This window comes from Podarcis muralis, chromosome 2, assembly GCF_964188315.1.
Source record: "Podarcis muralis chromosome 2, rPodMur119.hap1.1, whole genome shotgun sequence".
Taxonomy (NCBI): domain Eukaryota; kingdom Metazoa; phylum Chordata; class Lepidosauria; order Squamata; family Lacertidae; genus Podarcis; species Podarcis muralis.
The window spans coordinates 118,110,171-118,182,259 of NC_135656.1; the positions used below are offsets into that span (position 1 = coordinate 118,110,171).

General features: G+C 45.2%; 1 protein-coding gene across 1 annotated transcript; it reads right to left on the reverse strand.

Annotated features, from left to right (window-relative positions):
• Positions 1-19,200: 19,200 nt before the first annotated feature.
• On the reverse strand, positions 19,201-29,900 carry LOC144326774 (uncharacterized). Its single transcript, XM_077923584.1, has 4 exons — positions 29,888-29,900; positions 28,939-29,797; positions 21,172-21,612; positions 19,201-20,242 (listed from the first exon to the last, which is right to left on the reverse strand). Exons 1-4 carry the CDS (start codon positions 29,898-29,900, stop codon positions 19,912-19,914), a joined length of 1,644 nt encoding a protein of 547 aa, XP_077779710.1. The 3' UTR covers positions 19,201-19,911.
• Positions 29,901-72,089: the final 42,189 nt, after the last annotated feature.

The following is a 72,089-nucleotide window of genomic DNA, read 5'->3' on the forward strand; positions in this document are numbered from 1 at the left end:
CCTTCCAGCTGGCCTGGCCCTCCTTCTTCCGGAAAAGCACTCCTTGCCAGCTCCGCCCCCCTCTGTGACAGCAGTCCACTCCAGCACGCACAGTGGAAAAACTTTTAAACTTGCCTTTGGAATTCTTCGCCCCCCGACTTGCTCACTAGCGCTCCTTGAGGCTAAATCATCAGGAACAGGGGCTCCAGCCATCTCTAGGCTTTCATTACTTCTCCAGGGCTCTGGCCTCCTGCTGAAGTTTCACGCAAACGCAGCACATCCCCAGGCAGCCCTTGCTGACTTTACGCCCTTGCCCAACTTCTTAGAGTGAGCTTTTCAAACGGAATGTCCTCCAAGACCTGGCTGTCTGCCATTTTCTTCCCGGGGCCCCAAGCTTACTCACCAGCTTATCCGGCACCCGTCCGTGGAGAAACGATTCCCTGCTGCCCTCAGCTCTGCAGCAGCTCAGCTCTCTCTTGCCTCTTAACAGCAGGCAAAAACCTCAGAACGCACCGCCTCCTGCCAGCTTCTCTGCTTCAAACCACAGACTTCAAAGCATTCCGGCAGCCTCCAGCGACAGCTTTACGAGCGGTGAATTAGGCCTCCATAACCTGTTGAATTATTGATTAGGGCGTGACCCCGCTAATTGGTTTACGATCCAACTTAGCTCTTTATGGCCGCCCGGCACGCTTCCTCTGCGCATTCTGCTCCTCCCCCTCTGTAACGCCTCAGCAGAGTGAACACAGCATCAAAGCTGTCACGTAGCGTCAGACAAACACACAGAGCACCGGTTTGTCCATTAACAGTTCTTTATTCCGACATTTCCCGGAAAACCCCCGGACTACTCGCAGCCATGGCAAAACTGCGACCTCTTCCCTTAAAGACAGAGAGGAACAGAAAGAAACTCCTCCCAGCTTCTAAAGCTGACGTCAGAATGTTGAGGCATCATGGGAACAACTTAACCTGTTAAGTTCCAAACCCCAGAGTTCCTACCTGTAGAGATTCTACTCTCGAGAGCAAATATTTTCTCAGTCTGCAGGTGGAAGCTTACATTGGCTTTAGGAAGCATAGCTATATTGTTTGTCCCTCACGAGGTTAGATCAAGATTTCTAATTCTTGATGCATTGAAACTTTTCTAATTCTCAAGAGCAGACAATACAGTAAAAGTAGCAAACTATGAACATAGGGAAAGAAGTTGTGAACAAACAAAACAACAAAAATTACAAAGCGAAATTGAAAAATTTATGCACAAGGCGCATACACACCCACACCCGCACCCACCCGCACCCCTCAAGAGCAGTACAGTTTCCCCAGCAAACAGAACCTACATAGAGTGGGTTCTATGTCAGTACATTACTTTTAGTGGGTTTATTGTAAGTTGGTGCAGCATGGGATGACCTCAAAGTAACCTTGTGTGCTTGTCATTAAGTCCTGGAGCTCAGGAGGAATTCTACCTGGGGCTTCCCTCCCCAATATGCATTGCCTGGGAGTCCCATTACTTACCAGTATCCATACCTCTCTGAGCTGTGGCTTCACTGGGGGCTCTTCCTTGAAAAATGGGCTTCTGTCTAACCATTTCCTCATAGGAGGAGTCTTGTACCTTGGTGGCATCGACAGCGGGCTGGAAGGTGCATTCATTGGGGCCTTTCCAATCTCCTCCGCCAGCAATAGGCTTAACTATATCGTCACCTGGGTGTGTTTCCTCAGGATACCCAATTCTGATATGGATGGTGGGCTTTTGTAGGACACCTTGGTGATACACAATGCAGGTGTCTTGTCCCTTAGCAGCATCAATAACAGTCTGGGCTGGAGGTTCACTGGGGACTCTTGAGTCTAGTTTGCTGTGAACGGTACCCTCCACTGAGAGCGTTTCCTGCAAACACGCTTTTTTCTCACAGATGTTGGGGTTGTGCCAGATGTTTTCCTCACCTACAATGCACACATCCTGCTCCTTAGCAGCACCAGGAACTGTCTCCAACATGATTTCCCAGGGAGATCTGCAACTTCCTCCACGAAGAAGGTGTACATCCTCCTCCTCCTCCTCCTCAGCTGGGTGGGCTTCCTGCTGACCCTCAGTTCTCGTATGGATGATGGGCTTTGCCCTGATGGATTCCCCATAGACAATGCACAGGTCTGGCTTCTTGAAAGTATCAAGCATCATCATCCTGGCTGTGGCATCAACAACAGCCTGGGCTGGAGTTTTACTTGGGACACTGGAGTCTCCTTTGCTGTAAAGTGGACCCTCCCCTGAGCTGATTTTCTGCAAACACATATTTCTCACGCAGGTGTTGGAGTGCTGCCAGATGTTTTCCTCACCCACAATGCACACATCCTGCTCCTTAGCAGCACCAGGAATTGTCTGTACTGTGATTTTCCAGGATGCTCTGGAACTTCCTCCATGAAAAAGGGGTTCATCCTCCTCATCAACTGGGTGGGCTTCCTGCTGACCCTCCGTTCTCTTGTGGATGATGGGCTTTGGCCTGATGGGTTCCCCATAGACAATGCACAGGTCTGGCTCCTTGCAAGTATCAAACATCATCATCCTGGCTGTGGTCCAACTGGGCTCCTTGCAACCTTCTTCGTAGGCACAGGCGTCTTCTGCTTCATTTATTGGCTGCCGCTTTCTCTTTGCCTGTTTGAGAAAGATTGTTTGAAATAAGGCATCTTGAGAAACAGGAGATGCAGAGAATTAGAAACATAAGAAGTATCCTGTTCTGCTCAGCCTTCAGAGGATATATTGTGTGCCCCATATGCACACTAGACACTCTCCATCTTACTGTTTTAGGAAAATAGCTCACAAATGAAAGTTTTCCTTCATGTTCGTCACATACACAAGAGAATAGTAACTTTGGCCACTTAGCTCAACACTGTCTACACTGACCGGCAGCAGCTCTCCAGGGTTCCATACAGGAAGCCTCCCCCAAGCCCTACATGCAGATGCCAGGGATTAAAGCTGCCACCTTCGGCAATGCAAGGCAGGCACTCTACCACTGACCTGCCTTCCTTCCTCCTAAGACTCTTTTGATCTTTGCTCCAGGAAATGTAGCAACCTCCACCTGCAGAAGCCCTAATACACATCCTGTCCCTCTTTTCCTTTCCATTGTGGACTCTGGGTTGCAGGTCTGCCTTAAACAAGCCTCCTCTCCCATGGACTTCTGATTTCCTGGGCATGGGAGATGGCTGCTTTCCCCATTTCATCAGACCCCAACTGTGCAGGTTATCCGGGATGATATGGGGGTAATTATCCCTGCAGACACTCCAGCGTAAGGGGGGACTGGCCCTGACCCGCAGATCGTCCGTTATCTGCTGCTCGCTTCAGAATGTGGGTCAGGGCCACTGGGTACGCACTGCGTGAACTGGGAACTCTCCCGAGCCAGTCGGCATGAGCCAGGAAATCCCTGTTTCTAAAAATTATTGAATTCGGATTAAGAAACAGGCGTGTTCTGGAAAGAAAGAGATCGAAAAGATCTCCTAAACTAACCAATCACTGGATGCCAAGGTTTGGACTTGAAAATGACTCTCATCTTTGTGCTTTGATTTATGAGGTGAGCGGCAGCCGTTTTTGTACATTCTTTATATTGCTATTTCACGATATGGTGAACCTCACCAACTAAGAATCAAATATCTAAAGGAATTGCAAGAGGAACTGTAAAAATTATTTGGATACATGGCTGCGCAGTCCCCGGCAGAGAGCCCCAATTAGAGCTGGCAAAATAAGATCAGATATGAAAGCGGTTCAGGCTGCGCAGAAAAAAATGGAGACGGCTGTTGCACAGGAAGGAAGGGAAAAAAATCGGCTTCCCCTACCGGGGGGTAGGGGGCCCTGGAGATATTTGATGGAAAAAAGGGAAGAGAAGAGAATTGTATCTTTGGCCACTTAGCTCAGTACTGTCTACACTGACTGGCAGCAGCTCTCCAGGGTTTCATATGGGAAGCCTCTCCCAAGCCCTACATGGGGATACTGGGGATTGAAATGCAGCATTTTTGCACCTTAAATGTAGCATCAAAAAAACTTAAATTTAGGACTGTCTGCACAGACTGGATTGACCCTGCAACCATCTGCAATGCAAAGCAGGTACTCTCCCACTGAACTGCATTCCTTCCCTCTAAGACCTTGTTGATATTTGTTCTACGAAATGGAGCGTTTTTGCTCCTGAAATGTGGCATCCTCCATCTGCAGAAGCCCTTATACACACCCTGTCCTTCTTTTCCCTTCTGATATTACTCTGAGTTGCAGCTCCCCAAGGACTCTCCCTTAAGCAATAATACTCCTACATGGACACTGCCCCTTAGTGAAATATTTAATTAATGCAAAAGACCACACCCCTGTTTACCCATCCATGGGAAGAATTCCCTCTCTTGCATTCTTCCTTGCTGACCATATTCCTCCTCCCACAAAACTGGGGACCCCCTTGTTGTCACTTTCTCATTCCTCCAGAGGAATGCCAGCCTCCTTTGACACACCCAGGTCCTCTTAGGACTAAGGCAGGTCTGCATTTGAGGCCCAGAGCAGCAGCCCCTTGTGAGATCAAGTCTGCATTTCAAATGTCACAAAGGAGAAGAAAGAGGGGGGAAATAGGGACCCCCAGTTCAGAAATTTCTACCCAAACCCAGCATGTCTTATCTTGAGTTCTTGGTAGGCTCCAGCTCACCCCTTCTGGTAGACACTGGTGAATTCACAGACTTTCCTTCTTCATCTCAAGCCCCTTCACTCTCCCACTTGGGTGTTTGCTCAGCTAAATGGATCCAGGTGTTGATCGTTTATGGGGGAAGGGCAATGGCTGCTGGGAATTGGAGTTCACAGAAAAACAAACTGTGGCAGGAAGGAAGTGTGATCTGAAAAGAGAAATTAAACAGCAGAGAAAGAAAGAAAGACAGAAATGCCCTCTTTTCCCCTCCTGCGCTTTGAGTTATAGCTAATCCAGCATTCTATTTTCTACAGTGGCTAATCGGATAGCTCTAGGAAGACCAGTCACTGGACGTAGAAGACCCAGAATCTGGTGTTCAGAAGTTCAGGGGTCCTGAACATGATGGTACTATTGTGCATCAAACCTTTTGTAGCAATGAATTTTATACACTGTAGGGTTACCATATGTCTGGGAAAACCTGGACATGTCCTCTTTGGTGGCGCAACATGCCCACCTGGGCAGACTTTTTCTTTTTAAAGGAAATGTCTAGGTTGTGGGAGGGTTATTTGGGCTCAGGCAGCTGAAGACAGGACTGCTGCTCCAATGGTTTTAACTGTTTTACCTTTGTGTGTGTTTGGTTGTTCTCTGTTATTATTGAGGGAGTGGAGATGTGTCTGGAAGGAGAGGAGCTGGGAAGAATAGCAGGGTCCCCCATCACAGTGGTTCAGGGTAGGGGGAGGTGAGGGAGACCGGGTTATGCCCAGATGGCACACCCCCTGCTGGTGTTAACCCTTGCCAGTCTTCAAGCCATCAGGCTGAAGCCGGATAGACGGATAGGACCAGTGCGTAAGCCAATACCGCGCTTACCTGTAACCAATAAAGTTGTGGCCAATTTTAGCTCATTAACCTTAATTATGGTGTTTTGTGTCGTTATTTACCACTGGTGGGAGGCGGGAACTCACCACGCAAAGCCACTTCCGACCTTGGGAGGAGGTGGTGTTGCAGGCTCACGCCCCCAACACGTGCGCGGTGGCTGGCTTGCAGCCCCGCGTCAACTGGGGAATCCTCGGGCCGCGTCATCCTCTGAGTCAGCATGGGGTGTGTGGCTTGCCCCATTTAAGGCAAGCGCGGCCCGGTGGAGTCGCCCGCCCGCCCCTCAAGGTTTCTTTCTGACCTTGCTATGGACTTTGGTTGGTCGCCATTAAGGGGCCTGGTGGGAGTTTTTTCCACTTAGGAAACTGGCACGGGCCTTTAGGTTTTTTGCCTACCTCGAAGCAAATTGTCACAACTTCTCTGGTCTTGGCAGTTAGGCATTGGTAGGGGGATTGCTTGTAGATGCGATGGGGGGATGAGCGCCATCACCTCCTCCAAATATTGAAGGGTAGTCCAGTAAAGGAGTGCGGGGGGCGTTGCCTTGTCCGAAGCCTATGGAGGTCAGGGCCTAAAGCATGCCCCCGAGCGGTGACCCCGGGGGAGTTACCTAGTTGATGTGCATCAGCAGGGCTCCCCCTGCTGGCGTTAACCCTTGCCGGTCTTCAAGCCAGATAGACGGATAGGACCAGTGCCTAAGCCAATACCGCTCTTACCTGTAACCAATAAAGTTGTGGCCAATTTTAGCCCATTAACCTGAATTATGGTGTCTTGTGTCGTTATTTACCACTGGTGGGAGGCAGGAACTCACCACGCAAGGGAGATGCCTTTTCCAGAGCTGGGTGTACCGGAGGACACTCAGAGTTCCCCAACCTGGGGAATTGATGATGGTTGAGAGAACTGCTGGTTTTGGGGGACATCAATGTGAGCAATTTCACTCCTCCTGCAGATGAGATTGTTGGAAATCACATGTCTGTCTGGGACGATGGTGCGAAAGGAAGACAGTCTTATCTTTTCTGCTGTGGATCCTATTATACTGTACTTTCACTTTTATTTCTTTCTGTTTGTTCTCTCAGAGCTGGAGAGAACGGAAGTCATTATGCTTTTGTCTGTACCTAGTGTGTAAATAAATAGTAGATTAGCTCTACGATGTCTCACGCTTCTTGCTGTGTTTTGCTAAAAGCTTAGTGTGCATATATCATTATGATGCATGTCGCTAGAAGCACGCTGGAGAGAAGAGAGATGCCTTTTCCAGAGCTGAGCATACCGGAGGACGCTCAGAGTTCGGGGGGCTTGCAGGCACCCCCAGGGCATTTTCCCGCCATCAGCACCAAGGTGACTGGCTGTGGATGTCATGATGACCGTGGGTCTGTCCCCACATGTCACTGCCCGAGGCATGTGGCCGGCCACACTCTGGTCCTTGTTTTATCAATTGGGCTGTAAGAGGGTGTTGCAAAAATGGGGGCTATTGACAGCAGTCCCATTTAGGGAACCTGAGAACAGGCCTTTCCTGAGGAGCCTCCTCACTCCTGGAACGCTCTTCCCAGGGAGGTTCTCCTGGTTCTTTCCTTCCTTATTTTTATATGAGTGAATTCAGAGCTGTGAGTGATTTGTGAGTGGTTTAGATACCAGGCAATAGGAATCCTCTGAGTACTCAAAAGCTGCTTCTCCCTTCCTTTGAGTGTACTTATTCTGATTCTTGGGCCTTTAAGAGCTGTGAAGCAGGCAGAACTTCAACAGGTCAAGCTATTTCTCAAAGGGAAATATAACTATGGGAAAGCTTTCTCATTCTGTCTGTCACAGTTTCAGTTACAGGTGTGGCCAATGATTTATGCTTGATAAAGTCTTCATATATACAGAGGACCGAGTCTTCCTGAATAAAATCCAGTTTGGCTTCTGCAATACACCAATCTTTTAGGGTTCTTTGAGCATCTAGGGCAAAGTGGTTTAACCATCAGTTCCTCTCCCCTAGTAATGTTGGAAACTGTAGCTCTGTGAAGAGAATAGCAGGTCTCCCCTAACCCATCTCAGCACTCTTAACAACCTTCAGCTCCCAGAATTCCTTGGGGGAAGCCATGACTGTTTAAAGCAGTATCACATTGCTTTCACTGCATGGGAAACCAGGCAATATGGGCGGGGTATAAAGAATAAATTATTATTAATATTAATATTATTATTATTTATAATTATTATGTTGTGAGTGTGTGCTAAGTGTGCTGGAATCTGCAACCTAAATTGGAAAGCTGAATCCATTTTTGTTGTGAGGAACCAGAAAAAACAGAAGAGTACAAACTGTAATATTTATACAACTTTATTATTCAGGATTGGTATCTGAAAACAAATCTAAAAAGCAGAAGCAGCTACTGTGCCAATTTTACATTTCCAACAGGGAAGCCTCTGAAGCCTTTCAAACTTCCCTTCCTTCCTTGGGTCAATCCTTCTCTTTGGTTTCAAAAGCCTAAAGAATCACGTAAATTATCCCCAACATGGTTACTTCAGCCGGATGAATTTATTGGGGAGAAATTCCCAGTGTCAAGAGAGAAAGGTGCTGGTTGACTTTGCTCTGGCCAAGGAAAGAGCTGAGTTTTCTCTAGATGCTCCCAAGAGCAATTTTCATAGCATAACTTATTAAAATGAAGGCACTTGATTATATGTAAAAAAACTTTTCAACTATCACATGGAATCCACACAAACAATAAACAACAACCCAGTTGAGGCAATGAGTTTTAGTCACTTAAAAGACCCAAGAACCTGCCCAAAGCATGTATTATGTGTGTGTATTGGGAGGTTCAGGTGGGGACAGGCCTCTGGGTGGCTCCTGCGACGCCCAAAAGATGGAAACCGAGGCTGAGGTCACATTTGCACCACCCCTTTAAAGCACATTTATAGCTTTTCTATGGTTTGTTAAAAGAATTCTGGAAACAGTAGTTTGTACTTCATAGACCTACAATTGCCAGCTCCCTTAAGAACTGAAGTTCCCAGGATTCCTTGGGGGGAAGCTTTAAAAGTATTGTGTGGATGCGACCTTCTTAGCATAGTTGAAGTTACATGGTTTAAATCTGCTGTGTGTTCTCACCTACATAAGGTCTCGATTCATCATCTAAACTCTGACTGAGATTTGATCCCTGGTTGGGCGTCTCCCTTGTGTGGTGCTTTTGATGCCTCTTGAGGTTTGATTTACGGGTGAAGCTCTTTCCACATATTGAGCATTCATGGGGTCTCTGCCCTTTGTGAATGCTCTGATGATTAGTAAGGGTTGACCTCCTAGAAAAACATTTATTACAGACTGAACATTTGAAAGGTTTCTCCCCTGTGTGAGTTCTCTTATGTACTGTAAGGTATGAGCTGTGTGCGAAACATTTCCCACACTGAGAACATTTGTAGTGCTTCTTTGTGTGAGTTCTTTGATGTGCATTAAGGTATGAGCTGCGTGCGAAACGTTTCCCACACACAGAACATTTGTAGGGCTTCACCCCTGTGTGAATTATTTGATGTGCATTAAGGTTTGATCTCACATTAAAGCTTTTCTTGCACACTGTACATTTGAAAGGCTTCTCCCCTGTGTGGGTTCTTTTATGTACTTTAAGGATCCATTTATTGCGGTAGCTCTTTCCACAGTCTGCACATTTATGTGATTTCTGTCCTGTGTGAATCTTCTCATGGGCAGCAAACTGCTTCTGATTCCTGAAGCTCATTCCACACTCCAAACAAGTAAATCGCTTCACCTCTGTAGGGCATGTGGGGCTGTTTCCATTGTTTCTGCTCCCACTTCTTATTTCTCCAGATTCTGCCGTTTGAATTGTTTTCTCCTTTTTGGATGTTCTCAAAGCATCTCTGTTTTCTGGTTGTTCTCCTTGCTCAGTGAAGAAGCTACTTTGAGGAACGATGGATTTGTCTGTCTTCCGTTTTCTGTGGCTTCTCTTTTCCCTCCTTGGTCCATCGTGACTCAGGAGGTTCTGCTCCACCATCTCATCCTGTGCTTTTTTTGAAGATTTCCTTCTGTTCTCTCTCCACTGCACAACACCTGCTGGATAAGAGAGAAGGAAAACATGGATGTCATAGAGAGAGATGGAAACAGAGACATTCTATGTAATAAGTTTTGTCTTTTTGTTACACTTTTGGGGCCATTGCTGCCAAAGCGGGCAATGAGTTGCCATCATGGGTGACCTTTCTTTCCACTCTGCTCTATATCCTGAGTCTGGTTTTGCCATAGTGTCATATTCACCAGGAAGTTCCTAATCTTTAGAGCAAATATTTTCTCAGTCTGCAGGTGGAAGCTTACATTGGCTTTAGGAAGCATAGCTATATTCTTTGCCCATCATGAGGTTAGATCAAGATTTCTAATTCTTGGTGCTTTGAAACTTTTCTAGTGCTCAAGAGCAGACAATACAGCAGACTACGAACATAGGGAAAGTAGTTGTGAAGAAATAACAAAAAATCAAAAAGTACCCAGCTAAATTGAAAAATTTGTCTACAAGGCTTACCGTATTTTTCGCTCTATAAGACGCACTTTTCCCCTCCTAAAAAGTAAGGGGAAGTGTTTGTGCGTCTTATGGAGCTAATGCAGGTGGGAGGCTCTGCTCAGCTCTCCCCTTAAAGAGCCGTGTGGAGCGTGTGTGCGGCTCTTGGGGGCTTTTCCCCGAGGAGGAAAAGCGCTGCGATCCCGCTGGCTGTCCTGGCTTCTTGCAGCCTCTCTTAGGCAGAGGTTGTGCGTGGCTACCCCATAACTAGGGCTGCACAGTGATCCCACTTGCTTTCCTGGCTTCTGGGATTCAGAATTTTTTGCCTCTTGTTTTCCTCTTCCAAAAACTAGGTGTGTCTTATGGTCTGGTACATCTTATAGAGCGAAAAATACGGTGTGTACACACACACACACACACACACACACACACACACACACTGTGTACAACCCAAGAACAGTACAGTTTCCCCAGCAAAGAGTCCTGCTGTTTCCCCAGCAAGCAGAACCTAAATAGAGTGGGTTCTATGACAGAGCCAAAGTTTCATCAGTCTCCAGTTGCAAGCTTAGATTGGCTTTAGGGAGCATAGCTATGTTGTTCATCCTGGTTAGAGCAAGATTTCTGATTCTTGATGCATTGAAACTGTCAGGGAACTGCCATCAGCTCAGAGGCGAGTGGTGGAAGAGCATTTGTGTTACAGGGAGCCTCCGAAGATCTTGTGAAGCAGTTCTTCCTCTGCGAGGAGGGAAGCCCTGCTTCCAGTGGGGAAGGGCACAGGGATCAGAAGATGCTAGGGAGAGCCCCAACACCGAGCCTGAGCAAAGGGGTGGGGAGGCAAGTACCCCTTTGCCAGTGTCCACGTTGTGCAGTAGGTTTGCACACACACAGAGAGGAGAAGGATGGGGGGTCACACGATTGTTATGCTGGGTAAGGTATAAGGACCGCCCACTCCCAGATTCTGTTAGCGACTGAGCAGACAAGGACTTGTGACGCTCTGCACTGTAAGACAGGCTGTACAGATAATAAAGCCTGGAAAAGACAGGTTGGAGTCTTGCCTGTTTGCTCTCGAGCAACCACACCATCACCTGACAGAAACTTTTCTAGTTCTTAAGAGTAGAATATACAGCAAAATACTATGAGCAACAAATGAAACATCAAAAAGTACATAGTTAAATTGAGAAATTTCTGCACAAGCCTTTGTTAGCAATTTCACTCTTCCGAGGCTGCATTTTGTGATTAGTGAAAATCACACGGTCTGTCGGAAAGGAAGCATGAGAACCGGATATAATCCTATCTATATGTATTATGTGATGTACTTTCACTTTTGCCTGTTCTCTTTTGGAGCTGAATGAGAGAGAGCGTCATGATTCTGTGTTTGTGTAATATAGTGTAAATAAATACATAGTTTAGATCTACGGATGGTTCATTCTTCTTGCTGTGCATTGCCAGAAGATTAGCGTGCATAAATCAAGTTGGTTTATGTCGCTGGAGCGCCCTGGAGAAGACGGGAATGCCTGTCCAGAGCTATGCTCGGAGATCGGGGCGGGGAGGCTGCAGATAGCCCGGAACACTCTCCCAGCAGCCTTACATATATATAAAACTCAAGATCCTGTTTTTATTCCAAATGATTCTGGTAAAGAGGTGGATTCTCAATGCCAGATATGAAACTCTATTACGAGGCATCCTGCCTGTGTTGGTTGAAAGAGTGGATAACATTGGAAAATACGGATTTACTAGACTTGGAAGGTTATGATAACAGATTTGGGTGGCATTCTTATCTTTGGTATGACAAAGTAAAGTTTATAAAGGGTTTTTAAATCACACGATAAGAAAGTCAATTTATGAAGTTTGGGACAAATATAAAAATCTGTTAGAACGAAAAACACCATGGTGGCTATCGCCAATAGGGGCATTGACTGTTAAAAAATTAAATATGGAAGTAAGGTGGGCCACCTATGGTGAGATATGGATGGAAACCTATAAAGGATTAAAACTTCTATCATCTAATCAAATAGAAGAAGTACTTAGGGGTTGGTTGCAATATCATCAAGTAAATGATATATTTAATGGAGATAAAATAAATTTAGATTTTGAAAATAAAAAATCTAGATTTCAAACCGAATTGTTGGAGCTCAAAGTTAAATTGCTATCAGAGATGTATACAGTGGTACCTCGAGTTGCATACGCTTCAGATTACAGACTCCGCTAACCCAGAAATAGTACCTCGGGTTTAGAACTTTGCTTCAGGATGAGAACAGAAATTGCTGGACTTCGGGGTTAGCGTCATCGCCGAATGGCGGATTCCCTCCGAGCTCCGGAGGGAATCGGCTCAGCAGGTATCGGGTTCTGCCGCGCCGGCGACGCGGGGACCCTTAAAAACCACGGGCGCGGATGCCCGTGGACTTGGTGACTCGGTGGGCACCGTTAGCGCCCTTCCCGACCCGTGAAGGAGCCTTTTTAAAGGCTACGGAATGGGGGACTGGGAGCGGCACGGTGCTGAGAGTCCTCTGCTTCCCCTGCTGAGCGAAGCCGCATGCCATTTGATGGAGAGCGCTGACTTCTTCTTCTGAACATTTGGATCAAAACAACAACCCGTGAGTAATACCGAAATTGGACTTAAAAAGGAAACTTTTTCTTTGAAATTCGGCACGAGCAGGGGAGGTGCAAAGAAGAAGTCCGCCTCCCCCCCACTGTAGACAATTTGAAGCAAGGATTTAACAATTAAGGTCGAGTGAAGAGCCTCTTCCTTATCGGGAAAAAGTTACTAATTCCACGAGTTAAAATTACAAGTAATTGTGCTGGAGGATAAGAGCGGATTGAGATTTAAAGTGCAACCCCCCCCCCCCGGAACCGGGAGTCACCCGCGAGAGAGCCTGGGGAAGAGATATAGAGACTTTGACAGCTGTCAAAGTAGCTGTCAAAGTGAAATACAAAAAGAGAACTTTGTTCTGGAGACTTTGCTGGCTAGATTTGTTACAATTTGGATATAATGTGTTGAAAACAAGGAATAACAAGTTAATTTGACTTTTGGCTTGGATTTGGAAGGAAACTAAGTAACCATAACCCCTCTAGAGGGGGTTCTGGGACATTACAAGAATGGCTGTAAGTGGAAAAATACTGATGGAGTTGAACAGGACTTTTTATCTCCTGGGAAAACTTCAAGAACAGAGCACTGTTTTGTCTACAGAAGTATCTACACTGAAGAAAACAATAGAAGCATCTATTGAAAATGGAAGGGACTTGACGCAAGTTTTGGTTCCTGAACAAAAAGCTTCTGTAGCGGAATTGGAAATACTTACAACTGAACAGGAAAAGAAACCTAAGGAATGCGACGGAAGGGAACAGGAGATTAATGATGAGTGGGAAGAAAATGAAGGAGGAATTTCACCACTGCTGAAGACCAAGGAAGGCCAAGGGCCTGTCAGGAAGGACATAAAGGAAAACAGGAATTGGATCATGGAAATTTGGTTTGGATTGGACATGGAAGATTGGAGAGATCTCCCGATGGGGGGATTAGAAGACCTATGGAATACAAATTTGAGCAAGATGGAAGTGGGAGCATTTGGGGCATTCAGGCCTAAAAGGATAGGCCTGGATGCAAGAAAAATGGATATTTTTGAAACAGAGCTTCTACGAGATTTGATGCCTGACATAAAAGACTTTCAAAAAACCCAGCAAAGAGGAGCAGAGAGAGAATTAAGAGCCTCGGATGTGAGATCGCCAGGCTGACACTAGATAGACTGATGGATTTTGGGGATTGAAACCGGGAGAGAGGGGAGGGAGAATGGGAATCCAAAGGGTGTACAATCATATTTTGAATTTTTTTTTCTTTTCATGTGTTGTTTTGAAATGAATATATATATATATAAAGGGAAATTTGTGGAAGGGAACTGGGGTCGACCTTAGAAAAAAGATGTTTATGTTTAAAGACCGTGGAATTTGAAAGAGGGTATTTAAAATGAGCTAAATTGAATAATGGGTTAAATACGATAAAGTTAAAAATTTGGGATAGGAACTTGTTGAATTAAATAAACAGAAATGGAATACAAGAAGGGGAGGGGTGGGGAAGTCCTGGAAAGATGTTACTGAAACTAAGGTATAAAATGTAAATGTTTTTCTTTTATTTTTCTTTTTTATTTTCTATTTTTGGAAACTTTAATAAATATGATTAAAAAAAAGAAGAGAGAACAGAAATTGCTGTGTAGCGGTGCATCGGCAGCAGGAGACCCCATTAGCTAAAGTGGTGCTTCAAGTTAAGAACAGTTTCAGGTTAAGAACGAACCTCTGGAACAAATTAAGTACTTAACCTGTGGTACCACTGTAAATAATTTCTTTTTTAAATTTCTGCACAAGCCACACACACACACACACACACACACAAACACACTCAACTGAAGAGCAGTATTGTTTCCCCAGCAAAGAGTACCTACATAGTGTGGGTTCAATGACAGTCAAGGCCTGGAGCTCAGAAGGAATTCTGCCTGGGACCTCCCTCCCCAATATGAATTACCCGGGAGTCCCATTACTTACCAGTATCCATACCTCTCTGAGCTGTGACTTCACTGGGGGCTCTTCCTTGAAAAATGGGGTTCTGTCTATCCATTTCCTCATGCACAGCACAGGAGTCTCGTTCCTTGGTGGCATCAACAGCGGGCTGGAAGGTGGATTCCTTGGGGCCTTTCCAATCTCCTCCGCCAGCAACAGGCTTAACTACATCCTCCCCTGGTTGTGTTTCCTCAGGAAACCCAATTCTGATATGGACGGTGGGCTTTTGTAGGACACCTTGCTCATACACAATGCAGATGTCTTGTCCCTTAGCAGCATCAACAACAGTCTGGCCTGGAAGTTCACTGGGGACCCTGGAGTATAGTTTGCTGTGAATGGGACTCTCCACTGAGAGGGTTTTCTGCAAACACGCTTTTCTCTCACAGATGTTGGGGTTGTGCCAGATGTTTTCCTCACCCACAATGCACACGTCCTGCTCCATAGCAGCACCAGGAATTGTCTGTACTAGGATTTCCCAGGGGGATCTGCAACTTCCTCCATGAAAAAGGGGTACATCCTCCTCCTCGACTTGGTGGGCTTCCTGCTGACCCTCAGTTCTCTTATGGATGATGGACTTTGGTCTGATGGGTTCCCCATAGACAATGCACAGGTCTGGCTCCCTAGAAGTATCAAGCATCATCATCCTGGCTGTGGCATCAACAACGGCTAGAGTTTTACTTGGGACACTGGAGTCTCCTTTGCTATCAACTGGACCCTCTACTGAGCTGATTTTCTGCAAACATGTCTTTCTCTCGCAGGTGTTGGGGTTGTGCCAGATGTTTTCCTCACCCACAATGCACACATCCTGCTCCTTAGCAGCACTAGGAATTGTCTGTACCGTGATTTCCCAGGAGGCTCTGCAACTTCCTCCAGGAAAAAGGGATACACCCTCCTCAACTGGATGGGCTTCCTGCTGACCCTTCCTTCTCTTGTGAATGAGGGGCTTTTGCTTGATGGGTTCCCCATAGACAATGCACAGGTCTGGCTCCTTGCAAGTATCAAACATCATCATCCTTGCTATGGTCTAATTGGGCTCCTTGCAACCTTCTTCGTAGGCACGGATGTCTTCTGCTTCATCTACTGGCTGCCACTTTCCCTTGGTCTGTTTAGGAAAGTAGATTGTTTGAAACAAGGCATCTTGAGAAACAGGAAATAGAGAGAATTAGAAACAGAAGAAGTATCCTGTTCAGCTCAGCCTTCAGAGGATACATTGTGTGCCCCATATGCACACTAGACACTCTCCATCTTACTGTTTTAGGAAAATAGCTCACAAATGATTCTTTTCCTTCATGACCCTCATATACAGAAGAGAATAGTAAGTTTGGCCACTTAGCTCCGTACTGTCTACACTGAGTGGAAGCAGCTCTCCAGGGTTTCATACGGGAAGCCTCTCCCAAGCCCTACATGGAGATACTGGGGACTGAACTTGCCACTTTCTGCAATGCAAGGCAGGCACTCCACCACTGAGCTGCGTTCCTCCCCCCTAAGACTCCTCTGATCTTTGCTCCAGGAAATGTCATGACCTCCACCTGCAGAAGCCCTAATACACATCCTGTCCCTCTTTTCCTTTCTGTTGTGGACTCCAGGCTGCAGCTCTGTCTTAAGCAAGCTCCCCCTTCTTAGTGAAAAATGTAAATAATGCAAAACACAAATGGTAAGAGGCTGCCTTCCAGATCCCACCCCATCTTAACCTCCCAGGGGAAGAAATCTCTCTCTTGCACCCTTCCTTGCTTTCACATTCCTCCTCCTGCACAATGAGAAATCCCTTGTTTTCACTTTCTCATTCTTCCAAAGGGCTGTCATCCTTTGACTCACCTGGGTCCTTTCTTGAGTTCTTGATAGGCTCCAGCTCACCTGTTCTGGTTGACATTGGTGAATTCACAGACTTTCCTTCTTCATCTCAAGCCCCTTCGCTGTCCCACTTGGGTGTTTGCTCAGATAAATGAGGCCAGGTGCTGATCATTTATGTGGGAAGTGCAAAGGCTGCTGGGAATTGGAGTTCACAGAAAAACAAACTGTGGCAGGGCGTAAGTGTGATCTGAAAATAGAAATTCAACAGCAGAGAGAGAAAGACAGAAATGCCCTCTTTTCCCCTCCTGCGCTTTGAGTTATAGCTTTCTGGTTTTTTGTTTTTGTTTCAATTGTGGCCTGGTTTCACATACTGTCAATATAATAACATCAACTTTTGTGGTTTTCTTAATTTTTTTTTTTGACCCTGGTAATGTTAGCTTGACCATACGCTAGTCCAGCATTCTATTTTCTACAGTGGCTAATCGGATAGCTCTAGGAAGACCAGTTACTGGACGTAGAAGACCCAGAATCTGGTGTTCAGAAGTTGAGGGGTCCTGAACATGATGGTACTATTATACATCAAACCTTTTGTAGCAATGAATTTTATACACTGTAGGGTTGCCATATGTCTGGGGAAACCTGGACATGTCCTCTTTGGGGGCGCAACATGCCCACCTGGGCAGACTTTTTCTTTTTAAAGGAAATGTCTAGGTTTTGGGAGGTTATTTGGGCTCAGGCAGCTGGAGACAGGCCTGCTGCTCCAATGGTTTTAACTGTTTTACATTTGTGTATGTTTGGTTGTTCTCTGTTATTATTGAGGGAGTGGAGATGTGTCTGGAAGGAGAGGAGCTGGGAAGAATAGCAGAGTCCCCCACCATAGTGGTTCAGGGTAGGGAGAGGTGGGGGAGACCAGGTTATGCCCAGATGGCACACCCCCTGCTGGTGTTAACCCTTGCCGGTCTTCAAGTCATGAGGCTGAAGCCGGATAGACGGATAGGACCAGTGCCTAAGCCAATACCGCTCTTACCTGTAACCAATAAAGTTGTGGCCAATTTTAGCCCATTAATCTTAATTATGGTGTCTTGTGTCATTATTTACCACTGGTGGGAGGCGGGAACTCGCCACGCAAGGGAGATACCTTTTCCAGAGCTGCGTGTACCGGAGGACACTCAGAGTTCAGGGGGCTTGCAGGCACCCCCAGGGCATTTTCCTTCCATCAGCACCAAGGTGACTGGCTGTGGGTGTCATGATGACCGTGGGTCTGTCCCCACATGTCACTGCCCGAGGCATGTGACCAGCCACACTCTGGTCCTTGCTTAATCAATTGGGGTTTAAGAGGGGGTTGCAAAAAAGGGGGCTATTGACAGCAGTCCCATTTAGGGAACCTGAGAACAGGCCTTTCCTGAGGTGCCTCCTCACTCCTGGAACGCTCTTCCCAGGGAGGTTCTCCTCGTTCCTTCCTTCCTTATTTTTAGGCACCAGCCTTTCAGCCAATGAGTGAATGCAGAGCTGTGAGTGATTTGTGAGTGGTTTAGATACCAGGCAACCGGAATCCCCCGAGTCCTCAAAAGCTGCTTCTCCCTTCCTTTGAGTGTACTTATTCTGATCCTTGTGCCTTTAACAGCTGTGTAGCAGGCAGAATTTCAACAGGTTAAGCTATTTCTCAAAGGGAAATATAACTATGGGGAAGCTTTCTCATTCTGTCTGTCACAGTTTCAGTTACAGGTGTGGCCAATGATTTATGGTGGATAAAGTCTTAATATATACAGAGGACCAAGTCTTCCTGAATAAAATCCAGTTTGGCTTCTGCAATTCACCAATCTTTTAGGGTTCTTTGAGCATCTAGGGCAAAGTGGTTTAACCATCAGTTTCTCTCCCCCAGTAATGCTGGAAACTGTAACTCTGTGAGGAGAATAGCAGGTCTTCCCTAACCCATCTCAGCACTCTTAACAGCCTTCAGCTCCCAGAATTCCTTGGGGGAAGCCATGACTGTTTAAAGCAGTATCACATTGCTTTCACTGCATGGGAGACCCAGCAATATGGGCGGGGTATAAAGAATAAATAAATTTTACCACCTTTGGTGGACCTGCCCGAAGATTAAAGCCTTTTGGGAAATGATCTATAATGAAATTAAGAAAGTCCTTAAAAGGACCTTTCCTAAGAAACCTGAGGCTTTTCTCTTGGGCATGGTAGGCCAGTTGGTGTTAAGGAAGGATAGGATGTTTTTTATGTATGCTACCAGAGCAGCAAGGATCCTTTTAGCAAAGTTTTGGAAGACACAAGAACTACCCACGCTGGAAGAATGGCAGACGAACGTGATTGACTATATGGGACTGGCGGAGATGACTGGCAGAATCCGTGACCAGGGGAAAGAGACAGTGGAAGAAGACTGGAAGAAATTCAAAATATATCTTAAAAATTGTTGTAAAATTGAGGAGTGTTAAGATGTCAAGGAATTGGGAAACAGAGAATTGCAGCTGTAATCAATAAGTTAAAGAAGAACTTAAAAGAAATTGAATTGAATAATTAGTTAATTGGAGGAGTTGCTGAAGAAATGTAAAACAAGGATGCAGAAAAGGGGAGGTATGGGGAAGTCCGGGAAGTAAGGTGTATGAAAATAAGATTATGAAATTATACATGTTTATATGTTTGTATGTTTGTGTATTGTGTATTGTGTGTTTTTATTTTGTGTTTGGAAAACCAATAAAAATTTATTTTTTAAAAAAGAATAAATTATTATTAATATTATTATTATTATTATAATTTATAATTATTATGTTGTGACTGTGTGCAAAGTGTGCTGGAAACTGCAACCTAAATTGGAAAGCTGCATCCATTTTTGTTGTGAGGAGCCAGAGAAAACAGAAGAGTACAAACTGTAATATTTATACAACTTTATTATTCAGGATTGGTAGTCTCAAAACAAATCTAAAAAGCAGAAGCAGCTACTGTGCCAATTTTACATTTCCAACAGGGAAGCCTCTGAAGCCTTTCAAACTTCCCTTCCTTCCTTGGGTCAATCCTTCTCTTTGGTTTCAAAAGCCTAAAGAATCACGTAAATTATCCCCAACATGGTTACTTCAGCCGGATGAATTTATTGGGGAGAAATTCCCAGGGTCAAGAGAGAAAGGTGCTGGTTGACTTTGCTCTGGCCAAGGAAAGAGCTGAGTTTTCTCTAGATTCTCCCAAGAGCAATTTTCATAGCGTAACTTATTAAAATGAAGGCACTTTATTATATGTAAAAAAACTTTTCAACAATCACATGGAATCCACACAAACAATAAACAACAACCCAGTTGAGGCAATGAGTTTTAGTCACTTAAAAGACCCAAGAACCTGCCCAAAGCATGTATTATGTGTGTGTATTGGGAGGTTCAGGTGGGGACAGGCCTCTGGGTGGCTCCTGCGACCCCCAAAAGATGGAAACCGAGGCTGAGGTCACATTTGCACCACCCCTTTAAAGCACATTTATAGCTTTTCTATGGTTTGTTAAAAGAATTCTGGAAACAGTAGTTTGTACTTCATAGACCTACAATTGCCAGCTCCCTTAAGAACTGAAGTTCCCAGGATTCCTTGGGGGGAAGCTTTAAAAGTATTGTGTGGATGCGACCTTCTTAGCATAGTTGAAGTTACATGGTTTAAATCCGCTGTGTGTTCTCACCTACATAAGGTCTCGATTCATCATCTAAACTCTGACTGAGATTTGAACCCTGGTTGGGCGTCTCCCTTGTGTGGTGCTTTTGATGCCTCTTGAGGTTTGATTTACGGGTGAAGCTCTTTCCACATATTGAGCATTCATGGGGTCTCTGCCCTTTGTGAATGCTCTGATGTCTCGTAAGGTTTGACATCTTAGCAAAACATTTATTACAGACTGAACATTTGAAAGGTTTCTCCCCTGTGTGAGTTCTCTTATGTTCTGTAAGGTATGAGCTCCGTGCGAAACGTTTCCCACACTTTGAACATTTGAAATAACAGGTCTTCTCTAACCCATCTCAGCACTCTTAACAGCCTTCAGCTCCCAGACTTCCTTGGGGGAAGCCATGACTGTTTAAAGCGGTATCCCATTGATTTTACTGCATGGTGTGAATGGGGGCTGAGTGTGCTGGAGACTGCAATCTAAATTGGAAAGCTGCATCCATTTTTGTTGTGAGGAGCCAGTGAAAACAGAAGAGCACAAAGCATAAAATTTACACAACTTTATTATTCAGGATCGGTAGTCTCAAAACAAATCTGAAAAGCAGAAGCAGCTACTGTGCCAATTTTACATTTCCAACGGAGAAGCCTCTGAAGCCTTTCAAACTTCCCTTCCTTCCTTGGATCAATCCTTCTCTTTGGTTTCAAGAGCCTAAATTATCCCCAACTTGGTTAATTCAGCCGGATGAACAGGAGAGCCCTCACATTTATTGGGGTGCCAAGAGAAATTCCCAATGTCAAGAGAGAAAGGTGCTGGTTGACTGTGCTCTGGCCGAGGAAAGAACACCTGAGGCAATGTATTTTAGCCACTTAAAAGACTCAAGAACCCACCCAAAGCATGGATTATGTGTGTGTATTGGGAGATTCAGGGGGGACGTGGCCTCTGGGTGGCTCCTGCGATGCCCAAGAGATGGACGCCGAGACTGAGGTCACATCCGCACCAAACCTTTACAGCTCCTTTGTAGCTATTTTATGGTTTTCTCAAACGAATTCTGGAAACAGTAGTTTCAACCTCATAGGTCTAAATTCCGGACACCTTTACGAACACCCAGTATTCTTTAGGGGGCAGCTTTAAATATATTGTGTGGATGCGACTTTCTTAGGATAGTTGAGGAAGTTACATGGTTTCCATCTATTGTGTGTTCTCACCTTCATGAGGTCTCGATTCATCATCTAAACGCTCACTGAGATTTGAATCCTGGTTGGGTGTCTCCCTTGTGTGGTGCTTTTGATGCCTCTGCAGGTCTGCTTTACGGGTGAAGCTCTTTCCACATTGTTCACACTTGTACAGTTTCTCTCCTGTGTGAGTTATTTCATGTACTTTAAGGTTCGAGATCTGTGAGAAATGTTTTCCACACACAGAACATTTGTAGGGCTTCTCCCCTGTGTGAGTTCTTTTATGTACTGTAAGGTTTGAGCTGTCAGTGAAGCTTTTATTGCACTGCAAACATTTGTAAGGCTTCTCCTTTGTGTGAGTTCTTTGATGTTTAGTAAGGCTTGAGCTGACTGTGAAGCTTTTCTCACACTCCAAACATTTGAAAGGCTTCTCCCCTGTGTGGATTCTTTGATGTCTAGTAAGGTGTGAGATGTAATCGAAGCTTTTATCGCACTCCAAACATTTGTACGGCTTCTCCCCTGTGTGGGTTCTTTTATGTATGGTAAGGGTCCATTTCCTGCGGAAGCTCTTTCCACAGTCTGCACATTTATGTGATTTCTGTCCTGTGTGAATCTTCTGATGGGCAGCAAACTGCTTCTGATTCCTGAAGCTCTTTCCATACTGCTTCACCTCTGTAGGGCATGTGGGGCTGTATCCATTGTTTCTGCTCCCACTGCTTATTTCTCCAGACTCTGCCCTTTGAATTGTTTTCTCCTTTGTGGATGTTCTCAAAGCATTTCTGTTTTCTGGTTGTTCTCCTTGCTCAGTGAAGAAGCCACCTTGAGAAACGATGGATTTGTCTGTCTTCCGTTTTCTGTGGCTTCTCTTTTCCCTCCTTGGTCCTTTGTGACTCAGGAGGTTCTGCTCCACCATCTCATCCTGTGCTGTTTTCAAACATTTCCTTCTGTTCTGTCTCCACTGCAAAACACCTGCTGGATAAGAGAGAAGGAAAACATGGATGTCAGAGAGAGAGATGGAAACTGAGACATTCAATGTAATATGTTTTGTCTTTTTGATTCACTTTTGGGCCATTGCTGTCTAAGCGGGCAGTAAGTTGCCATCATGGGTGACCTTTCTTTCCACTCCGCTCAATATCCTTAGTCAGGTTTTGCCGTTGCCTCAGATTCACCAGCAAATTTCTACCTGTAGAGATTTTACTCTCGAGAGGATATATTTTCTCAGTCTGCAGGTGGAAGCTTACATTGGCGTTAGGAAGCATAGCTATATTGTTTGTCCATCAAAAGGTTAGATTAAGATTTCCAATTCTTGATGTATTGAAACTTTTCTAATGCTCAAGAGCAGACAATACAGCAAAAGTAGCAGACTATGAACGTAGGGAAAGTAGTTGTGAACAACAAACAAAACAACAAAAAGTACAAAGCGAAATTGAAAAATTTCTGCACAAGGCGTATATATAAATATATACAACTCAAGAGGAGTACAGTTTCCCCAGCAAACAAAACCTACATAGAGTGGGTTCTATGTCCATTACTTTTAGTGGGTCTACTGTAAGTTGCTGTAGCATCGGATGACCACAAAAATAGCCTTGTGTGCTTGTCATTAAGACCTGGAGCTAAGAAGCAATTCTACCTGGGACCTCCCTCCCCAATATGAATTACCCGGGAGTCCCATTACTTACCAGCATCCATATCTCTCTGAGCTGTGGCTTCACTGGGGGCTGTTCCTTGAAAAATGGGCTTCTGTCTAACCATTTCCTCATGCACAATGCAGGAGTCTTGTTCCTTGGTGGCATCAACAGCAGGCTGGAAGGTGGATTCATTGGGGCCTTTCCAATCTCTTCCACCAGCAATAGGTTTAACTACATCCTCCCCTGGGTGTGTTTCCTCAGGATACCCAATTCTGATATGGACTGTGTGCTTTTGTAGGCCACCTTGGTCATACACAATGCAGATGTCTTGTCCTTTAGCAGCATCACCAACAGTCTGGGCTGGAGGTTCACTGGGGACACTGGAGTCTAGTTTGCTGTGAACGGTACCCTCCACTGAGAGTGTTTCCTGCAAACACGCTTTTCTCTCACAGATGTTGGGGTTGTGCCAGACATTTTCCTCACCTACAATGCACACATCCTGCTCCTCAGCAGCACCAGGAACTGTCTCCAACATGATTTCCCAGGGGGATCTGCAACTTCCTCCACGAAGAAGGGGTACATCCTCCTCCTCAACTGGGTGGGCTTCCTGCTGACCCCCCGTTCTCTTATGGATGATGGGCTTTGCCCTGATGGGTTCCCCATAGACAATGCACAGGTCTGGCTCTCTAGAAATATCAAGCATCATCATCCTGGCTGTGGCATCAACAACAGCCTGGGCTGGAGTTTTACTTGGGACACTGGAGTCTCCTTTGCTGTAAACTGGACCCTCCCCTGAGCTGATTTTCTGCAAACACATATTTCTCTCGCAGGTGTTGGGGTAGTGCCAGATGTTCTCCTCACCCACAATGCACACATCCTGCTCCTTAGCAGCACCAGGAATTGTCTGTACTGTGATTTTCCAGGAGGCTCCGGAACTTCCTCCATGAAAAAGGGGTTTATCCTCCTCATCAACTGGGTGGGCTTCCTGCTGACCCCCCGTTCTCTTGTGGATGATGGGCTTTGGTCTGATGGGTTCCCCATAGACAATGCACAGGTCTGGCTCCTTGCAAGTATCAAACATCATCATCCTGGCTGTGGTCCAACTGGGCTCCTTGCAACCTTCTTCGTAGGCAAGGGTGTCTTCTGCTTCATTTACTGGCTGCCACTTTCCCTTTGCCTATTTAGGAAAGTAGATTGTTTGAAACAAGGCATCTTGAGAAACAGGAGATGCCGAGAATTAGAAACATAAGAAGTATCCTTTTCAGCTCAGCCTTTAAAGTATACATAGTGTGCCCCACATGCATACTAGACACTCTCCATCTTACTGTTTTAGGAAAATAGCTCCCAAATTAATCTTTTCCTTCATGTACACAAAAGAATAGTAACTTTGGCCACTTAGCTCAGTACTGTCTACACTGACTGGAAGCTGCTCTCCAGGGTTTCATACAGGAAGCCTCTCCCAAGCCCTACATGGAGATCCTGGGGATTGAACGTGCCACCTTTTGCAATGTAAGGGAGGCACTCTACCACTGAGCTGCCTTCCTTCCCCCTAAGACTCTTTTGATCTTTGCTCCAGGAAATGTAGCAACTTCCACCTGCAGAAGCCCTAATACACATCCTGTCCCTCTTTTCCTTTCCGTTGTGGACTCTGGGTTGCAGGTCTGCCTTAAACAAGTTCCCCCTTAGTGAAAAATGTAAATATAAGAGAGACAGAAAGAATTACAGGGATAAAGTGTGGCGAAAAAGAATATAAGGTTAAAGCCTTCGCTGATGATATAGTCTTGACAGTTCAGGAACCTTTAACTTTGACAGCGGAAGCATTAAACGTAATTGAAGAATTTGGAATGTTGGCAGGATTGAAAATTAATAAGGGTAAAACAAAAATGATGGTGAAAAACATGAACGTGGAACAAACAGATCACCTTGCAAAGTAAAACGGAAATAACAGTGGTAAAGAAAAGAAAATATTTGGGGGTCTGGCTCTCCCCGAAAAACACAAACCTATTCAAGGACAATTATAAAACAACATGGAAAGAAAGAAAGACAAATTTGGAAATATGGGACAGATTGAACGTGTCCTTCTGGGGAAGGATAGCAGCTGTCAAGATGAGTGTCTTACCTAAGATGCTTTTTTTGATTCCAAACTGTGCCTATTGTTGCCGGATTAGGTCAATTCAGTGAGTGGCAAAAAATGATTTCTAGGTTTGTATGGCAAGGGAAGAAACCTAGAATAAAGTTTAAACTTCTGACGGATAAAAAGGAAAGAGGAGGCTTCTCGTTACCGGATCTTAAAATATATTATGAAGCCGCTTCTATAACATGGTTAAAAGAATGGCTTAGTTTGAAGAACACAGATGTATTAGATCCAGAGAGGTTTGGAAATAGATACGGGTGGAACGCATACCTTTGGTATGACAAGGATGGAGTACACCGCGACTTTCTAGATCATATTATAAAAAGATCATTGTATGAAGTTTGGAAGAGATATAAAGAGTGGTTTGAAAGGAAAACACCATGGTGGCTGTAACCCCAAGAAGCCTTCTCAATGAAAAATTTAAATATGAAAGGAGAATTGCTAGTGCTCAGAGACATATTTATAGAAGAAAATAATGTAATAAAGATCAGGCCTTACGAGGAACTAAAAGATAAATTATCAAGTTGGATGGAGTATCGCCAAATGAATGACATTTTCTCAAAAGATAAAAGAGCTAGAGGTTTCGAACAAACCAAATCAATATTAGAAACTGCAGTGTTAAAAAACACAAAAATATTGTCAAAGGTCTATGAGTTTTTATTAGAATGGTACACAAAAGATGAAGAAATCAAGAGCATCGTGATTTAAATGGGCAATGCATGTTGGCCATAACATTGAATATGAGAAGTGTATAAAACTATGGAACTGGGCTAAAATTCACAGCATGTACTTTGTTAAAAGAAAATCTGTTAAAAATGATGTACAGATGGTACCTCACTCCAATTAAACTGTTAAGGATTTCCAAATAGGAAACAAGAATTGCTGGAAATGTTGGGTGAAAGAAGGCAATTTCTTTCACATGCGGTGGTCATGTGATAAGGTAAAAACATACTGGGAAAATATATACAATGAGCTAAAGAAGATATTCAGATACACGTTTTTGAAAAACCCAGAGGCATTCTTGTTAGGAATGTTAGGAGAAGATCTGGTTAAGAACGACCAAAAACTGTTTTTATATGCAACAAAAGCAGCGAGGTTACTGTTAGCGTAGGTTTGGACAACATCAATTACCAACAGTAGAAGAATGGAGGCAGAAGGTAATGGAATATGCAGAAATAGCCAAATTAACAGGGAAAATTCGACAACAGGGCGAGGAAACATTTCAAAAAGAATGGGAAAAAGTTATGTTGTATAAAGGAAAAGAAAGATGAAATAGTAAAACTAGTAGAATTGGAAACAAACCTCATAATGGGAAAGATTAAGAAAAGTGACGGATTATGAAAATATTAAGAAGCAGAATGTAGAAGGAAATGAATATAACTAACAGTAGTGGTAAATTACAGACAACAAGAATTTTATAAACCTGAGGACTTATTTGTTTATGGATACACTATGCTCAAATATGGAAAATGATAACAATATATAAAATGGAAGAAAATAATGCGATAAAATTATATGTGATATAAAAAACAGAAGAAAGAAGGAGACAAGTCAGCTTTGAAGAGCGAGTATAAATGTAAAATGTAATACAATATGTGTATGTGGAGTATCTAATTGAAAAACTAATAAAGATTATTTGGAAAAAAGAAAAGTGTAAATAACACAAAACACAAAAGGCAAGAGGCTGCCTTCCGGACCCCATTCCATCCTAACCTCCCAGGGGAAGAAATCTCTCTCTTGCACCCTTCCTTGATACCCACATTCCTCCTCCTGCACAATGAGAAATCCCTTGTTTTCACTTTCTCATTCTTCCAAAGGGCTGTCATCCTTTGAGTCACCCGGGTCCTCTTAGGACTAAGGCAGGTCTACACTTGAGGCCCAGAGCAGCAGCCCCTTGTAATATTCAGTCTGCATTTCAAGTGCCTCAAAGGAGAAGAAAGAGGGGGGGGGGGAAAGGGACCCCCAGTTCAGAATTTTCTACCCAATCTCAGCATGTCTTATCTTGAGTTCTTGGTAGGCTCCAGCTCACCCCTTCTGGTAGACACTGGTGAATTCACAGACTTTCCTTCTTCATCTCAAGCCCCTTCACTCTCCCACTTGGGTGTTTGCTCAGCTAAATGGATCCAGGTGTTGATCGTTTATGGGGGAAGTGCAATGGCTGCTGGGAATTGGAGTTCACAGAAAAACAAACTGTGGCAGGAAGGAAGTGTGATCTGAAAAGAGAAATTAAACAGCAGAGAAAGAAAGACAGAAATGCCCTCTTTTCCCCTCTTGCAATTTGATTTTTAGCTTTCTTCTTTTGGCTTGGTTTCACATATTGCCATCATGACAACATCAACTTTTGTGGTATTCTTAAAAATGGACACCACCTCCTCCTCCGTGTGCCTCTGACAACCTGAGAACAGGCCTTTCCTGAGGTGCCTCCTCACTCCTGGAACACTCTTCCCAGGGAGGCTCTTCTGGTGTCTTCCTTCCTTATTTTTAGGCACCAGCCGTTCAGCCAATGAGTGAATGCAGAGCTGTGAGTGATTTGTGAGTGGCTTAGATACCAGGCAATAGGAATCACCTGAGTCCTCAAAAGCTGCTTCTCCCTTCCTTTGAGTGTACTTATTCTGATCCTTGTGCCTTTAACAGCTGTGTAGCAGGCAGAATTTCAACAGGTCAAGCTATTTCTCAAAGGGAAATAGAACTTTAATGAAGCTTTCACATTCTGTCTGTCACAATTCCAGTTACAGGTGCAACCACTGATTTATGGTTGATAAAGTCTTCATATATACAGAGGACCGAGTCTTGCTGAATAAAATCCAGTTTGGCTTCTGCAATTCACCATTTTTTTTGGGGTTCTTTGAGCATCTAGGGCAAAGTGGTTTAACCACCAGTTCCTCTGCCCTGGTAATGCTGGAAGCTGTGACTCTGTGAGGAGAATAGCAGGTCTCTCCTAACCCATCTCAGCACCCTAAAGAACCTTTAGCTCCCAGAATTCCTTGGGGGAAGCCATGACTGTTTAAATCAGTATCACAGTGCTTTAAATGCATGGGAAACCCAGCCATATGGGCAGGGTATAAATAATAAATTATTATTATTATTATTATTATTATTATTATTATTATTATTATTATTATTATTATTTGAATGTGTGCTGGAAACTACAACCTAAATTGGAAAGCTGCATCCATTTTTGTTGTGAGGAGCCAGTAAAAACAGAAGAGCAGAAAGCATAATATTTACACAACTTTATTATTCAGGATCGGTAGTCTCAAAACAAATCTAAAAAGCAGAAACAGCTACTGTGCCAATTTTACAATTCCAACGGGGAAGCCTCTGAAGCCTTTCAAACTTCCCTTCCTTCCTTGGGCCAATCCTTATCTTTGGTTTCAAGAGCCTAAATTATCCCCAACATGGTTAATTCAGCCGGATGAACAGAAGAGCCCTCACATATATTGGGGTGCCAAGAGAAATTCCCAATGTCAAGAGAGAAAGGTGCTGGTTGACTGTGCTCTGGCCAAGTAAAGAGCTGAGTTTTCTCTAGGTTCTCTGAAAAGCAATTTTCAAAGCCTAACTGATTACGATAAAGAAACTTTATTATATAGATATATAAAACCTTTCAACTTTCACATGGAATCTACACATACAATGGACACAAAACCTAAGGCAATGTGTTTTAGTCACTTAAAAGACACAAGAACCTACCCAAAGCATGGATTATGTGTGTGTATTGGGAGGTTCAGGGGGATGTGGCCTCTGGGTGGCTCCTGCGATGCCCAAGAGATGGACGCTGAGACCGAGGTCACATCTGCACCAAACCTTTAAAGCTCCTTTGTAGCTATTATATGGCTTTCTCAAAAGAATTCTGGAAACAGTAGTTTCAACCTCATAGGTCTAAATTCCAGACACCTTTACGAACACCATTAAGTTCCCAGTATTCTTTAGGGGGAAGCTTTAAATATATTGTGTGGATGCGACTTTCTTAGGATAGTTGAGGAAGTTACATGGTTTCCATCTGTTGTGCGTTCTCACCTTCATGAGGTCTCGATTCATCATCTAAACGCTCACTGAGATTTGAATCCTGGTTGGGTGTCTCCCTTGTGTGGTGCTTTTGATGCCTCTGCAGGTCTGATTTACGGGTGAAGCTCTTTCCACATTGTTCACACTTGTACAGTTTCTCTCCTGTGTGAGTTCTTTCATGTACTTTAAGGTTCGAGATCTGTGTGAAATGTTTTCCACACACAGAACATTTGTAGGGCTTCTCCCCTGTGTGGGTTCTTTGATGTTTAGTAAGGCTTGAGCTGTCAGTGAAGCTTTTATCGCACTGCAAACATTTGTAAGGCTTCTCCCCTGTGTGAGTTCTTTGATGTATAAAAAGGCTTGAGCTGACAGTGAAGCTTTTATCGCACTGCAAACATTTGAAAGGCTTCTCCCCTGTGTGGGTTCTTTGATGTCTAGTAAGGTGTGAGCTGTAAGTGAAGCTTTTATCGCACTCCAAACATTTGTACGGCTTCTCCCCTGTGTGGGGTTTTTTATGTAGTGTAAGGGTCCATTTCCTGTAGAAGCTCTTTCCACAGTCTGCAGATTTATGTGATTTCTGTCCTGTGTGAATCTTCTGATGGGCAGCAAACTGCTTCTGATACCTGGAACTCTTTCCATACTGCTTCGCCTCTGTAGGGCATGTGGGGCTGTTTCCATTGTTTCTGCTCCCACTGCTTATTTCTCCAGATTCTGCTGTTTGAATTGTTTTCTCCTCTGTGGACGCTCTCAAAGAGTCTCTGTTTTCTGGTTGGTCTCCTTGCTCAGTGAAGAAGTCACTTTGAGGAATGATGGATTCGGCTGTCTTCCGTTTTCTGTGGCTTCTCTTTTCCCTCCTTGGTCCATCCTGACTCAGGAGGTTGTGACCCACCGTCTCATCCTGTGCTTTTTTCAAAGTTTTCCTTTTGTTCTGTCTCCACTGCACATCACCTGCTGGATAAGAGAGAAGGAAAACATGGATGTCAGAGAGAGAGATGGAAACTGAGACATTCAATGTAATATGTTTTGTCTTTTTGATACACTTTTGGGCCATTGCTGCCAAAGCGGGCAGTAAGGTGCCATCATGGGTGACCTTTCTTTCCACTCTGCTCAAGATCCTGAGTCTGGTTTTGCCATTGCATCAGATTCACCAGCAAGTTCCTGTTGAATTATTGATTAGGGCGTGACCCCGCTAATTGGTTTACGATCCAACTTAGCTCTTTATGGCCGTCCGGCACGCTTCCTCTGCGCATTCTGCTCCTCCCCCTCTGTAACGCCTCAGCAGAGTGAACACAGCGTCAAAGCTGTCACGTAGCGTCAGACAAACACACAGAGCACCGGTTTGTCCATTAACAGTTCTTTATTCCGACATTTCCCGGAAAACCCCCGGACTACTCGCAGCCATGGCAAAACTGCGACCTCTTCCCTTAAAGACAGAGAGGAACAGAAAAAAACTCCTCCCAGCTTCTAAAGCTGACGTCAGAATGTTGAGGCATCATGGGAACAACTTAACCTGTTAAGTTCCAAACCCCAGACCCCCTCTTGCCTCACATTCTGAGAAGACCTTTTTGAGTTCAACACCTTTCCCATTGCCTTTTGCCCCTTCCTGGCATCTTTCCCAGGCACCTGTTGAACCCCTTCAACACTCCCAGAATCACACTGTGCGGAACTTACCCTCGCACCTGTGACCTGAAATCTCTCAGGTGGAACACCCTTTGTTGTCCGAGATGAACGCCTGGGCACAAACTGGGGTGCTTCATCTGAGCTTCCCTCTGACCCACTGGGGCCAGCAAGTGTGTCTTCTCCGTCAGGCTCTTCCCCCTCTGACTTGACAACCCGTCTGTGAGCTTTCTCCATTATGCTAACCGGAGATGAAGACTCACACCTGGACACTCCTTTCACAACCCTTGGAGATGCCCAAACCTGCCCTGAACCCTGATCCTGGACCTGGTCCCCATCACCGGGTTCAGCCTCTGCCTCCCTTTCCTCCCTTTCCTCCTCAGAATCAGACAGACATTCTGAGAGAAAATCAGGACCATCCCCAGGCCGTGACCAACCACCCTGCTCACAGAACTCAGCATGCTTGCTGACCAGCAGCTTGGTCTGATCACCCTCTGGGTATGCAAACTTCCACCCATTGGTTACAGGATCATACCCACAGAAGATCATTTCCTGAACCTTTGGACCACCTGCCTTCCGCTGAGCTGTTGGTATCGGCACAAAAGCCTTGGACCCGAACACACGGAAGAAATGCACCTGTGGCTTTTTCCGGTGCAACAGAAAAAACGGTGTGTCCCCTATAACGTGGTTATAGGACCTGTTAAAAACAAAGTTGGCAGCTTTCCAAGCTTCACTCCAAAAGCTCTGAGGCAGCCCAGAGTCACACAGCAAAACCCTGACAGCTTCAGCCAGTGTTTTACTCCTGTGCTCTGCCACGCCTCTCTCTTGAGGAGACTTTGCACCCGTCACCTGGTGACGTATTCCCTTTTCCTTGAAAAACTCCTTCAGAGCAGACCCAGTAAACTGTGACCCCCGGTCGCTCCTGAACCCTTGCACCTTGGTGGAGAACCTTAGTTCCACCTCCGCAACCCAAGCCTGGATCAGTTGCGCCGCCTCCCCCTGTGATTTGAGAGAGAAACACCAGCCAACCTGGCTGTGGTCATCTGTCAGCGTCAGCAAATACCTGGCTCCACCCAGACTCTCACACCTCATGGGTCCTGACAGATCTGTGTGAACAAGCTCAAAAGGCTCTTTGGCTATCCTCCCAAACCCGGGAAAACCATGTACCTTTGCACCTTTGCATGCCCTGCACCCTAGGGACCTCCCACATTGTGTGATTTTACAACCTTTGGTGCAGCTGGGCAACCTCTGCACATCTTCCAAACTGCTGTGCAACATTCTCCTGTGCCATACATGAACACATGAATCATGACTGGGAACCTTAGCACACTGCGCCTGTGCTTTTCCGGCATTCCCACCACCCTCCAGAGGTGACTCCAGAACAAAGAGATTGTCCTTGCTTTTCACGTTGACCAGTTGTCTCCCCCCTCTGAAAATGGAACAGGCATCATTTTCAAAGCAAATTTTGTATCCCTGCTTCACAAGAGCTGGTACAGATAACAGACAACAATGCATTTCCGGCACAACGTAGACCTCTAGCTCCTCCTGTAAAGGGGAAAAAAACATTTTAGCCACAGCAGACACTGATTTTCGTGTTCCGTTTGCTAACATAACAGTCTTTCCAGTTGAAACAGCCCTGCAATTCCGCATTCCGCCAGCAGGCTTGCTTATCAGGTGGTGACTGACAGTAGCATCTAACACCCAGCGTGTCACCGTGTCCTGGCTGGAGTTGTTCTTCACAGTTGCCATAGAAGCAGTGATATGAAAACAACCTCCCTTCTCTGAGTCACGTCCTTCCCTTGCGTTCCCACGCTGGCCTCCCCTCCGAGACTGGTTGCCATGGAAACCCGGCTGGTTCCCATGAGAAATGACCTTGGCAAACTTGGCAATATCCTGCCTTGCCTCTCTGCTCCGGTGGGGGCAATTTCGACGCAAGTGTCCCGTTGAATTACAAACGTAGCAACGGCGACCAGTGGAAAAACACTGCCCGGGGCTCCTTCCAGCTGGCCTGGCCCTCCTTCTTCCGGAAAAGCACTCCTTGCCAGCTCCGCCCCCCTCTGTGACAGCAGTCCACTCCAGCACGCACAGTGGAAAAACTTTTAAACTTGCCTTTGGAATTCTTCGCCCCCCGACTTGCTCACTAGCGCTCCTTGAGGCTAAATCATCAGGAACAGAGGCTCCAGCCATCTCTAGGCTTTCATTACTTCTCCAGGGCTCTGGCCTCCTGCTGAAGTTTCACGCAAACGCAGCACATCCCCAGGCAGCCCTTGCTGACTTTACGCCCTTGCCCAACTTCTTAGAGTGAGCTTTTCAAACGGAATGTCCTCCAAGACCTGGCTGTCTGCCATTTTCTTCCCGGGGCCCCAAGCTTACTCACCAGCTTATCCGGCACCCGTCCGTGGAGAAACGATTCCCTGCTGCCCTCAGCTCTGCAGCAGCTCAGCTCTCTCTTGCCTCTTAACAGCAGGCAAAAACCTCAGAACGCACCGCCTCCTGCCAGCTTCTCTGCTTCAAACCGCAGACTTCAAAGCATTCCGGCAGCCTCCAGCGACAGCTTTACGAGCGGTGAATTAGGCCTCCATAACCTGTTGAATTATTGATTAGGGCGTGACCCCGCTAATTGGTTTACGATCCAACTTAGCTCTTTATGGCCGCCCGGCACGCTTCCTCTGCGCATTCTGCTCCTCCCCCTCTGTAACGCCTCAGCAGAGTGAACACAGCATCAAAGCTGTCACGTAGCGTCAGACAAACACACAGAGCACCGGTTTGTCCATTAACAGTTCTTTATTCCGACATTTCCCGGAAAACCCCCGGACTACTCGCAGCCATGGCAAAACTGCGACCTCTTCCCTTAAAGACAGAGAGGAACAGAAAAAAACTCCTCCCAGCTTCTAAAGCTGACGTCAGAATGTTGAGGCATCATGAGAACAACTTAACCTGTTAAGTTCCAAACCCCAGAGTTCCTACCTGTAGAGATTCTACTCTCGAGAGCAAATATTTTCTCAGTCTGCAGGTGGAAGCTTACATTGGCTTTAGGAAGCATAGCTATATTGTTTGTCCCTCACGAGGTTAGATCAAGATTTCTAATTCTTGATGCATTGAAACTTTTCTAATTCTCAAGAGCAGACAATACAGTAAAAGTAGCAAACTATGAACATAGGGAAAGAAGTTGTGAACAAACAAAACAACAAAAATTACAAAGCGAAATTGAAAAATTTATGCACAAGGCGCATACACACCCACACCCGCACCCACCCGCACCCCTCAAGAGCAGTACAGTTTCCCCAGCAAACAGAACCTACATAGAGTGGGTTCTATGTCAGTACATTACTTTTAGTGGGTTTATTGTAAGTTGGTGCAGCATGGGATGACCTCAAAGTAACCTTGTGTGCTTGTCATTAAGTCCTGGAGCTCAGGAGGAATTCTACCTGGGGCTTCCCTCCCCAATATGCATTGCCTGGGAGTCCCATTACTTACCAGTATCCATACCTCTCTGAGCTGTGGCTTCACTGGGGGCTCTTCCTTGAAAAATGGGCTTCTGTCTAACCATTTCCTCATAGGAGGAGTCTTGTACCTTGGTGGCATCGACAGCGGGCTGGAAGGTGCATTCATTGGGGCCTTTCCAATCTCCTCCGCCAGCAATAGGCTTAACTATATCGTCCCCTGGGTGTGTTTCCTCAGGATACCCAATTCTGATATGGATGGTGGGCTTTTGTAGGACACCTTGGTGATACACAATGCAGGTGTCTTGTCCCTTAGCAGCATCAATAACAGTCTGGGCTGGAGGTTCACTGGGGACTCTTGAGTCTAGTTTGCTGTGAACGGTACCCTCCACTGAGAGCGTTTCCTGCAAACACGCTTTTTTCTCACAGATGTTGGGGTTGTGCCAGATGTTTTCCTCACCTACAATGCACACATCCTGCTCCTTAGCAGCACCAGGAACTGTCTCCAACATGATTTCCCAGGGAGATCTGCAACTTCCTCCACGAAGAAGGTGTACATCCTCCTCCTCCTCCTCCTCAGCTGGGTGGGCTTCCTGCTGACCCTCAGTTCTCGTATGGATGATGGGCTTTGCCCTGATGGATTCCCCATAGACAATGCACAGGTCTGGCTTCTTGAAAGTATCAAGCATCATCATCCTGGCTGTGGCATCAACAACAGCCTGGGCTGGAGTTTTACTTGGGACACTGGAGTCTCCTTTGCTGTAAAGTGGACCCTCCCCTGAGCTGATTTTCTGCAAACACATATTTCTCACGCAGGTGTTGGAGTGCTGCCAGATGTTCTCCTCACCCACAATGCACACATCCTGCTCCTTAGCAGCACCAGGAATTGTCTGTACTGTGATTTTCCAGGATGCTCTGGAACTTCCTCCATGAAAAAGGGGTTCATCCTCCTCATCAACTGGGTGGGCTTCCTGCTGACCCTCCGTTCTCTTGTGGATGATGGGCTTTTGCCTGATGGGTTCCCCATAGACAATGCACAGGTCTGGCTCCTTGCAAGTATCAAACATCATCATCCTGGCTGTGGTCCAACTGGGCTCCTTGCAACCTTCTTCGTAGGCACAGGCGTCTTCTGCTTCATTTACTGGCTGCCACTTTCCCTTTGCCTATTTAGGAAAGTAGATTGTTTGAAACAAGGTATCTTGAGAAACAGGAAATACAGAGAATTACAAGCATAAGAAATATCCTGTTCAGCTCAGCCTTCAAAGGATACATTGTGTGTCCCATATGTACACTAGACACTCTCCATCTTACTGTTTTAGGAAAATAGCTCAGAAATGAATGTTTTCCTTCATGATCCTCATATACACAAGAGGATAGTAACTTTGGCCACTTAGCTCTGTACTGTCTACACTGACTGGCAGCAGCTCTCCAGTGTTTCATACAGGAAGCCTCTCCCAAGCCCTACATGGAGATCCTGGGGATTGAACTTCTTCTGCAATGTTAGGCAGGCACTCTACCATTGAGCAGCGTTCCTTCCCCCGAAGACTCCTTTGATCTTTGCTCCAGGACATGTTGCAACCTCCAACTGCAGAAGCCCTAATACACATCCTGTCCCTCTTTTCCTTTCCATTGTGGACTCTGGGTTGCAGGTCTGCCTTAAACAACCCCCTCCCCATGGACTTCTGGTTTCCTGGGCGTGGGAAATGGCTGCTTTCCCCATTACATCAGACCCCAACCGTGCAGGTTATGAGGGATGATAATGGGGGTAATTATCCCTGCAGACACCCCAGCGTAAGGGGGGACTGGCCATGATCTGCAGATCGTCCGTTATCTGCCGCTCGCTTCAGAATGTGGGTCAGGGCCGCTGGGTGTGCCCTGCGTGAACTGGGAACTCTCCCCAGCCAGTCGGCATGAGCCAGGAGATCCCTGTTTTTAAAAATTATTGAATTCGGACTAAGAAACAGGCGTGTTCTGGAAAGAAAGAGATGGAAAAGATCTACTAAACTAACCAATCACTGGATGCCAAGGTTTGGACTTGAAAAGGACTCTCATCTTTGTGCTTTGATTTATGAGGTGAGCGGCAGCCGTTTTTGTACATTCTTTATATTGCTATTTCACGATATGGCGAACCTCAACAAGAAAGAATCAAATATCTAAAGGAATTGCAAGAGGAACTGTAAAAGTTGGATACATGGCTGCCCTGTCCCCGGCTGAAATCCCCAATTAGAACTGGCAAAACAAGATCAGATATAAAAGCGGCTCAGGCTGAGGGAAAAAAAAAATGGAGATGGCTGATGTGCAGGAAGAAAAAAATAATGCCTCCCCTACCGGGCGTGGGGGGGGGGGGCTGGAGCTATTTGATGGACTATAAAAGGGGGGTATTTCACACAAAATTGGATTTGTCTGAATGGATTATTCTCATATATGGATTAAGGAGAAAGTGACGGTGACTCCTGGATTTCTGCTGGCTTTCCTAGGGTCTGGGAAATGCTGGCTTGGATTTTAGAGGAACTGAAAACAGTCTCTACATAAATACTGATTGTGAAATATGCTCCATGGCATTGTTTTTTACTGAAACATCGGCTAGTTAAGAGATCAGAAAGATCGCCGTGCCATAAAGTTTATCAGTTGAAGGAGTCTTGGAAGAGAGCCCAGAGTCTTTGGAGCTAAAAGCAGTGGAGCGGAAGAAGGGGCCATTGGGAGGACTGTGTTTTAAAAGCAACTGAAAGAGAACAACATGGCATAAAATTTGCCTCTTGCATGTTAACAGATATATGGACTTTGTTAAACAAGATTGAGAGTCATACACCAGTGATTGTGAGATAAGGATGGTTAAGATCAGAAATATGAAATTGGAAAACAACAAGAGAGAAGAAAGCAGAAAATAAAAGACTTTTTCTCTCGACATCCAGAACATAGGAGGCCCCCTTCTGAATTTTTTAAAATTTGGACTGTATAATTGGCTGTACTGTTTGTATTATGATTTGGCAAGATTTGATTTGTCACCAATCGGAAGGTTTTTAATTGAAAATGAATTAACAAAAAACAAGCTCCCCCTTAGTAAAATATTTCATTAATGCAAAACACAAAGGCAGGAGACGCCCTTCCCAAGCCCACCCCATCTTAACCTCCCAGGGGAAGAAATCTCTCTCTTGCACCCTTCCTTGCTACCCACATTCCTCCTCCTGCACAATAAGAATTCCCTTGTTTTCACTTTCTCATTCTTCCAAAGGGCTGTCATCCTTTGACTCACCCAGGTCCTCTTAGGAATAAGGCAGGTCTACATTTGAGACCCAGAGCAGCAGCCCCTTGTGAGATCAAGTCTGCATTTCAAATGCCACAAAGGAGAAGAAAGAGGGGGGAAGCAGGGACCCCCAGTTCAGAATTTTCTACCCAATCCCAGCATGTCCTATCTTGAGTTCTTGGTAGGCTCCAGCTCACCCCTTCTGGTAGACACTGGTGAATTCACAGACTTTCCTTCTTCATCTCAAGCCCCTTCACTGTCCCACTTGGGTGTTTGCTCAGCTAAATGGATCCAGGTGTTGATTGTTTATGTGGGAAGTGCAATGGCTGCTGGGAATTGGAGTTCACAGAAGAACAAACTGTTGGAGTGAGGAAGCATGACCTGAAAAGAGAACTCAGACAGCAGAGATAGATAGCTAGAGCAATGGATAGATGATAGATAGATGACAGATAGATAGATAGATAGATAGATAGAGATCCTCTTTTCCCTGTGCACTTTGATTTATTGATTTCTTGTTTTGTTTTGTTTTGAATTTGTTGTTGCCTGGGCTATTGTCCTCCATCTTAGGAAGATGCAGCATTCAGCCATCTCATTGGGCATGTAGATAGTCTTGGTTTCTGTTTCCCTCACTGAGCAGCAACTGGTAGTCACAAGACTATGTTTTCATTCCACAGTTCAGTTACTGTTGAATTCCCACAGGAAAGGGAGACGGGATGTGACGTTCACTGGTTTCCTGTTTCCTTGTTCTGTCGTTCTTTGTTAGAGTTGCTCTCTGCTTCTCACAGAGACAAGATGTATATTTGCATGCTCTCTGCATAGCTTAGGAATAAAGCTTTTAGCAATGTAGCACCATACCTGCCTCATCCTTTCGTTGTGGACACTGGGTGTCTACTCTGCTGGGCTCGAGCCAAGATGAGCCGTATCACCTCGGAATGGGTCGGAGCTGAATTTAACTAACAGATAGTGGTACTTAACTGTTAATGTCAGCTTGGTTGTTTGTTTATGCAGCAAAGAAACTAAAAACATAATGTGTAGTTTGGGTGGGAAATAGATGATGAGCATTTTCACATTGTTCTCCCAGAGTGGCTGGAAGAAGCAGGAGAACAACCCTTAGGCATCCTCTCCAAATAGGAAGCCTAGAGTAACTGTGCTCAGTCACCCAATGGCTTTCCAAGAGGATTGCACCCATTTATGACAGATGAAACTATTGATGGCTACTATTCATGATAGCTATGCCCTGCCCCATGGTTGGAGGCAGTAATGCTTTAAAAATACAGTCCAACCTCAGTTCCCGAGTGCCTCCGTTATCGTATGTTTTGGCTGCTGAACGCCTCAAGCCCCTTCACTGTCCCACTTGGGTGTTTGCTCAGCTAAATGGATCCAGGTGTTGATTGTTTATGTGGGAAGTGCAAAGGCTGCTGGGAATTGCAGTTCACAGAAAAACAAACTGTGGCAGGGCGGAAGTGTGCTCTGAAAAGAGAAATTAAACAGCAGAGAGAGAAAGACAGAAATGCCCTCTTTTCCCCTCCTGCACTTTGAGTTATAGCTTTCTTGTTTTTGTTTTTCTTTAAATTGTGGCCTGGTTTCACATACTGTCAATATAATAACATCAACTTTTGTGGTTTTCTAAAAAAAAGATTTTGACCCTGATAATGTTAGCTTGACCATAAGCTAGTCCGACATTCTATTTTCTACAGTGGCCAATCGGATAGCTCTAGGAAGACCAGTTACTGGACGTAGAAGACCCAGAATCTGGTGTTCAGAAGTTGAGGGGTCCTGAACATGATGGTACTATTGTGCATCAAACCTTTTGTAGCAATGAATTTTATACTCTGTAGGGTTGCCATATGTCTGGGAAAACCTGGACATGTCCTCTTTGGGGGCGCAACATGCCCACCTGGGCAGACTTTTTCTTTTTAAAGGAAATGTCTAGGTTTGGGGAGGGTTATTTGGGCTCAGGCAGCTGGAGACAGGCCTGCTGCTCCAATGCTTTTAACTGTTTTACCTTTGTGTGTGTTTGGTTGTTCTCTGTTATTATTGAGGGAGTGGAGAAGTGTCTGGAAGGAGAGGAGGTGGGAAGAATAGCAGGGTCCCCCATCACAGTGGTTCAGGGTAGGGGGAGGTGAGGGAGACCGGGTTATGCCCAGATGGCACACTCCCTGCTGGTGTTAACCCTTGCCAGTCTTCAAGCCATCAGGCTGTAGACGGATAGCATCCTCTGAGCCAGCCAATTGGCTGGCTCGGGGTGTGTGGTTTGCCCCATTTAAGGCAAGCGCGGCCCACTTTTCGGACCGCTCAGCTGACCGGTTTCCCACCCGCCCGCCTTTAAGGTTTCCTTCCGACCTTGCTATGGACTTTGGTTGGTCGCTGTTAAGGGGCCTGGTAGGAGTTTTTTCCACTTAGCAAATTGGCACCGGCCATGTGGTTTTTTGCCTACCTCATAGTGAATCGTCACAACTTCTCTGGTCTTGGCAGTTAGGCATTGGTAGGGATATTGTTATGTAGATGAGATGTGGGGAGGAGCGCCATCACCTCTCCCAAATATTGAAGGGTAACCCATCTCAGCACTCTTAACAACCTTTAGCTCCCATAATTCCTTGGGGGAAGTCTTGACTGTTTAAAGCAGTATCACATTGCTTTCACTGCATGGGAAACCCAGCAATATGGGTGGAGTATAAATAATAAATAATTATTAATATAATAACAATGCACAAAGCATAATATTTACACAACTTTATTATTCAGGATTGGTAGTCACAAAACAAATCTAGAAAGTAGAAGCAGCTACTGTGTCAATTTTACATTTCCAACGGGGAAGCCTCTGAAGCCTTTCATACTTCCCTTCCTTCCTTGGATCAATCCTTCTCTTTGGTTTCAAGAGCCTAAATTATCCCCAACTTGGTTAATTCAGCCGGATGAACAGAAGAGCCCTCACATTTATTGGGGTGCCAAGAGAAATTCCCAATGTCAATAGAGAAAGGTGCTGGTTGACTGTGCTCTGGCCAAGTAAAGAGCTGAGTTTTCTCTAGGTTCTCCGAAAAGCAATTTTCATAGCATAACTTATTAAAATGATGGCACTTTATATGTAAAAAAACTTTTCAATTATCATATGGAATCCACTCAAACAATAAACAACAACCCAGTTGAGGCAATGTGTTTTAGTCACTTAAAAGACTGAAGAACTTGCCCAAAGCATGGATTATGTGTGTGTATTGGGAGGTTCAGGTGGGGACGTGGCCTCTGGGTGGCTCCTGCGACGCCCAAAAGATGGACACCGAGGCTGAGGTCACATTCGCACCACCCCTTTAAAGCACATTTATAGCTTTTCTATGGTTTCTCTAAAGAATTCTGGAAACAGTAGTTTGTACTTCATAGACCTACAATTGCCAGCTCCCTTAAGAACTGAAGTTCCCAGGATTCCTGGGGAGGAAGCTTTAAAAGTATTGTGTGGATGCAAACTTCTTAGCATAGTTGAAGAAGTTACAAGGTTTCCATGCATTGTGCATTCTCACCTTCATGAGGTCTCGATTTATTATCTAAACTCTTACTGAGATTTGAACCCTGGTTAGGCGTCTCCCTTGTATGGTGCTTTTGATGCCTCTTGAGGTCTTATTTATGGGTGAAGTTCTTTCCACATATTGAGCATTCATGGGGTCTCTTGGCTTTGTGAATCCCCTGATGACTAATAAGGTTTGATGTCTGAGCAAAACATTTATTACACACTGAACATTTGAACGGTTTCTCCCCTGTGTGAGTTCTTTTATGTTTAGTAAGGTTTGAGCAGTCATTGGAGCTTTTCTCACACTCTGAACATTTGAAAGGTTTCTCCCCTGTGTGAGTTTTCTTATGTACTATAAGGTATGAGCTGTGTGCAAAACGGTTCCCACAAACAACATTTGTAGGGCTTCACCCATGTGTGAGTTCTTTGATGTGCATTAAGGTTTGATCTCACATTAAAGCTTTTCTTGCACACTGTACATTTGAAAGGCTTTTCCCCTGTGTGAATTCTTTCATGTACTGTAGGGTACCGTTTCATGCGGAAGCTCTTTCCACAGTCTGCATATTTATGTGATTTCTGTCCGGTGTGAATCTTCTGATGGGCAGCAAACTGCTTCTGATTCCTGAAGCTCCTTCCACACTCTGAACAAATAAATTGCTTCACCTCTGTAGGGCATGTAGGGTTGTTTCCATTGTTTCTGCTCCCGCTGCTTATTCCTCCAGACTCTGCCCTTTGAATTGTTTTCTCCTCTGTGGACGCTCTCAAAGGATCCGATTGTTCTCCTTGCTCAGTGAAGAAGCTACTTTGAGGAACGATGGATTTGTATGTCTTCGGTTCTGTGTGGCTTCCCTTTTCCCTCCTTGGTCCTTTGTGACTTAGGAGGTTCTGCTCCACCATCTCATCCTGTGCTTTTTTTGAAGATTTCCTTCTGTTCTCTCTCCATTGCACAACACCTGCTGGATAAGAGAGAAGGAAAACATGGATGTCATAGAGAGATGGAAACAGAGTGATTCAATCTAATATATTTTGTATTTTGTTACACTTTTGGGGCCATTGCTGCCAAAGTGGGCAATGAGTTGCCATCATGGGTGACCTTTCTTTCCACTCTGCTCAATATCCCGAGTCTGGTTTTGCCATTGCGTCAGATTCACCAGTAAGTTCCTAATCTTTAGAGCAAATATTTTCTCAGTCTGCAGGTGGAAGCTTACATTGGCTTTAGGAAGCATAGCTACAGTGGTGCCTCGCAAGATGAAATTAATTCGTTCTGCGAGTTTCTTCGTCTAGCGGATTTTTCGTCTTGCGAAGCACGGCTATTAACGGCTTAGCGGCTTAGCGGCTATTAACGGCTTAGCGGCTTTAAGAAAAAGGAAACAAACTCGCAAGAACTCGTAAGACGTTTTCGTCTTGCGAAGCAAGCCCATAGGGAAATTCGTCTTGTGGAACGACTCAAAAAACGGAAAACTCTTTCGTCTTGTGAGTTTTTCGTCTTGCGAGGCATTCGTCTTGCGAGGTACCACTGTATATTTTTTGTCCATCATGAGGTTAGATCAAGATTTCCAATTCTTGGTGCTTTGAAACTTTTCTAGTGCTCAAGAGCAGACAATACAGCCAAAGTAGCAGACTACGAACATAGGGAAAGTAGTTGTGAACAAATAGCAAAAAATCAAAAAGTACCCAGCTAAATTGAAAAAAATTTGTCTACAAGGCTTACTGTATTTTTCGCTCTATAAGACGCACTTTTCCCCTCCTAAAAAGTAAGGGGAAGTGTGTGTGTGTCTTATGGAGCGAATGCAGGTGGGATGTTTTCCTCTGCCAGATGTTTTCCTCACCCACAATGCACACGTCCTGCTCCTTAGCAGTGCCAGGAACTGTCTCCAACATGATTTCCCAGGGGGATCTGCAACTTCCTCCATGAAGAAGGTGTACCTCCTCCTCCTCCTTGACTTGGTGGGCTTCCTGCTGACCCTCAGTTCTCTTATGGATGATGAGCTTTGGCCTGATGGGTTCCCCATCACAGGTCTGGCTCCCTAGAAGTATCAAGCATCATCATCCTGGCTGTGGCATCAACAACACTCTGGGCTGGAGTTTTACTTGGGACACTGGAGTCTCCTTTGCTACCAACTGGGCCCTCCACTGAGTGGGTTTCCTGCAAACACACCTTTATCTTGCAGGTGTTGGGGTACTGCCAGATGTTTTCCTCACCCACAATGCACACATCCTGCTCCTTAGCAGCACAAGGAATTGTCTGTACCGTGATTTCCCAGGAGGCTCTGCAGCTTTCTCCACGAAAAAGGGGTACAACCTCCTCCTCCTCCTCGACTGGGTGGGCTTCCTGCTGACCCTCAGTTCAGGTCTGGCTCCTTGCAAGTATCAATCAATCAATCAATCTTTATTACCGTCTAGAGACCCAACAAATCATTACAAATCAATACACAATTCTGAATGGACAGAGTGGTTTAACTATCAGCCTCTCTTCCCTAGGAACTCTGGGAGCTGTAGCTCTGTGAGGAGAATAGGGGCCTCCCCTAACACCCCTCAGCACCCTTAATAATCTACAGCTCCCAGAATTCTTTAGGGGAAGTCATGACAGTGCTTTCACTGCATGGAGCAGATGTTGACTAAGTTTGCAGGAAACTGCAACCTAAATTGGAAACCTGCATCCGTTTTTGTTCCGAGGAGCCGGTGAAAACAGAAGAGTACAAAGCTTAAAATACACACAACTTTATTATTCAGGTAGTCTCACAACAAAACTAAAAAGCAGAAGCAGCTACAGTACCAGTTTTACATTTCAGACGGATGATGGGTAACTCGCTGAAGCCTCTCAGACTTTCCCGTCCTTCCTCAGGTCTCTCCTTCTCTATGGACTCAAGACCCTAAATAATCGCCTCAGTTATCCCCAATATGGTTAATTCAGATGTATGAGCAGAGGAGCCCTCAATTAAGGTGTTTTTTTTTAAAAAAATGTCACATGGAATGCACACCACAAATGAACAACAAAACCTGAGACAACTAGAAAGACCCAAGAACCCACTCAAAGTATGGATTATGTGTGTGTATTTGAAGGTTTGTGGAATGTAGCCTCTGGGTGGCTCCAGTGATGCTAAAAAGATGGATACCGAAACTGAGGTCACATTCGCACCATACATTTATAACTGTTGCCATGGCTTCATCCAAAGAATGATGGGAAAAGTAGTTGGTACTTCATAGACCTACAATTGCCAGCACCCTTAAGAACTGAAGTTCCCAGGATTCCTTGGGGGTAAGCTTTAAAAGTATTGTATGGATGCGACCTTCTTAGCATAGTTGAAGAAGTTACATGGTTTCCATCCGCTGTGCGTTCTCACCTTCATGAGGTCTCGATTCATCATTTAAACTCTCACTGAGATTTGAACCCTGGTTGGGCGTCTCCCTTGTGTGATGCTTTTGATGCCTCTTGAGGTCTGATTTACGGTTGAAGCTCTTTCCACATTGTTCACAATTGTACAGTTTCTCCCCTATATGGGAGGACCTTGTATGTCTATCTTTGTTCCATCTCTGTATGATTCTCTTATGTCTAGTAAGGACTGACCTGCTGCTGAAACATTTTCTACACCCTGAGCATTTATAAGGTTTCTCTCTTTTGTGTGCTATTCTTTTATGTTTGGTAAGGTATGACCACTTAGTATAGCTTTTCCCGCAAGCTGAACATTTATACTTTTTCATGCGAATCATTTGTTGACTAGGAAGATCAGAGCTCTTACTAAAGCTATTTCTACACAGTGATGGCTTAAAAGGTGTCTTCCGCATGTGAAGCTTTAGCTGTTTAGGAAGGTTTGACTTCTGACTGAAGCACTCAAAACAAATTGAGCATTCATGGATTCTCACCCCTTTTGTGAATCCTTTGATGTCTGTTAAAGGTTGCCGTCTGAGCAAAACTTTTATTACAGACTGAACATTTGAAAGGTTTCTCTCCTGTGTGCCTTCTTTTATGTACTGTAAGATGTGAGCTTTGTGCGAAACATTTATCGCACTCTGAACATTTGAAAGGCCTTTCCCCTGTGTGAGTTCTTTGATGTTTAGTAAGGTTTGAGCTCACAGCAAAGCTTTTATCGCATTCCAAACATTTGAAAGGCTTTTCCCCTGTGTGGGTTCTTTTATGTAGTGTAAAGGTCCATTTCCTGCGGAAGCTCTTTCCACAGTCTGCACATTTATGTGATTTCTGTCGTGTGTGAATCATCTGATGGGTAGCAAACTGCTTCTGATACCTGAAGCTCCTTCCACACTCCAAACAAGTAAATCGCTTCACCTCTGTAGGGCATGTGGGGCTGTTTCCATTGTTTCTGCTCCCACTGCTTATTCCTCCAGACTCTGCCCTTTGAGTTGTTTTCTCCTCTGTGGATGCTCTCAAAACATCTCTGTTTTCTGGCTGTTCTCCTTGCACAGTGAAGAGGCTACTATGAGGAACAATGGATTCATCTGTCTTCCGTTCTTTGTGGCTTCTCTTTCCCCTCCTTGGTCCATCCTGACTCAGGTAGTTCTGCTCCACCATCTCATCCTGTGCTTTCCCCAAAGATTTCCTTCTGTTCTGTCTCCACTGCACAAGACCTGCAGGATAAGAGAGAAGGAAATCATGGATGTCAGAGAGAGATGGAAACAGGAAGATTCACTCTAATATGTTTTGTGATTTTGTTACACTTTTTGGGTAATTGCTGTCTAAGCGGGCAATGATTTTCCATCATGGACGACCTTTCTTTCCACTCTGCTCAATAGCCTTAGTCTGGTTTTCCATTCTGTCAGATTCACCAGCAAGTTCCTACTTGTAGAGATCCTATTCTTTAGAGCAAATATTATCTCAGTCTCCAGGTAGAAGCTTAAATTGGCTTTAGGAAGCATAGCTATATTATTTGTCCATCATTAGGTTAGATCAAGATTTCTAATTCTTGATGCATTGAACCTTTTCTAATGCTCAAGAGCAGACAATACAGCCAAAGTAACAGACTATGAACATAGGGAAAGTAGTTGTAAACAACAAACAAAACAATTTCTTCACAAGATTGGGTTCTATGTCCGTCCATTACTTTTAGTGGGTCTACTGTAAGTTGCTGTAGCATGGGATGACCTCAAAAATAGCCTTGTATTCTTGTCATTAAGACCTGGAGCTAAGAAGCAATTCTGCCTGGGACCTCCATCCCCAATATGCATTACCCAGGAGTCTCATTACTTACCAGTATCCATACCTCTCTGAGCTGTGGCTTCACTGGGGGCTCTTCCTTGAAAAATGGGCACAATGCAGATGTCTTGTTCTTTAGCAGCATCAACAACAGTCTGGAATGGAGGTTCACTGGGGACTCTGGAATCCAGTTTGCTGTGAATGGGACTCTCCACTAAGTGGGTGTCCTGCAAACACTCCTTTCTTACGCAGTTGTTGGGGTTCTGCCAGATGTTTTCCTCACCCACAATGCACACATCTTGATTCTCAGCAGCACCAGGAACTGTCTCCAACATGATTTCCCAGGGGGATCTACAAATTCCTCCACGAAGAAGGTGTACATCCTCCTCCTCCTCCTCGGCTGGGTGGGCTTCCTGCTGACCCTCAGTTCTCTTATGGATGATGGGTTTTGGCCTGATGGGTTCCCCATAGACAATGCACAGGTCTGGCTCTCTAGAAATATCAAGCATCATCATCCTGGCTGTGGCATCAACAACATTCTGGGCTGGAGTTTTACTTGGGACACTGGAGTCTCCTTTGCTGTAAACTGGACCCTCCCCTGAGCTGATTTTCTGCAAACACATATTTCTCTCGCAGGTGTTGGGGTAGTGCCAGATGTTCTCCTCACCCACAATGCACACATCCTGCTCCTTAGCAGCACCAGGAATTGTCTGTACTGTGATTTCCCAGGGGGATCTGCAACTTCCTCCATGAAGAAGGGGTACATCCTCCTCCTCGACTGAGTGGGCTTCCTGCTGACCCTCCCTTCTCTTGTGGATGATGGGCTTTTGCCTGAAGGGTTCCCCATAGACAATGCACAGGTCTGGCTCCTTGCAAGTATCAAACATCATCATCCTGGCTGTGGTCCAACTGGGTTCCTTGCAAACTTCTTCTTAGGCACGGGCGTCTTCTGCTTCATTTACTGGCTGCCACTTTCCCTTTGCCTATTTAGGAAAGTAGATTGTTTGAAACAAGGCATCTTGAGAAACAGGAAATACAGAGAATTAGGAGCATAAGAAGTATCCTTTTCAGCTCAGCCTTTAAAGTATACATTGTGTTCCCTACATGCACACTAGACACTCTTTTAGGAAAATAGCTCAGAAATGAATGTTTTCCTTTATGATCCTCTTGTACACAAGAGAATAGTAACTTTGGCCACTTAGCTCAGTACTGTCTACACTGACTGGAAGCTGCTCTCCAGGGTTTCATACAGGAAGCCTCTCCCAAGCCCTACATGGAGATACTCTACCACTGAGCTGCCTTCCTTCCTCCTAAGACTCTTTTGATCTTTGCTCCAGGAAATGTAGCAACTTCCACCTGCAGAAGCCCTAATACACATCCTGTCCCTCTTTTCCTTTCCGTTGTGGACTCTGGGTTGCAGGTCTGCCTTAAACAAGTTCCCCCTTAGTGAAAAATGTAAATATAAGAGAGACAGAAAGAATTACAGGGATAAAGTGTGGCGAAAAAGAATATAAGGTTAAAGCCTTCGCCGACGATATAGTCTTGACAGTACAGGAACCTTTAACTTTGACAGCGGAAGCATTAAAAGTAATTGAAGAATTTGGAATGTTGGCAGGATTGAAAATTCATAAGGGTAAAACAAAAATGATGGTGAAAAACATGAACGTGGAACAAACAGATCAGCTGCAAAGTAAAACGGAAATAACAGTGGTAAAGAAAAGAAAATATTTGGGGGTCTGGCTCTCCCCGAAAAACACAAACCTATTTAAGGACAATTATAAAACAACATGGAAAGAAAGAAAGACAAATTTGGAAATATGGGACAGATTGAAAGTGTCCTTCTGGGGAAGGATAGCAGCTGTGAAGATGAGTGTCTTTCCTAAGATGAAACAAAAAAAATTCCTTCCAGTAGCACCTTAAAGACCAACTAAGTTAGTTCTTGGTATGAGCTTTCGTGTGCATGCACACGAAAGCTCATACCAAGAACTAACTTAGTTGGTCTTTAAGGTGCTACTGGAAGGAATTTTTTTTGTTTTGACTATGGCAGACCAACACGGCTACCCATCTGTTTCCTAAGATGCTTTTTTTAATTCCAAACTGTGCCTATTGTTTCCGGATTAGGTCAATTCAATAGGTGGCAAAAAACAATTTCTAGGTTTGTATGGCAAGGGAAGAAACCTAGAATAAAGTTTAAACTTCTGACGGATAAAAAGGAAAGAGGAGGCTTCTTGTTACCAGATCTTACAATATATTATGAAGCCGCTTGTATAACATGGTTAAAAGAATGGCTTAGTTTGAAGAACACAGACGTATTAGATCTAGAGGGGTTTGGACATAGATACGGGTGGCACGCGTACCTTTGGTATGACAAGGATGGAGTACACCAAGACTTTCTAGATCATATTATAAAAAGATCATTGTATGTTGTTTGGAAAAGATATAAAGAGTGGTTTGAAAGTCTTTGAAACCATGGTGGCTGTCACCCCAAGAAGCCTTCTCAGTGAAAAAATCAAATATGAAAGGAGAATGGCTAATGCACAGAGATATATTTATAGAAGGAAATAATGTAATAAAGATCAGGCCTTACGAGGAACTGAAAGATAAATTATCAGGTTGGATGGAGTATCGCCAAATGAATGACATTTTCTCAAAAGAAAAAAAAGCAAGAGGTTTCGAACAAACCAAATCAATACTAGAAACTGCAGTATTACAAAACAACCCAAAAATATTGTCAAAGGTCTGTGAGTTTTTATTAGAATGGTGCACAAAAGACGAAGCAATCAAGAGCGTCATGATTAAATGGACAATGGACGTTGGCCGTAGCACTGAATATGAGAAGTGGATAAAACTATGGAATACTGGGCTAAAATTCACAGCATGTACTTTGTTAAAAGAAAATCTGTTAAAAATGATGTACAGATGTTACCTCTCTCCAATTAAACTGTTAACAGGAAACAAGAATTGCTGGAAGTGTGGGGTGAAAGAAGGTGATTTCTTTCACTTGCGGTGGTCATGTGATAAGGTAAAAACGTACTGGGAAAATATATACAATGAGCTAAAGAAGATATTTAGATATATGTTTTTGAAAAAGCCAGAGGCATTCTTGTTAGGAATGTTAGGAGAAGATCTGGTTAAGAACGACCAGAAACCGTTTTTATATGCAACAAAAGCGGCGAGGTTCCTGTTAGCGTAGTTTTGGAAACAGAAGCAATTACCAACAGTAGAAGAATGGAGGCAGAAGGTAATGGAATATGCAGAAATAGCCAAACTAACAGGGAAAATTCGACAACAGGGTGAGGAAACATTTCAAAAAGAATTGGAAAAATTTATGTTGTATAAAGGAAAGAAAAGATGAAATAGTAAAACTAGTAGAATTGGAAACACACCTCATAATGGGAAAGATTAAGAGAAGTGACGGATAATGAAAATATTAAGAAGCAAAATGTATAAGGAAACTAATATAACTAACAGTAGTGGTGAATGAATACAGATTGACAACAACAATTTATAAACCTGAGGACTTATTTGTTTATGGATACACTATGCTCAAATGTGGAAAATGAGAACAATATATAAAATGGAAGAAAATAATGCATAAAATTATATGTGATATAAAAAACCAGAAGAAAGAAGGAGGCAAGTCAGCACTGAAGAGCAAGTATAAATGTAAAATGTAGCACAATATGTGTATGTGGAGTATCTAATTGAAAACTAATAAAAACACAAAAGGCAAGAGGCTGCCTTCCGGACCCCACCCCATCTCAACCTCCCAGGGGAAGAAATCTCTCTCTTGCACCCTTCCTTGATACCCACATTCCTCTTCCTGCACAATGAGAAATCCCATGTTTTCACTTTCTCATTCTTCCAAAGGGCTGTCATCCTTTGACTCACCCAGGTCCCCTTGGGGCTAAGGACTCTCCCTTAAGCAATCATTGTGAAATATTTAATTAATGCAAAAGGCAAGGGGAAAGAAGCTACCTGCCCGACCCCACCCCAGTTTACCCATCCATGGGAAGAATTCCCTCTCTTGCACTCTTCCTCCTTTGACTCACCCAGGTCCCCTTAGGGATAAGGAACGTCTGCACTCGAGGCCCAGAGCAGCAGCCCCTTGTGAGATCAAGTCTGCATTTCAAATGCCACAAAGGAGAAGAAAGAGGGGAAAAACAGGGACCCCCAGTTCAGAATTTTCTACCCAATCCCAGCATGTCTTATCTTGAGTTCTTGGTAGGCTCCAGCTCACCCCTTCTGGTAGATATTGGTGAATTCACTGACTTTCCTTCTTCATCTCAAGCCCCTTCACTGTCCCACTTGGGTGTTTGCTCAGCTAAATGGGGCCAGGTGTTAATCGTTTATGTGGGAAGTGCAAAGGCTGCTGGGAATTGGAGTCCACAGAAAAACAAACTGGTGCAGGGCGGAAGTGTGATCTGAAAAGAGAAATTATACAGCAGAGAGAGAAAAAGAAATGCCCTCTTTTCCCCTCTTGCACTTTGATTTATAGCTTTCTGCTTTTGTTTTTAAATTGTGGCTTGGTTTCACATATTGTCAACATAATAACATCAACCTTTGTGGTTTTCTTAAAAAAAGACTCCTCCTCCTCCGTGTGCCTCCGTCACGAGAGGCTGGGAGCCTGGCAACCTGAGAACAGGCCTTTCCTGAGGTGCCTCCTCACTCCTGGAATGCTCTTCCCAAGGAGGCTCTTCTGGTGTCTTCCTTCCTTCCTTATTTTTGGCATCAACCGTTCAGCCAATGAGCAAAGCTGTGAGTGATTTGTGAGTGGTTTAGATATCAGGCAATAGGAATCCCCCGAGTCCTCAAAAGCTGCTTCTCCCTTCCTTTGAGTGTACTTATTCTGATCCTTGTGCCTTTAACAGCTGTGTAGCAGGCAGAATTTCAACAGGTTAGGCTATTTCTCAAAGGGAAATATAACTTTAGTGAAGCTTTCACATGGTGTCACAATTTCAGTTGCAGGTGCAACCACAGATTTATGGTTGATAAAGTCTTCATATATACAGAGGACTGAGTCTTGCTGAATAAAATCCAGTTTGGCTTCTGCAATTCACCAATTTTTTGGGGTTCTTTGAGCATCTAGGGCAAAGTGGTTTAACCACCAGTTCCTCTGCCCTGGTAATGCTGGAAGCTGTGACACTGTGAGGAGAATAGCAGGTCTCTGCTAACCCATCTCAGCACCCTAAAGAACCTTTAGCTCCCAGAATTCCTTGGGGGAAGCCATGACTGTTTAAATCAGTATCACAGTGCTTTAAATGCATGGGAAACCCAGCCATATGGGCAGGGTATAAATAATAAATTATTATTATTATTATTATTATTATGTGAATGTGTGCTGGAAACTACAACCTAAATTGGAAAGCTGTATACATTTTTGTTGTGAGGAGCCAGAGAAAACAGAAGAGTGCAAAATGTAATATTTATACAACTTTATTATTCAGGATTGGTAGTCTCAAAACAAATCTAAAAAGCAGAAACAGCTACTGTGCCAATTTTACAATTCCAACGGGGAAGCCTCTGAAGCCTTTCAAACTTCCCTTCCTTCCTTGGGCCAATCCTTCTCTTTGGTTTCAAGAACCTAAATTATCCCCAACATGGTTAATTCAGCCGGATGAACAGAAGAGCCCTCACATATATTGGGGTGCCAAGAGAAATTCCCAATGTCAATAGAGAAAGGTGCTGGTTGACTGTGCTCTGGCCAAGTAAAGAGCTGAGTTTTCTCTAGGTTCTCTGAAAAGCAATTTTCAAAGCCTAACTGATTACGATAAAGAAACTTTATTATATAGATATATAAAACTTTTCAACTATCACATGGAATCTACACATACAATGGACACAAAACCTAAGGCAATGTGTTTTAGTCACTTAAAAGACACAAGAACCTACCCAAAGCATGGATTATGTGTGTGTATTGGGAGGTTCAGGGGGACGTGGCCTCTGGGTGGCTCCTGCGATGCCCAAGAGATGGACGCTGAGACCGAGGTCACATCTGCACCAAACCTTTAAAGCTCCTTTGTAGCTATTATATGGCTTTCTCAAAAGAATTCTGGAAACAGTAGTTTCAACCTCATAGGTCTAAATTCCAGACACCTTTACGAACACCATTAAGTTCCCAGTATTCTTTAGGGGGAAGCTTTAAATATATTGTGTGGATGCGACTTTCTTAGGATAGTTGAGGAAGTTACATGGTTTCCATCTGTTGTGCATTCTCACCTTCATGAGGTCTCGATTCATCATCTAAACGCTCACTGAGATTTGAATCCTGGTTGGGTGTCTCCCTTGTGTGGTGCTTTTGATGCCTCTGCAGGTCTGATTTACGGGTGAAGCTCTTTCCACATTGTTCACACTTGTACAGTTTCTCTCCTGTGTGAGTTCTTTCATGTACTTTAAGGTTCGAGATCTGTGTGAAATGTTTTCCACACACAGAACATTTGTAGGGCTTCTCCCCTGTGTGGGTTCTTTGATGTTTAGTAAGGCTTGAGCTGTCAGTGAAGCTTTTATCGCACTGCAAACATTTGTAAGGCTTTTCCCCTGTGTGAGTTCTTTGATGTATAAAAAGGCTTGAGCTGACAGTGAAGCTTTTATCGCACTGCAAACATTTGAAAGGCTTCTCCCCTGTGTGGGTTCTTTGATGTCTAGTAAGGTGTGAGCTGTAAGTGAAGCTTTTATCGCACTCCAAACATTTGTACGGCTTCTCCCCTGTGTGGGGTTTTTTATGTAGTGTAAGGGTCCATTTCCTGTAGAAGCTCTTTCCACAGTCTGCAGATTTATGTGATTTCTGTCCTGCGTGAATCTTCTGATGGGCAGCAAACTGCTTCTGATACCTGGAACTCTTTCCGTACTGCTTCGCCTCTGTAGGGCATGTGGGGCTGTTTCCATTGTTTCTGCTCCCACTGCTTATTTCTCCAGATTCTGCTGTTTGAATTGTTTTCTCCTCTGTGGACGCTCTCAAAGAGTCTCTGTTTTCTGGTTGGTCTCCTTGCTCAGTGAAGAAGTCACTTTGAGGAATGATGGATTCGGCTGTCTTCCGTTTTCTGTGGCTTCTCTTTTCCCTCCTTGGTCCATCCTGACTCAGGAGGTTCTGACCCACCATCTCATCCTGTGCTTTTTTCAAAGTTTTCCTTTTGTTCTGTCTCCACTGCACATCACCTGCTGGATAAGAGAGAAGGAAAACATGGATGTCAGAGAGAGAGATGGAAACTGAGACATTCGATGTAATATGTTTTGTCTTTTTGATACACTTTTGGGCCATTGCTGCCAAAGCGGGCAGTAAGGTGCCATCATGGGTGACCTTTCTTTCCACTCTGCTCAAGATCCTGAGTCTGGTTTTGCCATTGCATCAGATTCACCAGCAAGTTCCTGTTGAATTATTGATTAGGGTGTGACCCCGCTAATTGGTTTACGATCCAACTTAGCTCTTTATGGCCGTCCGGCACGCTTCCTCTGCGCATTCTGCTCCTCCCCCTCTGTAACGCCTCAGCAGAGTGAACACAGCGTCAAAGCTGTCACGTAGCGTCAGACAAACACACAGAGCACCGGTTTGTCCATTAACAGTTCTTTATTCCGACATTTCCCGGAAAACCCCCGGACTACTCGCAGCCATGGCAAAACTGCGACCTCTTCCCTTAAAGACAGAGAGGAACAGAAAAAAACTCCTCCCAGCTTCTAAAGCTGACGTCAGAATGTTGAGGCATCATGGGAACAACTTAACCTGTTAAGTTCCAAACCCCAGACCCCCTCTTGCCTCACATTCTGACAAGACCTTTTTGAGTTCAACACCTTTCCCATTGCCTTTTGCCCCTTCCTGGCATCTTTCCCAGGCACCTGTTGAACCCCTTCAACACTCCCAGAATCACACTGTGCGGAACTTACCCTCGCACCTGTGACCTGAAATCTCTCAGGTGGAACACCCTTTGTTGTCCGAGATGAACGCCTGGGCACAAACTGGGGTGCTTCATCTGAGCTTCCCTCTGACCCACTGGGGCCAGCAAGTGTGTCTTCTCCGTCAGACTCTTCCCCCTCTGACTTGACAACCCGTCTGTGAGCTTTCTCCATTATGCTAACCGGAGATGAAGACTCACACCTGGACACTCCTTTCACAACCCTTGGAGATGCCCAAACCTGCCCTGAACCCTGATCCTGGACCTGGTCCCCATCACCGGGTTCAGCCTCTGCCTCCCTTTCCTCCCTTTCCTCCTCAGAATCAGACAGACATTCTGAGAGAAAATCAGGACCATCCCCAGGCCGTGACCAACCACCCTGCTCACAGAACTCAGCATGCTTGCTGACCAGCAGCTTGGTCTGATCACCCTCTGGGTATGCAAACTTCCACCCATTGGTTACAGGATCATACCCACAGAAGATCATTTCCTGAACCTTTGGACCACCTGCCACCTGAGCTGTTGGTATCGGCACAAAAGCCTTGGACCCGAACACACGGAAGAAATGCACCTGTGGCTTTTTCCGGTGCAACAGAAAAAACGGTGTGTCCCCTATAACGTGGTTATAGGACCTGTTAAAAACAAAGTTGGCAGCTTTCCAAGCTTCACTCCAAAAGCTCTGAGGCAGCCCAGAGTCACACAGCAAAACCCTGACAGCTTCAGCCAGTGTTTTACTCCTGTGCTCTGCCACGCCTCTCTCTTGAGGAGACTTTGCACCCGTCACCTGGTGACGTATTCCCTTTTCCTTGAAAAACTCCTTCAGAGCAGACCCAGTAAACTGTGACCCCCGGTCGCTCCTGAACCCTTGCACCTTGGTGGAGAACCTTAGTTCCACCTCCGCAACCCAAGCCTGGATCAGTTGCGCCGCCTCCCCCTGTGATTTGAGAGAGAAACACCAGCCAACCTGGCTGTGGTCATCTGTCAGCGTCAGCAAATACCTGGCTCCACCCAGACTCTCACACCTCATGGGTCCTGACAGATCTGTGTGAACAAGCTCAAAAGGCTCTTTGGCTATCCTCCCAAACCCGGGAAAACCATGTACCTTTGCACCTTTGCATGCCCTGCACCCTAGGGACCTCCCACATTGTGTGATTTTACAACCTTTGGTGCAGCTGGGCAACCTCTGCACATCTTCCAAACTGCTGTGCAACATTCTCCTGTGCCATACATGAACACATGAATCATGACTGGGAACCTTAGCACACTGCGCCTGTGCTTTTCCGGCATTCCCACCACCCTCCAGAGGTGACTCCAGAACAAAGAGATTGTCCTTGCTTTTCACGTTGACCAGTTGTCTCCCCCCTCTGAAAATGGAACAGGCATCATTTTCAAAGCAAATTTTGTATCCCTGCTTCACAAGAGCTGGTACAGATAACAGACAACAATGCATTTCCGGCACAACGTAGACCTCTAGCTCCTCCTGTAAAGGGGAAAAAAACATTTTAGCCACAGCAGACACTGATTTTCGTGTTCCGTTTGCTAACATAACAGTCTTTCCAGTTGAAACAGCCCTGCAATTCCGCATTCCGCCAGCAGGCTTGCTTATCAGGTGGTGACTGACAGTAGCATCTAACACCCAGCGTGTCACCGTGTCCTGGCTGGAGTTGTTCTTCACAGTTGCCATAGAAGCAGTGATATGAAAACAACCTCCCTTCTCTGAGTCACGTCCTTCCCTTGCGTTCCCACGCTGGCCTCCCCTCCGAGACTGGTTGCCATGGAAACCCGGCTGGTTCCCATGAGAAATGACCTTGGCAAACTTGGCAATATCCTGCCTTGCCTCTCTGCTCCGGTGGGGGCAATTTCGACGCAAGTGTCCCGTTGAATTACAAACGTAGCAACGGCGACCAGTGGAAAAACACTGCCCGGGGCTCCTTCCAGCTGGCCTGGCCCTCCTTCTTCCGGAAAAGCACTCCTTGCCAGCTCCGCCCCCCTCTGTGACAGCAGTCCACTCCAGCACGCACAGTGGAAAAACTTTTAAACTTGCCTTTGGAATTCTTCGCCCCCCGACTTGCTCACTAGCGCTCCTTGAGGCTAAATCATCAGGAACAGAGGCTCCAGCCATCTCTAGGCTTTCATTACTTCTCCAGGGCTCTGGCCTCCTGCTGAAGTTTCACGCAAACGCAGCACATCCCCAGGCAGCCCTTGCTGACTTTACGCCCTTGCCCAACTTCTTAGAGTGAGCTTTTCAAACGGAATGTCCTCCAAGACCTGGCTGTCTGCCATTTTCTTCCCGGGGCCCCAAGCTTACTCACCAGCTTATCCGGCACCCGTCCGTGGAGAAACGATTCCCTGCTGCCCTCAGCTCTGCAGCAGCTCAGCTCTCTCTTGCCTCTTAACAGCAGGCAAAAACCTCAGAACGCACCGCCTCCTGCCAGCTTCTCTGCTTCAAACCGCAGACTTCAAAGCATTCCGGCAGCCTCCAGCGACAGCTTTACGAGCGGTGAATTAGGCCTCCATAACCTGTTGAATTATTGATTAGGGCGTGACCCCGCTAATTGGTTTACGATCCAACTTAGCTCTTTATGGCCGCCCGGCACGCTTCCTCTGCGCATTCTGCTCCTCCCCCTCTGTAACGCCTCAGCAGAGTGAACACAGCATCAAAGCTGTCACGTAGCGTCAGACAAACACACAGAGCACCGGTTTGTCCATTAACAGTTCTTTATTCCGACATTTCCCGGAAAACCCCCGGACTACTCGCAGCCATGGCAAAACTGCGACCTCTTCCCTTAAAGACAGAGAGGAACAGAAAAAAACTCCTCCCAGCTTCTAAAGCTGACGTCAGAATGTTGAGGCATCATGAGAACAACTTAACCTGTTAAGTTCCAAACCCCAGAGTTCCTACCTGTAGAGATTCTACTCTCGAGAGCAAATATTTTCTCAGTCTGCAGGTGGAAGCTTACATTGGCTTTAGGAAGCATAGCTATATTGTTTGTCCCTCACGAGGTTAGATCAAGATTTCTAATTCTTGATGCATTGAAACTTTTCTAATTCTCAAGAGCAGACAATACAGTAAAAGTAGCAAACTATGAACATAGGGAAAGAAGTTGTGAACAAACAAAACAACAAAAATTACAAAGCGAAATTGAAAAATTTATGCACAAGGCGCATACACACCCACACCCGCACCCACCCGCACCCCTCAAGAGCAGTACAGTTTCCCCAGCAAACAGAACCTACATAGAGTGGGTTCTATGTCAGTACATTACTTTTAGTGGGTTTATTGTAAGTTGGTGCAGCATGGGATGACCTCAAAGTAACCTTGTGTGCTTGTCATTAAGTCCTGGAGCTCAGGAGGAATTCTACCTGGGGCTTCCCTCCCCAATATGCATTGCCTGGGAGTCCCATTACTTACCAGTATCCATACCTCTCTGAGCTGTGGCTTCACTGGGGGCTCTTCCTTGAAAAATGGGCTTCTGTCTAACCATTTCCTCATAGGAGGAGTCTTGTACCTTGGTGGCATCGACAGCGGGCTGGAAGGTGCATTCATTGGGGCCTTTCCAATCTCCTCCGCCAGCAATAGGCTTAACTATATCGTCACCTGGGTGTGTTTCCTCAGGATACCCAATTCTGATATGGATGGTGGGCTTTTGTAGGACACCTTGGTGATACACAATGCAGGTGTCTTGTCCCTTAGCAGCATCAATAACAGTCTGGGCTGGAGGTTCACTGGGGACTCTTGAGTCTAGTTTGCTGTGAACGGTACCCTCCACTGAGAGCGTTTCCTGCAAACACGCTTTTTTCTCACAGATGTTGGGGTTGTGCCAGATGTTTTCCTCACCTACAATGCACACATCCTGCTCCTTAGCAGCACCAGGAACTGTCTCCAACATGATTTCCCAGGGAGATCTGCAACTTCCTCCACGAAGAAGGTGTACATCCTCCTCCTCCTCCTCAGCTGGGTGGGCTTCCTGCTGACCCTCAGTTCTCGTATGGATGATGGGCTTTGCCCTGATGGATTCCCCATAGACAATGCACAGGTCTGGCTTCTTGAAAGTATCAAGCATCATCATCCTGGCTGTGGCATCAACAACAGCCTGGGCTGGAGTTTTACTTGGGACACTGGAGTCTCCTTTGCTGTAAAGTGGACCCTCCCCTGAGCTGATTTTCTGCAAACACATATTTCTCACGCAGGTGTTGGAGTGCTGCCAGATGTTTTCCTCACCCACAATGCACACATCCTGCTCCTTAGCAGCACCAGGAATTGTCTGTACTGTGATTTTCCAGGATGCTCTGGAACTTCCTCCATGAAAAAGGGGTTCATCCTCCTCATCAACTGGGTGGGCTTCCTGCTGACCCTCCGTTCTCTTGTGGATGATGGGCTTTGGCCTGATGGGTTCCCCATAGACAATGCACAGGTCTGGCTCCTTGCAAGTATCAAACATCATCATCCTGGCTGTGGTCCAACTGGGCTCCTTGCAACCTTCTTCGTAGGCACAGGCGTCTTCTGCTTCATTTATTGGCTGCCGCTTTCTCTTTGCCTGTTTGAGAAAGATTGTTTGATATAAGGCATCTTGAGAAACAGGAGATGCAGAGAATTAGAAACATAAGAAGTATCCTGTTCTGCTCAGCCTTCAGAGGATATATTGTGTGCCCCATATGCACACTAGACACTCTCCATCTTACTGTTTTAGGAAAATAGCTCACAAATGAAAGTTTTCCTTCATGTTCGTCACATACACAAGAGAATAGTAACTTTGGCCACTTAGCTCAACACTGTCTACACTGACCGGCAGCAGCTCTCCAGGGTTCCATACAGGAAGCCTCCCCCAAGCCCTACATGCAGATGCCAGGGATTAAAGCTGCCACCTTCGGCAATGCAAGGCAGGCACTCTACCACTGAGCTGCCTTCCTTCCTCCTAAGACTCTTTTGATCTTTGCTCCAGGAAATGTAGCAACCTCCACCTGCAGAAGCCCTAATACACATCCTGTCCCTCTTTTCCTTTCCGTTGTGGACTCTGGGTTGCAGGTCTGCCTTAAACAAGCCTCCTCTCCCATGGACTTCTGATTTCCTGGGCATGGGAGATGGCTGCTTTCCCCATTTCATCAGACCCCAACTGTGCAGGTTATCCGGGATGATATGGGGGTAATTATCCCTGCAGACACTCCAGCGTAAGGGGGGACTGGCCCTGACCCGCAGATCGTCCGTTATCTGCTGCTCGCTTCAGAATGTGGGTCAGGGCCACTGGGTACGCACTGCGTGAACTGGGAACTCTCCCGAGCCAGTCGGCATGAGCCAGGAAATCCCTGTTTCTAAAAATTATTGAATTCGGATTAAGAAACAGGCGTGTTCTGGAAAGAAAGAGATCGAAAAGATCTCCTAAACTAACCAATCACTGGATGCCAAGGTTTGGACTTGAAAATGACTCTCATCTTTGTGCTTTGATTTATGAGGTGAGCGGCAGCCGTTTTTGTACATTCTTTATATTGCTATTTCACGATATGGTGAACCTCACCAACTAAGAATCAAATATCTAAAGGAATTGCAAGAGGAACTGTAAAAATTATTTGGATACATGGCTGCGCAGTCCCCGGCAGAGAGCCCCAATTAGAGCTGGCAAAATAAGATCAGATATGAAAGCGGTTCAGGCTGCGCAGAAAAAAATGGAGACGGCTGTTGCACAGGAAGGAAGGGAAAAAAATCGGCTTCCCCTACCGGGGCGTAGGGGGCCCTGGAGATATTTGATGGAAAAAAGGGAAGAGAAGAGAATTGTATCTTTGGCCACTTAGCTCAGTACTGTCTACACTGACTGGCAGCAGCTCTCCAGGGTTTCATATGGGAAGCCTCTCCCAAGCCCTACATGGGGATACTGGGGATTGAAATGCAGCATTTTTGCACCTTAAATGTAGCATCAAAAAACTTAAATTTAGGACTGTCTGCACAGACTGGATTGACCCTGCAACCATCTGCAATGCAAAGCAGGTACTCTCCCACTGAACTGCATTCCTTCCCTCTAAGACCTTGTTGATATTTGTTCTACGAAATGGAGCGTTTTTGCTCCTGAAATGTGGCATCCTCCATCTGCAGAAGCCCTTATACACACCCTGTCCTTCTTTTCCCTTCTGATATTACTCTGAGTTGCAGCTCCCCAAGGACTCTCCCTTAAGCAATAATACTCCTACATGGACACTGCCCCTTAGTGAAATATTTAATTAATGCAAAAGACCACACCCCTGTTTACCCATCCATGGGAAGAATTCCCTCTCTTGCATTCTTCCTTGCTGACCATATTCCTCCTCCCACAAAACTGGGGACCCCCTTGTTGTCACTTTCTCATTCCTCCAGAGGAATGCCAGCCTCCTTTGACACACCCAGGTCCTCTTAGGACTAAGGCAGGTCTGCATTTGAGGCCCAGAGCAGCAGCCCCTTGTGAGATCAAGTCTGCATTTCAAATGTCACAAAGGAGAAGAAAGAGGGGGGAAATAGGGACCCCCAGTTCAGAAATTTCTACCCAAACCCAGCATGTCTTATCTTGAGTTCTTGGTAGGCTCCAGCTCACCCCTTCTGGTAGACACTGGTGAATTCACAGACTTTCCTTCTTCATCTCAAGCCCCTTCACTCTCCCACTTGGGTGTTTGCTCAGCTAAATGGATCCAGGTGTTGATCGTTTATGGGGGAAGGGCAATGGCTGCTGGGAATTGGAGTTCACAGAAAAACAAACTGTGGCAGGAAGGAAGTGTGATCTGAAAAGAGAAATTAAACAGCAGAGAAAGAAAGAAAGACAGAAATGCCCTCTTTTCCCCTCCTGCGCTTTGAGTTATAGCTAATCCAGCATTCTATTTTCTACAGTGGCTAATCGGATAGCTCTAGGAAGACCAGTCACTGGACGTAGAAGACCCAGAATCTGGTGTTCAGAAGTTCAGGGGTCCTGAACATGATGGTACTATTGTGCATCAAACCTTTTGTAGCAATGAATTTTATACACTGTAGGGTTACCATATGTCTGGGAAAACCTGGACATGTCCTCTTTGGTGGCGCAACATGCCCACCTGGGCAGACTTTTTCTTTTTAAAGGAAATGTCTAGGTTGTGGGAGGGTTATTTGGGCTCAGGCAGCTGAAGACAGGACTGCTGCTCCAATGGTTTTAACTGTTTTACCTTTGTGTGTGTTTGGTTGTTCTCTGTTATTATTGAGGGAGTGGAGATGTGTCTGGAAGGAGAGGAGCTGGGAAGAATAGCAGGGTCCCCCATCACAGTGGTTCAGGGTAGGGGGAGGTGAGGGAGACCGGGTTATGCCCAGATGGCACACCCCCTGCTGGTGTTAACCCTTGCCAGTCTTCAAGCCATCAGGCTGAAGCCGGATAGACGGATAGGACCAGTGCGTAAGCCAATACCGCGCTTACCTGTAACCAATAAAGTTGTGGCCAATTTTAGCTCATTAACCTTAATTATGGTGTTTTGTGTCGTTATTTACCACTGGTGGGAGGCGGGAACTCACCACGCAAAGCCACTTCCGACCTCAGAAGGAGGTGGTGTTGCAGGCTCACGCCCCCAACACGTGCGCGGTGGCTGGCTTGCAGCCCCGCGTCAACTGGGGAATCCTCGGGCCGCGTCATCCTCTGAGTCTGCATGGGGTGTGTGGCTTGCCCCATTTAAGGCAAGCGCGGCCCGGTGGAGTCGCCCGCCCGCCCCTCAAGGTTTCTTTCTGACCTTGCTATGGACTTTGGTTGGTCGCCATTAAGGGGCCTGGTGGGAGTTTTTTCCACTTAGGAAACTGGCACGGGCCTTTAGGTTTTTTGCCTACCTCGAAGCAAATTGTCACAACTTCTCTGGTCTTGGCAGTTAGGCATTGGTAGGGGGATTGCTTGTAGATGCGATGGGGGGATGAGCGCCATCACCTCCTCCAAATATTGAAGGGTAGTCCAGTAAAGGAGTGCGGGGGGCGTTGCCTTGTCCGAAGCCTATGGAGGTCAGGGCCTAAAGCATGCCCCCGAGCGGTGACCCCGGGGGAGTTACCTAGTTGATGTGCATCAGCAGGGCTCCCCCTGCTGGCGTTAACCCTTGCCGGTCTTCAAGCCAGATAGACGGATAGGACCAGTGCCTAAGCCAATACCGCTCTTACCTGTAACCAATAAAGTTGTGGCCAATTTTAGCCCATTAACCTGAATTATGGTGTCTTGTGTCGTTATTTACCACTGGTGGGAGGCAGGAACTCACCACGCAAGGGAGATGCCTTTTCCAGAGCTGGGTGTACCGGAGGACACTCAGAGTTCCCCAACCTGGGGAATTGATGATGGTTGAGAGAACTGCTGGTTTTGGGGGACATCAATGTGAGCAATTTCACTCCTCCTGCAGATGAGATTGTTGGAAATCACATGTCTGTCTGGGACGATGGTGCGAAAGGAAGACAGTCTTATCTTTTCTGCTGTGGATCCTATTATACTGTACTTTCACTTTTATTTCTTTCTGTTTGTTCTCTCAGAGCTGGAGAGAACGGAAGTCATTATGCTTTTGTCTGTACCTAGTGTGTAAATAAATAGTAGATTAGCTCTACGATGTCTCACGCTTCTTGCTGTGTTTTGCTAAAAGCTTAGTGTGCATATATCATTATGATGCATGTCGCTAGAAGCACGCTGGAGAGAAGAGAGATGCCTTTTCCAGAGCTGAGCATACCGGAGGACGCTCAGAGTTCGGGGGGCTTGCAGGCACCCCCAGGGCATTTTCCCGCCATCAGCACCAAGGTGACTGGCTGTTGATGTCATGATGACCGTGGGTCTGTCCCCACATGTCACTGCCCGAGGCATGTGGCCGGCCACACTCTGGTCCTTGTTTTATCAATTGGGCTGTAAGAGGGTGTTGCAAAAATGGGGGCTATTGACAGCAGTCCCATTTAGGGAACCTGAGAACAGGCCTTTCCTGAGGAGCCTCCTCACTCCTGGAACGCTCTTCCCAGGGAGGTTCTCCTGGTTCTTTCCTTCCTTATTTTTATATGAGTGAATTCAGAGCTGTGAGTGATTTGTGAGTGGTTTAGATACCAGGCAATAGGAATCCTCTGAGTACTCAAAAGCTGCTTCTCCCTTCCTTTGAGTGTACTTATTCTGATTCTTGGGCCTTTAAGAGCTGTGAAGCAGGCAGAACTTCAACAGGTCAAGCTATTTCTCAAAGGGAAATATAACTATGGGAAAGCTTTCTCATTCTGTCTGTCACAGTTTCAGTTACAGGTGTGGCCAATGATTTATGCTTGATAAAGTCTTCATATATACAGAGGACCGAGTCTTCCTGAATAAAATCCAGTTTGGCTTCTGCAATACACCAATCTTTTAGGGTTCTTTGAGCATCTAGGGCAAAGTGGTTTAACCATCAGTTCCTCTCCCCTAGTAATGTTGGAAACTGTAGCTCTGTGAAGAGAATAGCAGGTCTCCCCTAACCCATCTCAGCACTCTTAACAACCTTCAGCTCCCAGAATTCCTTGGGGGAAGCCATGACTGTTTAAAGCAGTATCACATTGCTTTCACTGCATGGGAAACCAGGCAATATGGGCGGGGTATAAAGAATAAATTATTATTAATATTAATATTATTATTATTTATAATTATTATGTTGTGAGTGTGTGCTAAGTGTGCTGGAATCTGCAACCTAAATTGGAAAGCTGAATCCATTTTTGTTGTGAGGAACCAGAAAAAACAGAAGAGTACAAACTGTAATATTTATACAACTTTATTATTCAGGATTGGTATCTGAAAACAAATCTAAAAAGCAGAAGCAGCTACTGTGCCAATTTTACATTTCCAACAGGGAAGCCTCTGAAGCCTTTCAAACTTCCCTTCCTTCCTTGGGTCAATCCTTCTCTTTGGTTTCAAAAGCCTAAAGAATCACGTAAATTATCCCCAACATGGTTAATTCAGCCGGATGAATTTATTGGGGAGAAATTCCCAGTGTCAAGAGAGAAAGGTGCTGGTTGACTTTGCTCTGGCCAAGGAAAGAGCTGAGTTTTCTCTAGATTCTCCCAAGAGCAATTTTCATAGCGTAACTTATTAAAATGAAGGCACTTTATTATATGTAAAAAAACTTTTCAACAATCACATGGAATCCACACAAACAATAAACAACAAACCAGTTGAGGCAATGAGTTTTAGTCACTTAAAAGACCCAAGAACCTGCCCAAAGCATGTATTATGTGTGTGTATTGGGAGGTTCAGGTGGGGACAGGCCTCTGGGTGGCTCCTGCGACGCCCAAAAGATGGAAACCGAGGCTGAGGTCACATTTGCACCACCCCTTTAAAGCACATTTATAGCTTTTCTATGGTTTGTTAAAAGAATTCTGGAAACAGTAGTTTGTACTTCATAGACCAACAATTGCCAGCTCCCTTAAGAACTGAAGTTCCCAGGATTCCTTGGGGGGAAGCTTTAAAAGTATTGTGTGGATGCGACCTTCTTAGCATAGTTGAAGTTACATGGTTTAAATCCGCTGTGTGTTCTCACCTACATAAGGTCTCGATTCATCATCTAAACTCTGACTGAGATTTGAACCCTGGTTGGGCGTCTCCCTTGTGTGGTGCTTTTGATGCCTCTTGAGGTTTGATTTACGGGTGAAGCTCTTTCCACATATTGAGCATTCATGGGGTCTCTGCCCTTTGTGAATGCTCTGATGATTAGTAAGGGTTGACATCCTAGAAAAACATTTATTACAGACTGAACATTTGAAAGGTTTCTCCCCTGTGTGAGTTCTCTTATGTACTGTAAGGTATGAGCTGTGTGCGAAACATTTCCCACACTGAGAACATTTGTAGTGCTTCTTTGTGTGAGTTCTTTGATGTGCATTAAGGTATGAGCTGCGTGCGAAACGTTTCCCACACACAGAACATTTGTAGGGCTTCACCCCTGTGTGAATTATTTGATGTGCATTAAGGTTTGATCTCACATTAAAGCTTTTCTTGCACACTGTACATTTGAAAGGCTTCTCCCCTGTGTGGGTTCTTTTATGTACTTTAAGGATCCATTTATTGCGGTAGCTCTTTCCACAGTCTGCACATTTATGTGATTTCTGTCCTGTGTGAATTTTCTCATGGGCAGCAAACTGCTTCTGATTCCTGAAGCTCATTCCACACTCCAAACAAGTAAATCGCTTCGCCTCTGTAGGGCATGTGGGGCTGTTTCCATTGTTTCTGCTCCCACTGCTTATTTCTCCAGATTCTGCCGTTTGAATTGTTTTCTCCTTTTTGGATGTTCTCAAAGAATCTCTGTTTTCTGGTTGTTCTCCTTGCTCAGTGAAGAAGCCACTTTGAGAAACGATGGATTCGTCTGTCTTCCGTTTTCTGTGGCTTCTCTTTTCCCTCCTTGGTCCATCGTGACTCAGGAGGTTCTGCTCCACCATCTCATCCTGTGCTTTTTTTGAAGATTTCCTTCTGTTCTCTCTCCACTGCACAACACCTGCTAGATAAAGAGAGAAGGAAAACATGGATGTCATAGAGAGATTGAAACAGAGTGATTCAATCTAATATATTTTGTATTTTGTTACAGTTTTGGGGCCATTGCTGCCAAAGCGGGCAATGAGTTGCCATCATGGGTGACCTTTCTTTCCACTCTGCTCAATATCCTGAGTCTGGTTTTGCCATTGCGTCAGATTCACCAGCAAGTTCCTAATTTTTAGAGCAAATATTTTCTCAGTCTGCAGGTGGAAGCTTACATTGCCTTTAGGAAGCATAGCTATATTCTTTGTCCATCACGAGGTTAGATCAAGATTTCTAATTCTTGGTGCTTTGAAACTTTTCTAATGCTCAAGAGCAGACAATACAGCAAAAGTAGCAGACTACGAACATAGGGAAAGTAGTTGTGAAGAAATAACAAAAAATCAAAAAGTACCCAGCTAAATTGAAAAATTTGTCTACAAGGCTTACCGTATTTTTCGCTCTATAAGACGCCCTTTTCCCCTCCTAAAAAGTACGGGGAAGTGTGTGTGCGTCTTATGAAGCGAATGCAGGTGGGAGGCTCTGCTCAGCGCTCCCCTTAAAGAGCCGTGTGGAGCGTGTGTGCGGCTCTTGGGGGTTTTTCCCCGAGGAGGAAAAGCGCTGCGATCCCGCTGGCTGTCCTGGCTTCTTGCTTAGCCGCACGCAGCCTCTCTCCGGCAGAGGTTGTGCATGGCTACCCCATAAGCCGGGGCTGCACAGTGATCCCACTTGCTTTCCTGGCTTCTGGGATTCAGAATTTTTTGCCTCTTGTTTTCCTCTTCCAAAAACTAGGTGTGTCTTATGGTCTGGTACATCTTATAGAGCAAAAAATACGGTGTGTATACACACACACACACTGTGTACAACCCAAGAACAGTACAGTTTCCCCAGCAAAGAGTCCTGCTGTTTCCCCAGCAAGCAGACCTAAATAGAGTGGGTTCTATGACAGAGCCAAAGTTTCATCAGTCTCCAGTTGCAAGCTTAGATTGGCTTTGGGGAGCATAGCTATGTTGTTCATCCTGGTTAGAGCAAGATTTCTGATTCGTGATGCATTGAAACTGTCAGGGAACTGCCATCAGCTCAGAGGCGAGTGGTGGAAGAGCAGTTGAGTTACAGGGAGCCTCCAAAGATCTTGCAAAGCAGTTCTTCCTCTGCGAGGAGGGAAGCCCTGCTTCCAGTGGGGAAGGGGCGCAGGGCGCAGGGATCAGAAGATGCTAGGGAGAGCCTCAACACCGAGCCTGAGCAAAGGGGACGGGAGGCAAGTACCCCTTTGCCAGTGTCCATGTTGTGCAGTAGGTTTGCGCGCAGAGAGAGAGGAGAAGGATGGGGGTCACACGACTGTTATGCTGGGTAAGGTATAAGGACCGCCCACTCCCAGATTCTGCTAGCGACTGAGCAGACATGGACTTGTGACGCTCTGCACTGTAAGACAGGCTGTACAGATAATAAAGCCTGGAAAAGAGAGGTTGGAGTCTTGCCTGTTTGCTCTCGAGCAACCATACCATCACCTGACAGAAACTTTTCTAGTTCTTAAGAGTAGAATATACAGCAAAATACTATGAGCAACAAATGAAACATCAAAAAGTACATAGTTAAATTGAGAAATTTCTGCACAAGCCTTTGTTAGCAATTTCACTCTTCCGAGGCTGCATTTTGTGATTAGTGGAAATCACACGGTCTGTCAGAAAGGAAGCATGAGAACCGGATATAATCCTATCTATATGTATTATGTGATGTACTTTCACTTTTGCCTGTTCTCTTTTGGAGCTGAATGAGAGAGAGCGTCATGATTCTGTGTCTGTGTAATATAGTGTAAATAAATACATAGTTTAGATCTACGGATGGTTCATTCTTCTTGCTGTGCATTGCCAGAAGATTAGCGTGCATAAATCAAGTTGGTTTTTGTCGCTGGAGCGCCCTGGAGAAGACGGGAATGCCTTTCTAGAGCTATGCTCGGAGATCGGGGCGGGGGGGGCTGCAGATAGCCCGGAACGCTCTCCCAGCAGCCTTACATATATATAAAACTCAAGATCCTGTTTTTATTCCAAATGATTCTGGTAATTAAAGGACCAGGGCAATTTATGGAATGACAAAAAGTACTACCGAGGTTCATCTGGCAAGGGAAAAAACCAAGGATAAAATCTAAACTTTTAATAGATAAAAAAAGAAAGAGGTGGATTCTCAATGCCAGATATGAAACTCTATTATGAGGCATCCTGCCTGTGTTGGTTGAAAGAGTGGATAACATTGGAAAATACGGATTTACTAGACTTGGAAGGTTATGATAACAGATTTGGGTGGCATTCTTATCTTTGGTATGACAAAGTAAAGTTTATAAAGGGTTTCTAAATCACACGATAAGAAAGTCAATTTATGAAGTTTGGGACAAATATAAAAATCTGTTAGAACAAAAAACACCATGGTGGCTATCGCCAATAGGGACATTGACTGTTAAAAAATTAAATATGGAAGTAAGGTGGGCCACCTATTGTGAGATATGGATGGAAAGCTATAAAGGATTAAAACTTCTATCATTTAATCAAATAGAAGAAGTACTTAGGGGTTGGTTGCAATATCATCAAGTAAATGATATATTTAATGGAGATAAAATAAATTTAGATTTTGAAAATAAAAAATCTAGATTTCAAACCGAATTGTTGGAGCTCAAAGTTAAATTGCTATCAGAGATGTATACAGTGGTACCTCGAGTTGCATACGCTTCAGATTACAGACTCTGCTAACCCAGAAATAGTACCTCGGGTTTAGAACTTTGCTTCAGGATGAGAACAGAAATTGCTGGACTTCCGGGTTAGCGCCATCGCCGAATGGCGGATTCCCTCCGAGCTCCTGAGGGAATCGGCTCAGCAGGGATCGGGTTCTGCCGCGCCGGCGACGCGGGGACCCTTAAAAACCACGGGCGTGGATGCCCGTGGACTTGGTGACTCGGTGGGCACCGTTAGCGCCCTTCCCGACCCGTGAAGGAGCCTTTTTAAAGGCTACGGAACGGGGGACGGGGAGCGGCGCGGTGCTGAGAGTCCTCTGCTTCCCCTGCTGAGCGAAGCCCCATGCCATTTGACGGAGAGCGCTGACTTCTTCTTCTGAACATTTGGATCAAAACAACAACCCGTGAGTAATACCGAAATTGGACTTAAAAAGGAAACTTTTTCTTTGAAATTCGGCACGAGCAGGGGAGGTGCAAAGAGCAAGTCCGCCTCCCCCCCACTGTAGACAATTTGAAGCAAGGATTTAACAATTAAGGTCGAGTGAAGAGCCTCTTCCTTATTGGGAAAAAGTTACTAATTCCACGAGTTAAAATTACAAGTAATTGTGCTGGAGGATAAGAGCGGATTGAGATTTAAAGTGCAACCCCCCCCCCCCCCCGGAACCGGGAGTCACCCGCGAGAGAGCCTGGGGAAGAGAGATAGAGACTTTGACAGCTGTCAAAGTAGCTGTCAAAGTGAAATACAAAAAGAGAACTTTGTTCTGGAGACTTTGCTGGCTAGATTTGTTACAATTTGGATATAATGTGTTGAAAACAAGGAATAACAAGTTAATTTGACTTTTGGCTTGGATTTGGAAGGAAACTAAGTAACCATAACCCCTCTAGAGGGGGTTCTGGGACATTACAAGAATGGGTGTAAGTGGAAAAATACCGGTGGAGTTGAACAGGACTTTTTATCTCCTGGGAAAACTTCAAGAACAGAGCACTGTTTTGTCTACAGAAGTATCTACACTGAAGAAAACAATAGAAGCATCTATTGAAAATGGAAGGGACTTGACACAAGTTTTGGTTCCTGAACAAAAAGCTTCTGTAGCGGAATTGGAAATACTTACAACTGAACAGGAAAAGAAACCTAAGGAATGCGACGGAAGGGAACAGGAGATTAATGATGAGTGGGAAGAAAATGAAGGAGGAATTTCACCACTGCTGAAGACCAAGGAAGGCCAAGGGCCTGTCAGGAAGGACATAAAGGAAAACAGGAATTGGATCATGGAAATTTGGTTTGGATTGGACATGGAAGATTGGAGAGATCTCCCGATGGGGGGATTAGAAGACCTATGGAATACAAATTTGAGCAAGATGGAAGTGGGAGCATTTGGGGCATTCAGGCCTAAAAGGATAGGCCTGGATGCAAGAAAAATGGATATTTTTGAAACAGAGCTTCTACGAGATTTGATGCCTGACATAAAAGACTTTCAAAAAAACCAGCAAAGAGGAGCAGAGAGAGAATTAAGAGCCTCGGATGTGAGATCGCCAGGCTGACACTAGATAGACTGATGGATTTTGGGGATTGAAACCGGGAAAGAGGGGAGGGAGAATGGGAATCCAAAGGGTGTACAATCATATTTTGAATTTTTTTTTCTTTTCATGTGTTGTTTTGAAATGAATATATATATATATATAAAGGGAAATTTGTGGAAGGGAACTGGGGTTGACCTTAGAAAAAAGATGTTTATGTTTAAAGACCGTGGAATTTGAAAGAGGGTATTTAAAATGAGCTAAATTGAATAATGGGTTAAATACGATAAAGTTAAAAATTTGGATAGGAACTTGTTGAATTAAATAAACAGAAGTGGAATACAAGAAGGGGAGGGGTGGGGAAGTCCTGGAAAGATGTTACTGAAACTAAGGTATAAAATGTAAATGTTTTTCTTTTATTTTTCTTTTTTATTTTCTATTTTTGGAAACTTTAATAAATATGATTAAAAAAAAAAAAAGAGAACAGAAATTGCTGTGTAGCGGTGCATCGGCAGCAGGAGACCCCATTAGCTAAAGTGGTGCTTCAAGTTAAGAACAGTTTCAGGTTAAGAACGAACCTCTGGAACAAATTAAGTACTTAACCTGTGGTACCACTGTAAATAATTTCTTTTTTAAATTTCTGCACAAGCCACACACACACACACACACACACACACACACACACACACACACACACAAACAAACACACTCAACTGAAGAGCAGTATTGTTTCCCCAGCAAAGAGTACCTACATAGTGTGGGTTCAATGACAGTCAAGGCCTGGAGCTCAGAAGGAATTCTGCCTGGGACCTCCCTCCCCAATATGAATTACCCGGGAGTCCCATTACTTACCAGTATCCATACCTCTCTGAGCTGTGACTTCACTGGGGGCTCTTCCTTGAAAAATGGGGTTCTGTCTAACCATTTCCTCATGCGCAGCACAGGAGTCTCGTTCCTTGGTGGCATCAACAGCGGGCTGGAAGGTGGATTCCTTGGGGCCTTTCCAATCTCCTCCTCCAGCAACAGGCTTAACTACATCCTCCCCTGGTTGTGTTTCCTCAGGAAACCCAATTCTGATATGGACGGTGGGCTTTTGTAGGACACCTTGCTCATACACAATGCAGATGTCTTGTCCCTTAGCAGCATCAACAACAGTCTGGCCTGGAAGTTCACTGGGGACCCTGGAGTATAGTTTGCTGTGAATGGGACTCTCCACTGAGAGGGTTTTCCGCAAACACTTTTTTCTCTCACAGATGTTGGGGTTGTGCCAGATGTTTTCCTCACCCACAATGCACACGTCCTGCTCCTTAGCAGCACCAGGAATTGTCTGTACTGGGATTTCCCAGGGGGATCTGCAACTTCCTCCATGAAAAAGGGGTACATCCTCCTCCTCGACTTGGTGGGCTTTCTGCTGACCCTCAGTTCTCTTATGGATGATGGACTTTGGTCTGATGGGTTCCCCATAGACAATGCACAGGTCTGGCTCCCTAGAAGTATCAAGCATCATCATCCTGGCTGTGGCATCAACAACGGCTAGAGTTTTACTTGGGACACTGGAGTCTCCTTTGCTATCAACTGGACCCTCTACTGAGCTGATTTTCTGCAAACATGTCTTTCTCTCGCAGGTGTTGGGGTTGTGCCAGATGTTTTCCTCACCCACAATGCACACATCCTGCTCCTTAGCAGCACCAGGAATTGTCTGTACCGTGATTTCCCAGGAGGCTCTGCAACTTCCTCCAGGAAAAAGGGATACACCCTCCTCAACTGGATGGGCTTCCTGCTGACCCTTCCTTCTCTTGTGAATGAGGGGCTTTTGCTTGATGGGTTCCCCATAGACAATGCACAGGTCTGGCTCCTTGCAAGTATCAAACATCATCATCCTTGCTATGGTCTAATTGGGCTCCTTGCAACCTTCTTCGTAGGCACGGATGTCTTCTGCTTCATCTACTGGCTGCCACTTTCCCTTGGTCTGTTTAGGAAAGTAGATTGTTTGAAACAAGGCATCTTGAGAAACAGGAAATAGAGAGAATTAGAAACAGAAGAAGTATCCTGTTCCGCTCAGCCTTCAGAGGATACATTGTGTGCCCCATATGCACACTAGACACTCTCCATCTTACTGTTTTAGGAAAATAGCTCACAAATAATTCTTTTCCTTCATGACCCTCATATACAGAAGAGAATAGTAAGTTTGGCCACTTAGCTCCGTACTGTCTACACTGAGTGGAAGCAGCTCTCCAGGGTTTCATACGGGAAGCCTCTCCCAAGCCCTACATGGAGATACTGGGGACTGAACTTGCCACTTTCTGCAATGCAAGGCAGGCACTCCACCACTGAGCTGCGTTCCTCCCCCCTAAGACTCCTCTGATCTTTGCTCCAGGAAATGTCATGACCTCCACCTGCAGAAGCCCTAATACACATCCTGTCCCTCTTTTCCTTTCTGTTGTGGACTCCAGGCTGCAGCTCTGTCTTAAGCAAGCTCCCCCTTCTTAGTGAAAAATGTAAATAATGCAAAACACAAATGGTAAGAGGCTGCCTTCCAGATCCCACCCCATCTTAACCTCCCAGGGGAAGAAATCTCTCTCTTGCACCCTTCCTTGCTTTCACATTCCTCCTCCTGCACAATGAGAAATCCCTTGTTTTCACTTTCTCATTCTTCCAAAGGGCTGTCATCCTTTGACTCACCCGGGTCCTTTCTTGAGTTCTTGATAGGCTCCAGCT

Coding starts and splice junctions, on each gene's coding strand:
- LOC144326774 (XM_077923584.1), bottom strand. Junction 21,613..28,938: donor GACCTGCAGAGGCATCAAAA/GCACCACACAAG, acceptor CATACATAAAAG/AACCCACACAGGGGAGAAGC. Junction 20,243..21,171: donor CACCACACAAGGGAGACACC/CAACCAGGATTC, acceptor GAAGACCTGTTA/TTTCAAATGTTCAAAGTGTG.